Source organism: Lolium rigidum, chromosome 5 (assembly GCF_022539505.1).
Source record: "Lolium rigidum isolate FL_2022 chromosome 5, APGP_CSIRO_Lrig_0.1, whole genome shotgun sequence".
Taxonomy (NCBI): domain Eukaryota; kingdom Viridiplantae; phylum Streptophyta; class Magnoliopsida; order Poales; family Poaceae; genus Lolium; species Lolium rigidum.
Genome location: NC_061512.1, coordinates 32805443 through 32877531, shown reverse-complemented (window position 1 = coordinate 32877531; position 72089 = coordinate 32805443). Strand labels below are relative to the sequence as shown.

General features: G+C 44.6%; 1 protein-coding gene across 1 annotated transcript; it reads left to right on the top strand.

Moving 5' to 3' along the window:
* Positions 1–42743: 42743 nt before the first annotated feature.
* On the top strand, positions 42744–45913 carry LOC124652842 (serine/arginine-rich splicing factor RS2Z32-like). Its single transcript, XM_047191886.1, has 7 exons — positions 42744–42857; positions 43168–43289; positions 43976–44015; positions 44112–44207; positions 44306–44526; positions 44612–44701; positions 45321–45913. The coding sequence occupies exons 2-7, from the start codon at positions 43174–43176 to the stop codon at positions 45682–45684; spliced, it is 927 nt and encodes a 308-aa protein (XP_047047842.1). The 5' UTR covers positions 42744–42857; positions 43168–43173; the 3' UTR covers positions 45685–45913.
* The last annotated feature ends 26176 nt before the right edge of the window (positions 45914–72089 follow it).

The following is a 72089-nucleotide window of genomic DNA, read 5'->3' as shown; positions in this document are numbered from 1 at the left end:
TTCATATATTGAAATCTGAAAGTTGTATTCCGCTGTTAGACAAATTCTTATACGAATTGTACTATGGTTTTTTCCTTTTCTACCACACTAGGATCATGGAATATAGTAGATGCATGAAAATGGCGCAATCAATGGTACAATGGTTTCCAAAACTAATTATATACACTTCTTTTAGATGAACAGATATGGATGTCGACGATGTCTTCAATTTACCAAATGGCGCAACCACGGGTATTCTTATGTAGATAAAATATATACATGACTGCATTACATCGATTGGGTGTCCACTAATTTCTTTATGTAATAGTAACATATTGTATCAATTATAGATATCGCGGGTGTTATCATGTATGTTAGCCCACTCGACCACGAGACATATTTCCCGGTAGGAATGAGGGAGATAGCAATGGTGGACTCTAGTAATCACATTGTGTTATTCCGTATTTTTTTATGAACTTGCTGAGCGCCATAGAGAACAACTATTGATTGGTGAAAGGCATAATTCATTCGTCATGGCAACCTTTATGGAAGTTGACCAAGCCTCAAGTAAGTGTGAACTATAAAAAGTGCTATACTAAATCCACAAAGATATAGCACTTTTTCAGCAAATAAATCTAAATCAAATCCATTTCGCAGTATTACTTACTCAATCTTTTTATAAACAGGAGAAGATGAACTTGCTGGATAGTTTAGACTTACTTGAGGCATGGATATAGCACTTTTTATAGTTTAGACTTACTTGAGACTTGGTCAACTTCCATAAAGGTTGGCATGACTAATGAATTATGCCTTTCACCAATCAATAGTTGTTCTCTATGGCGCTCAACAAGTCCATCGAAAATGCGGAAGAACACAATGAGATTACTGGAGTCCACCACTGCTATCTCCCTCATTCCTACCAGGAAATATGTCTCATGGTCTAGTGAGCTAACATACATGATAACGCCCGCGATATCTATAATTGATACAATATGTTATTACATAAAAAAATAGTCGACACCCAATAATGTAATGTAGTCATGTATAAATATTTTATCTACACAACAATACTCATGGTTGCGTCATTTGGTAAATTCAAGACATCGTCGACATCCATATCTAATCATGTAAAATAAGTGTATATAATTAGTTTTGGAAACCATTGTATAATTGCGTCATTTGCATGCACCTACTATATTCCATGATCCTGGTATGGAAAAGGAAAAAAGGTAGCACCATGTAATGGTGGCATGAGGACCATTGTTATGTATAGATATAAGAATTTGTCTAACAAGTACAAAATATAATTTTCAGATTTCAATATATGAAAAGATAGTTCTAACCTTGTGTTGATCTATCAAGAAAAATCACGATATACCATTGGAAATATATGTACTTCACAGCATAGCGTACCTATGCAAAAACCGGTGAATCTACGGTCCTTGGCTATAAACGACACAGTAGTTACTCTCCTTGCGACAACCGAGGCAATGATGGAATATATCGATCAAATGTTCGAGCTGTTACTCAGCTCGTCTTCTTGTTCTTTCTCTCAGCTCTTCCGGCCTTGGCTACAAATGATGTTACAATCCTTTAAATAGACGTACACACATGCACCAGCAGCCAATACACGCATGCAGTAGCCCAGTCCACTCACCGATTGCTGGATTAGCACAAGCACACATGCAGCCAACAACCTCAACAAGTGACTCAGCTAACCCAGTCCACTCACACATAACTACCTATGACTTGGCCAAATGAAATCCGTGGAGGAGCGTAACAAAATAAGAGTTGGCCACCACAGGTCTTAAATTAAAGGTTTAGTGTGTCAGACCGCATCTATGTATTCTGCAACACCAAATTCAATAATTTAGCATAATATGTATTAAAAAAACATGGAATACATATGTTATCAGTTTAGAACACATGAATTGCAGGGTCCATGTTTTCGTCATTCATAGGGACCCTTGACTACTTTTTGAACTCCCGTGATTGACGGCGGCGCTTTAAAATTTATTTTTGCATATTGTTCTCTACCAACTAAAAAACAAAACTTGTTGGTGTACACATCTGAGTTTACGGATCAATAATTACTCTTCAGTGAACAGTGGCCGACCTAAAGGTATATACATGTTAGAAAAAAAACATAGGTTCCTACATGTGTGGGACTAAAGCATCTGCTTGGCTACTCGAACAAATTGAAACATGGCCGGCTGGCCCCCTTTATGGTTGGCCGGGTAAGGCCCCCCCCCCCCCCCCCCCCTCCCCCACAAAACCCTAGGGGTGGCCGCCCACTTAGTGGGATGCACCTTTTTATTAATAAATAAATATATATTTAATATTAATTCATTCAATTAATATATAATAAATATTATTTAACTCCCAATGATCCGAGACACCTCTTGTATCACTCCGAACATCTTCGGATTCCCCCGGAACCCTTTCTGGTTCTCTCTTCTCTATTCTCCGGTGTTTCCGATGAATTCAAAACCATCTTAAGTTTTGTTGAACCCTTAATTGTGTTTCCCTACGGTTCGAGAATGATGCAGACATGATCGAGACACTCTCCGATCAATGATCACCAGGATGTTGGGAGAACAATAGTGACCCAGTATATTCTATGAAGATGTGATCGTCGTTTGAATCATTACGTCGTATCCCATTCGTTTTGTTACTTTGATACCGGCATTCGTCCGAGACATAATCATCGGTATCACCATACCTAGTTCGATCTCGTTATCGACAAGGCTATTCAACTCGTTCCCATGCGATTCTATCCTCATGACCTAGTCATGTGTTGCAACCTGAATGTATCACACCGAGTGGGCCCAGAGTATCTTCCATCACGCGGATGAACAAATCCCGCTCTTGACACATATGCATCAACTCATCCCATTGGAATACCTAACTACACCTTTATGACCACCCTGCTACAGTGTGGAGGTTGATGCAACCAAAGCAACCGCCAGTGACGGTGATTAGATATGATCTCACGGTCTACGGATTAGGTTACTACACTTTCATAAATATCGTAACGTGAACTTTGTGACTTGGTCGTGTTACAATACTTATATTTGGGAATGTCCATCATATCATTCACGCAATGATATGACCCCATTTATAATGACGTGTATGTCTACGATCGGGAAACCTCGATCATCGAATCAGAACGAGGTAGCTAGCATATATGCTCACTAGGGACACTAGTTTGTTTACAATACCACACGTGTATCAATGTTTCCGATTGATACAGTTATAACATGGCACAAAACTATTATGAACTATTGATATATAATAATAAATACTATTTATTATATGACTCTAGGGCACTATATCCAACATAATAATAATATATTATCATAAAGGCGTGTTGGAAAAGAAAAGAAGATACACTACTATTAAGCTTCTTATTCCTCTAATCAAAGAGACAAAGAAAGTGAGCCAGAATTGCAAATTAAATACTAAATGTAGTTATATAAGATAGTTAGAGAAACATTTAAAGTGATCACATTGCAGCACTAATTAGAGATGCCTAGTAGTTTGCCACATAACATGATAAGACTCTTTTCAAAACTAAAAGCTCATTGATTTGAATATCCGAAAATAAACTATCATATATAAGTAAACAACAGAAAAAAGAGCAACAATAGGCACCCCCTTACTGAAGTAAAACTTTCTGAAGTACTTTTATCTAACTGGATGCTAATCTTGTTTTTATGCATGATCAATCATAAATGGTTTTTGCTAAGAAAGAAATCGAAATTCTTGGTATGGAGAAAAAAAAGGTAGTTACTACTTCATGGCTAACATATATGCATTTCTTTCCGTCTACACATAATTAGCAATTTAGCATGACAAAAGAGGTAATAACATAATCATATTAGAAGAGGATATGAACAGGTATAACTTCCACAAGAGTTGCACAATTCAGTAATCTAAGTAATGCCTCCTAATGAAAACATACAACTCTATTGCATTAAACGAAATTTTACGAATGTTCGGACCACCATAGAACCACAAAACACAAAAGATATCAGCTCACCTGACTAATTTCTAATCTGAAGCAGAAGAATAAAAAGCCACATGTCATACCCGCAAGGGATTCAACGATTGTAGGATCAGTACCTAATTAATCTACAACGGATTTTTCCATTTCCAAATCAAAAACTATTCTCTTAATAAATAATTGTTTGTTGTAGACTAATTTCGGCTTCTAGGCTAAAGTACCATCCTATCTATGCATCTGACAACACTATAGTATTGGTTACCAACCGTATTAGAGTGTGAAAAAGGCGAATAAATGTATCACGAACTATCAACACATTGTCAAGTAGAATCTAGAGTAGGGAGTTTAACCTGGAACTTGCACTGATCCCTCACAGGTATTTTTACCAAGTGTGTATCACAACTTCACAAACTATCTCAAAATGAAGTTTCGATCAATGCATTAATATACAAATAAAAATGTGCCGGAGTGTATCAGCTTTTCCGAATAAAAATCACATAGCAAAAAGGACGGACTGGGAAATCGACAGAGTATTAATTACCTCAGGTCATTAAACACTGAAGCAGATGTCCGAACAATCTTGGCATTGGCATGCACTTTTTCGATTTTTGGTTGTCGGTGCCCAAAGAACACTGAACATGGTGGCTGCACGAACACAACGTCGGTCAGATTTGCTGCAACTTTCAAGTGTCACCGGCATGGAGGTGAACGGCCGGTATAGGCGATGGAAGGCAGGAGACGCCACCTATGCCATCGAGCTCGTCCAGTCCAAATCGAGGAGAATCACCACCTATACCGATCGAGCTCGTCCCGTCCAAATCAAGGAGAATCGTCATCCTTCTAGAGCTATATAGGGAGCATGAACTCCCTGCCAGCACATGGAACTCCATGGCACCTTCCTTTGGCTCCATGGACCTTTTCCCCTGCTAAGATAAAAAATCAGAGATGCATGAAGCAAAAAAAGCATGCATGCATCAAGCAGCATCACAGTAAACGACGGAGGTCTATATCAGTAGTAAAAGGCCAAGTGTGAGTTCTTGCAAAAAATAAGGAAATTATTTGTTGGGCCAAAAAGGTGTGTAAGCACTAGTTCTCTCCACCTTTGTATCCTCGAACTTAGTAATGAGCAAAGTTAAGGCGTCAATTCATGTTTTGTCTCCTTTTTATTTTATTAAAGTGCACGAGCTGTATGTGTATTTAGTACATTAAGTTCCTAGTTCACATGTATTTTGCATATGGTACTCTACAAAAATTTATTGTTACTTCGTGTTTTTGCATAATTGGGGGAAAACTACCTTCTAGTTCCAGAACTGCTATTGTGCAAGAGTAAGAGCATATAAGTTTTACTGATGCAAAGTTGTGAGTTCGAGAGTGTTCGGTGGTTCCCCTCTGTGAAAGGCGCTCCAGGGCTTTCTATAGCAATAGGATGCATTCTGCTCCCTTGCAGCATTATTAGTTCCAAGGTATGTTGTACACTGGGCTGTTTGTCTAACTGTGTACTGGGCTCATGTTTGTGGAATTGTATGTACAGTAAGGAGGGGAAATTTATATGTAGGCACCCCCTCCCACCATGTGACAATCAGATCGCAGACATTATCACCCAAGCACGCAAGACGGCACCCACATGTAGTCGCAACTAAAGACTGTTGCGCACTTCTTTGAGATCCACCAAACAGACAGCAAGAGGCATGCTCTTGTTATGCGGTTTTGTAGCAGATTTCATGGTTTCTGACCGCCACTCGACCAAGTCATCCCAAATATCCAGAGCTCACCAGGATAACACCTCATACATACACCATCACGAGCTAGAGAAACGGCACGATAGCAAGATAAGCCAAGAGTGGCACGATACCCCTTATCGAACGAGCAAGAGCAGCACGGTTGATGGAATAACTATGGGACGATTTTAGTTTCTTTGCCTTTATGTACCAACCAAGGGTTATTTGGAGTTCGTGTTCAGCTAAAACTCCTCGAAATAGGCTTTCGCCCCGCTATATTAATATAGCAACCAACCGATACAATCAGACACGCTGGGACCGCAGCACAACCAAGTCCAAAGGAACAAAAGAGAAAGAAAAGAGAAAACAATGCCGACGCTGGCAACTCGACAAGAACGAAGATCACTCGCAACCGCTGCGCCCTTCGAGTAGTTCCGCCACACACCTACACCTAGCCTACCGAAGCCCCGCGTATCAAACAACACCTTCAACAAGGAAAGCGACGACGACGACGATGCTGCCCGGACTAGTCCTAGGGTTTCCCCCGATACGCGGAAGGGATTGGGGAGGAGGAGCACCCGACGCCCTTCATGAAGGTAGGGCGACACCCGCAGGCGTCACCGCGTCAGTGTCGGGCATGCCGACAAGGATTTCTCCCGCCCACCAAACCCACAACCCCGAAAGCTTCGATGAGCTCCACCTAACTTCCGCCCACCAGCATACGCCACCGCGGTCTTGAAGCCATCATCGCCATCTCGTTGTGGTCACCGGAGCAGGGCCTGGACGTAGAGAATAGCAGTAGCCGGACCAGGGGTCGCAGCACCTCAGCCGCGCGGGAGGGAACTACCTCCACCGCCTTCACGGTAGCCGACCGGACATGGCAGCGAGGTCAAACCAGGCCCAGCTGGCCCGGCCGGGCCCGAATAGCCCCGTAAAGTCCCCACTGCCGAGCTGCAGCAGGCCGGCCGGAGCACCGCCGACACCCAGCCACCGCGACTTCTCCGCCTCCAGGGGAGCTCCGCCGTCGAGCCAGACGCGGCAGCCCGCCCAGCCCCTCTGGGCCCCGCCTAGGCCCAGATCTGGGCCTAGCAGGCCCTGCATCCCGGCCGCCAGCCTCGCTCCGCCACCAAGGGTCGCGCCGCCGCTCCTCCTCCCACCCGACGCACGGAAACCACGCCGCCGCGCTGGACCATCGCCCACCGAAGATCACCGCCGCCAGCCCGAGATCCCCGCACCCCTGCTGCGCCGCGGGTAGAGGCACCCCCGCCACCGCCGGCACCGCACAGGCAAGGCCCGGCGGCTAGGGCCGACGGCGGCGGCAGGGGAGAGCCGGAGAGAGAGCTCGAGGTGGCCGGAGAGAGGGCGCGCCCCGGCCGCCACGGGGGGCGGCGCGGGTCGCGAGAGGAAAGGGGAAAGGGGCGCGGGTCGCGTCTGTCCAATTCTTGTTTTTCTTAGTTTCGTGTTCAGCTAAAACCAATGAAAAAAATAGCGCGCTAACACAAATAGCGTGGGCTTCAGAAAAACGCTATAGACGCTATAGCGTGCTAATAGCGTGCTATTTTTCAAAATAGCCTTTAACAAAAAAATATGAAAATTCAGGATTTTAGCATATATATAATAATAGATATAGCACTCTGCAGCTATAAAATCTCGGATATGATATTTTGTAGCCAAACATCAACCAGAGATAGTTCACATAGTCCATAACTTGATATGACATAGTCTCAAAATCATAAACCATAGTTCACATTCACATTGTCCCCAACTAGAAGGATTGAAGGAGGGGAACGGAGGCACGGGGTGAAGGCGTGAAGGTGAATCTAGGCGTGGCCGCTTACCACTGATTGACAGAGGAGAAAGGGGCGGAGCTGCGCCGTCACATTGTCGGCTGCCGGGCAGAGCAGGTGACAAGGAGTTGAGGAGTGCGCGGTCTGAGTTTCTTACTATAGGGTTGTCTAGATTAGGGATTTAGGATACGCAAGTGGGTTAAAATGTGGAATGAGCTGCCAAAAAAATATTCTGCAAAATAGCGTGCTATGCGGAATAGCGAATAGCGCCAAATAGCGTAAAATAGCGCGTCTTTAGCGCGCGTAGCGTCATAGCGTGTCTAGAATGCATAGCGTAGCGTTCAACTCGCAAATACGCTATAGCGCCGCTATTAGCGTGAAATAGCGCGCTATTTTTTTCGTTGGCTAAAACTGCACATGCCCAATCAATCTCATTGATTAACACAAGGCAAGAAGCAATTGAAGCCGATACCTAAGGAACATACCTGGACTCGGAGGTATCACTGTCACTTGCCAGGCATCACATCGGAGCGCAGTCCCCGAAATTCCATCCCAGATTCTTCAACCTCCGTTACGTGGCCCGTGAGAGGAAATTCCGGCGCCCACCGGAGATGCAGTCCCGGCCGGGCATTTCGCGGAGCACCAGCCGGGCAGAGCAGACAGCGGTGCTAGGCTACAGAGCCGTGCACTGTGCACTGGCCTCATCGCAGAGTGCAGGTTCGTGCCACTTTGTAGTCCATGATTTCGAGCGCCTCCGGTCTCGTGGGGAGCAGTTACGCGATCGATAGAACGAGTCCGGCGGACTCCGGGAATGTGGGGCGTGGGTGCAGAGATATAGCGCAGCAATTTGGAGAAAGCGCAGGCAGGGGAATGCACCGGCTGGTTGTTTTGAGAGAAGTTCGCCCGTGTCCGGGGAGCAGAGAAGAGCGGGCGGCGGCTGCCAGGCCACCGGAGCCTGCGAACTGCGATGCGACGGGTAAGTTGCATGGCAATGGCATAGCCGCCGCATAGGGGACGGGGGACGACTGCGTCTGCGTGGCAACCTACATGGGTCGATCGGTTGCGACGCGGCCTTCCTCATCCATCGGACGGCCGGATGTGATTTTGAGAACATATTTTTCTGGGACTGCGTCACACAGAAATTCAATTCGGCTCATATATTCTCTCTCAACCCTCAAAAAAAAAGTCTCTCTCTACCATAAAAAAAAACACACTTCGAAGTGTCAAAAGAAGTCAACAAAAAATTCTACATATATATCTCCATAATATATACAAATATATGTGTGTTCATCAACCGTGAAAAATCGATACTTTTTTGCGGTCTATGTAAAAACAAAATCTTGTGAAAAACCTTATTGTTAGCACCGATTTTTTATATTTTTTACACACACCGTACGGGAAACCCATTTTTCATGAAACGACTTTGTGTGGTGGGTAGCACCTGAAGAAGATGTATGTACGAATTGTTTGTTCCAAAATATTTGACATTTACAATGCATTTCAAAATAAAGGAAGCATATGCTCACATGAGCAAAAACATCGCTCTCCTGCGTCACAACCCTACATGAGCTGATGGGTTGCGTAACACCTCTATATGGTTAGCCCGCCCGATCCATCAGGTGGCCGGAGTCATAGGCTGCTGTGCGTGGAGAGCTTCCGGTGCCCGTGGTCGCGCATGGCTGCAGGACCCGATCTGGGCTTCTGCGGGGCGCGGCTTCCGGGCTCATTGGCGGCGCGTGGAGCTCCGGCTACGGCGTGCTGCATGGATGAGGCAGTCGTGGTGGTCAGTCGGCATGCATGGAGGGCCTCCTCCCCCGAGCCCATGCCGGTGGTCTGCAACTCAGAGCTGTTGTGGTGGCGGCAGTGCAATCCGACATGGGACAGGTGCTGCTCCAAGGACTGGTGGGAAGGGACGGCGTTCGAGGCACTTCGGATGAAAAAACCCGATGTGTCTTCGGTCGGAGCCGGTGATGGCGGCGCTTGAGGGCGTCGTTACCCTCCTTGGAGGCGTCACCGAGAAGTGTTGACAACTCCCTCTCCCACGCAGGTTGGTGTCCCCAGGTGAAAAATCAGATCGGCTTGTCCGGTCGGCGATGGCGGTGTCTACGATGTCATTTCTTTCTTGGAAGCATCGTTTTGGTGGCACGAACTTGGTGAGCACTTTGTTTCCAGCCCGGTGTTGCTCTGGTGTTGCCGCTGCTCAAGGTTGAGCTTCCAGGGCGCAATATACGCCGTCGCCAGCAACTTCAAGGCGGTGCCTTTCTTAGGGCTGGCTGATACGTCCAAAACGTATCTACTTCCCGAACACTTTTGCTATTGTTTTGCCTCTAATTTGTGTATTTTGGATACAACTAACACGGACTAACGCTGTTTTCAGCAGAATTGCTCTGGTGTCTCGTTTTTGTGCAGAAATCCAACTTTCGGGAAAATCCTCGGAATTTATGCAGAAGGCCCTATTTTCCCGGAATACTGACGGAGCCAGAAGGACAAGTAAGGTGGAGGCCCGAGGGCCCCACACCATAAGGCGGCGCGGCCTAGGGGGCCGCGCGGCCCTATGGTGTGGCCCCTCGGCCGGCCTCCGACGCCCTCCTTCGGACTACATATTGGCCTCGACCTAAAAACGCACGGGGAGAAGTCGAAATCGCCGTAAACCCTCCGGAGAGCCGCCACATCGCGAAACTCCGTCTCGGGAGCCGAAGTCTCCGTTCTGGCACTCCGCCGGGACGGGGAATTGGAGGAGATCTTCACCGCCATCACCGCCAACGCCTCTCCATCGACCAGCCATGTTTCCCCCATCCATGTGTGAGTAATTCCCCCGCTGTAGGCTGAAGGGGATGGTAGGGATTGGATGAGATTGGTCATGTAATAGTCATAAGATTGTTAGGGCATAGTGCCTAATATCCGTAGATGTCACTTTTATGATATTGTTGCAACTTGTTATGCTTAATGCTTGTCACTAGGGCCCGAGTGCCATGATCTCAGATCTGAACATGTTATTGATTCATGAAGATATTCGTTGTTTATGATCTTACCCGCAAGTTGTATACACATGTCGCTGTCCGGAACCAATGGCCCCGAAGTGACAGAAATCGGGACAACCGGAGGGGATGGTAGCGATGTGAGGATCACATGTGTTCACGGAGTGTTAATGCTTTGCTCCGGTACTCTATTAAAAGGAGTACCTTAATATCCAGTAGTTTCCCTAGAGGCCCGGCTGCCACCGGCTGGTAGGACAAAAGATGTTGTGCAAGTTTCTCATTGCGAGCACGTACGACTAAATATGGAACACATGCCTATTGATTGATTAGTACTTGGATACCGTTTTATTATTATCTGCAAATGCCCATGCTTTGATTGTTATATGAGTTTCTCTCATCCATGCAACGCCCGTTAAATCCGTCCCTGTGCCTACAGTATTTTAATCCTGCTGTTTACTATAATCACTACTGCTGTCTTTATTTCACCGCTGCTGTTATTTCACTATTTCCACTGCCATAAAACTGTTACTACTGATAAACTCTTGCGAGCAAGTCTCGTTTCCAGTGCAGCTGAATTGACAACTCCGCTGTTAAGGCTTACAAGTATTCTTTGTCTCCCCTTGTGTCGAATCAATAAATTGGGTAATACTTCCCTCGAAGACTCGTTGCGATCTCCTATACTTGTGGGTCATCAAGACTATTTTCCGGCGCCGTTGCCGGGGAGCATAGCTTTATTTGGAAGTTCACTTGGATTGATATTGTTCGCTGCAAATTCTCCATCATGGGTAAACCTCGCGATACTAAGATCGCCATATTACCATCCACTACAAGAAAAGGTACAACTCTTAGTACCTCTCGCTGCTCTTGATTCACCATCCGTGATAAGTAAACTTGTTTCACCACCACAAGCTTCAAATGCTCGGTACTTCTACTGAATCTGAAAATTCCTCTCATAATTGTGATGATGCTTCTGCTGTGCTTGATAATGATGGTTCGTTAGGATCTTTTCTAGATGCTACAATTGCTAAGTCTAGACAAATTGAAAATACTGAAACTCCTAATGAAAATGCTGCTACACCCGTTAATTCACCCGAGTCCGTTGAATATTCTAGTGATGATCTTGATGAAGATTATGTAGAACTTGATGATGATTTTATTGAAAAATGCAATGCTACTACCGATGCAAGAAAAATTAAAAAGTTGCTTGCGGAACATGCTCGTTAGATATAAACTATCTCCTGATCCTAAATTTGCCACATCTCCTATAAACATTAGGGATAAAGATTATGAATTTTCTCTTGATCTATCTCATATAGCTATTGTTGAGAAAACACCCTTTTGTGGTACTGAAAAAGAAAGTGCTGTTGAACACATGACTGAGTTATCTACTCTTAGTGGCTTGTTTTCTGATGATGTTAAGATGCGTACTTATTTTGTCGCTAAAATTTTTCCTTTCTCATTAAAGGACGATGCTAAAACTTGGTATAATAATTTGCCTCCTGGTTCTATTAAAAGTCCAAAAGAATTGCTTGATGTTTTCTTCCGGAAATACTTTCCTGCTAGTGCTCAACATGCTGCTTTGCAGAGAATTTATAATTTTGACCAGGAAGATGGAGAGAAATTGCCTGAGGCTTGGGCGAGATTTTGCTCTCTTATTAGAGCTCAGCCTGACCATGATTTGGAAAAGCATGATTTACTTGATATATTTTATAGTGGACTAACCATTGAGTCTAGGGCATACCTGGATAGTTGTGCTGGTTGTGTTTTCGGGAAAAGAACTCCGGACGACGCTGAAGAATTATTGGCTAAAATAGGCCGGAATCATGATGATTGGTCTACACTCGAACCAACCCCGACACCGATAGTGAAGAAGAGGGGTATGATTAAATTAAATGATGAAGATATGAGGGAAGCCAAGAAGTCTCTTAAAGAGAAGGGTATTAAACCTGAAGATGTGAAGAATTTACCTCCTATAGAAGATTTATGTGAGATAACTCCCCCTTCATCCATGATTGAGGTACACTCTCTTCAACGCTTTACTAGAGAAGATATTCCGTATTCAAAACCTCCTGCTCAATGCTTAGATGAGTTTGATAATTATATTGTTAAGCAAGAAAACTTTAATATGAGAGTAGAGAGTCATTTAATGGAAAATTCTCGAGCTATTAGTGAATTGCATGGTATTGTGGAGAGAACCTCCAATGATGTCAAGATACTTGTTAAACATTTTCAAATGGTTCAAACTCAAATTGATCAACTTACTAAAGTGCAAAATGACTTGTTGGGAAATAATTCTAAAGAAAAACATACTTATGAAGTAACAACTAGAGGTGGTGTTTCTACCCAGGATCCTCTATATCCTGAAGGACATCCCAAAAGAGTTGAACAAGATTCTCAACTAACTAAAACTAGTGCTCCATCTAAGAAAAAGAAAAAGAAACATAAGAATGTTGTAGAATCCTCTCGAACCTGTTAATGATCCTAATAGTATTTCTATTTCGATGCTGAAACCGAAAGTGGTAATGAACATGAGGAAGATAATGATAAGAATGATACTCCTGATAAAGAAGAAATTGAAAAAGAACCTGAAAAGCCTGCTAAAAATAAAAAGTACACTAAAGAAGATTTTATTGCTGAGAAACATGGTAATGAAAGAGAACCTTGGGTTCAAAAGCAAATGCCTTTTCCTGCTAAGAAACTAAAATCAAAGGAGGAGGAACATTATAATAAATTTTGTGATTGGATGAAACCTTTATTTTTGCAAATCCCTTTGACTCGATGCTATTAAATTGCCTCCTTATTCAAAGTATATGAAAGATATTGTTACTAACAAAAGGAAAGTCCCCAATGAGGAAATTTCCACTATGCTCGCTAATTACTCCTTCAATGGTAAGATTCCAAAGAAGCTTGGAGACCCAGGTATACCTACTATTCCTTGTTCTATTAAGAATAATTATGTTAGAACTGCTCTATGTGATTTGGGAGCAGGAGTTAGTGTAATGCCTTTTTCTCTTTATAAGAGACTTGATCTAGATAAGTTGATACCAACTGATATATCTTTGCAAATGGCTGATAAATCTACTGCTATTCCTGTTGGTTTATGTGAAAATGTTCCTGTTCAAGTTACTCAGCATTGCTTGATATTAACTGATTTTGTTGTGTTAGAAATGCCTGAAGATGATAATATGTCCATTATTCTTGGAAGACCCTTTCTTAATACTGCAGGGGATGTTATTGATTGCAATAAAGGCATGGTTACTTTCAATGTTGATGATAAGGAACACACTGTCTATTTTCCCAAGAGGATTGATAAAGTACGTGGAGTTAATACAATTTTTAATGTGAAAACTATCAAAGTGGGATCCATTGATTGTCCTATATATGAGCCTAAAGAAGAATATCAAACTCTTGTGATTGGATCCATATCAATTCAATATAAGGTAACATGATTGATTTGAGGTTTATTTCTTCTTATGTCATATAAAATTTATTTGGTAGCAAGACTTGATCAACCTTGTTAACAAGTATATTTTAATGCATAAGAGAGCTAAACAACATTTCTTTCTTTCTCCCTCCACCTATTTTACTTGCTGTAGCACTTTTTGTTTTGCAATATGCTTTAGTCATTTAAGATTTTAGAAATCATTTTCCTGCGCAGTAATCATTAATTTAATACCCAGAAATGTGCATTTTTCGAACTTCTCTAAAAATTACAAAAACTACACCGTTGGTCCTATTTTTCGACGAGGCACCTGGGAGCACCAGAGGATGACCTGTGGGGCACCAGGAGGTGCCACACCACAGGCCGGCGCGGCCAAGGAGGTGGGCGCGCCACCCTGTGGTGTGGGCCCCTCCTTGCCCCACTACATCATCTCTTCCTCCCAGCATCTTCTCTCTCCCGAAAAAACTCGTACCAAGTTCCTCTCACTCGTGTTTCTGCTCAAGAACTCGCGATTTTTCGATCTCCTTGCTCAGCCCAGATTTCTGTTTGAAATTTGGCACATTTACTCCTTGGTATGTGACTCCTTTGATTGTCCAATTAGAATTTTGTTTGGTTGAGTATATCTTGAATATTTTGCTGTTGTAGATAACATGTTTAGTGAGCTTGCATGCTTGTTCTAAGTGGAAGAAACTAGTTTTGATGCATGTTTAGTACTCTAGCAAGTTCCTATAGTAGTTCCCTTCAATTATATACCTTGAAATCAAATTTTATAATGATTGTTGAAAAATTTCAGAAAATGGAAGGGAGTATGCACCAACTTAACCAACAAGAGTTGGAGGTACAGCAAGTCATGAGAGTTCATCGTGAAGAGGGAGTATACCCCTCTTATTACCCATGCACGGATTTTATGCGGAATGCAGGAATCCTGCAAGATGTTCAAACACCGATTTCCAATGCAGGGTTGGAAGGTTTTACTGTTGGTGAACCTCACCAATATGCTAAACTAACGGTGTCGGTTGTGCAGGATTTCGAATTTCACCGGTCTCAAACTAACCCCATGGTCCGGTACAAGATTTATAACAAAACTATCGACTTGCCTTTCAGTGATTTTTGTACAGCAATTAGAGTGCCGCGGTGGGGATCCTGCGAGAAGATCAGGGGAACACCGCGGGAGCTCTCAAATCTTTATACAATGATTTGTAATGGGAGGAGCTTCTCCAATGATAGTGGTAAGATTAGTAGCATTCAACAGCCAGCTATCCGCTACTTTGCTTATTTCGTTACAAAGTGCGTTCTTGTGAGAAAGACTGGAGGTAAATTATCTGTCCAAGATTTGGCTTTCTTAGCTGCCGCTTTGCAACAGGATAGGACTTATAATTTGGGTGCTTTAATAGCTTGTAGACTTGCTACTAACCGTGAGAAAGGAGGAATTTGTGGAGGTCTTATCGCCTCTCGCTTATTAGCTATGCATGGTGTAGAACCTCACCATTTAGATATTCCGCTTTCTATAGAGAAGCTTGATGTTGTTTCCATGATTAAACATGAATTTATTTCAGATGCATCTAATTTGAACAACCTGCATTATAGGATAACTTTGTATAAGAAAAATTGGAGTATAACTAAGAAAATTGAAAAACTAGTACGATTGCATGCATCTGCTTTGTTTAACCTTGATGCCAGGAACGGGTGGTCGATCATAGAAAATGAGTTAAACGCATACATAGAAAGGGAAAGCCGTCGTGCAAGGGAAGATGTGGAGGAGGCCGAGGAGCACCCCGACTCTTCATCCGATGCAGCGAGCTCCTCATACCAGCATCATGGGCATGTGGAACCTCCACGATATTCTTCTGCACAGGGGCCCTATTACCACTCCATGTATGATCCACCGGCGTGCACTACTAGGAAAATGGCTATAGGTGGAGGCAAGTGGTGCCGGCGCACCACCTCTGACATGCGCCGGTGGTAATGGTTGCCGGCGCACCTCTTTGCTGCCGCGCCGGCGATGAAAGCCTACTCGCCGGCGCACCCGCCGCACGGACGCGCCGGGGAAAAAACTTGGCATGGCCGCGGTCGATTCGGGCCAGGCCCAAGAGTCATTGCCGGCGCACCAGCCCAGGGGTGCGCCGGCGGAAAACGAGCTATTGCCGGCGCGCCCCTGGGCTGGTGCACCGGCAATGACTCTTGGGCCTGGCCTGGGGGTGGTATAGCCGAAATAGCTATGTTCTGTCGGCGCGCCCGTGCCATGGTGCGCCGGCAGTAACCTGGGCAGTTATTTCTGCTCAACAACCACTCCCCCACTCTACTACCACTCCACTCCTCCACACAAACCCGAGCCTTCTCCCAACCCAGCTCATTTTTGCCCATTTCTATCCCCAATTTCACCAATTTGACCAAACAAAATTATATTTTTTGAGCAAATCTTCCCTTCCTACATGCATCTCCCACATCCCCCTATGTAGATCTAGATCTAATATCCCGCATTGACCGCTCAATCTAGATCTAGATCTAGAAAGTCGGCTTCCATACGCCATTGTCGCGGCGCTTCGTCTCGATCTCATCGACGAATATATCAAACAAATAGGTGATTAATGAACAAATTAAGGAATGAAATCGACGTATGTTGGACATTTGAAGCAAAGCTAGCTCTCGTGTGTGGCATATATATATGTTGTGCTTGTGCTTGTGTGTGTGTTGGCGTTGAAAATGAGTTGCCAACGTTGCGCCGAAATGTTGATTCTTCAAGTTTCCGTTTCGGCACATTTACGGCGCTCCTATGTCCTACCGTGTAGGAAGGTCATGCCGAAATTTTCCGTGAAAACTACCGACGGATGCATGGTTCTAATCAATTATGTAATCTTACCATGCAGGCGAGAATGGTTATCGAGATGAGTGAAAGCATCGTGATGAGATATCTGAAACACGCGATCATCGACATGTATGAAAATAAACGCATGGAGGTATTGTATCCGTGCCGGAGATGCAAACGAGGGAAATGGTTTGACCCGTATTCAGGAAAATTGCAGGGGCACCTGCTCACTAATGGTTTCATGCATGGACACACTCAATGGATGAGCGATGATGGCGCGGAGGTCAATGGGGCGACGGCAGCAGGTGGTAATAATGGCCGGCAAGAAGGAGGGCATCATGACATTGATGACGATGAAGAGTTTGTCGCAGAAGACGATAACCTTGACGACGATAATAACCTTGACGATGACAATAACCTTGACGACGACGAAGAGGTGCCGCTAGCTTCAGTCGTGCGGGACCCTCATCTTCAAGATCTGCTTCTCGAAAAGACGAAGGGCGCCAAGCGGAAATCAAAGCTTGAGCAACTAGAGATAGACTCGAATACTCCGTTGTACGACTCAGGTCGCGGGTTGGGGGAGTCTCGCTTGAGAGTAGCTCTCGATGTGCTGCAGATGAAGGCGAAACACGGATGGACGGACACAAGCGTCGACGACATCCTGGAATACGTGAAAGATCTCCTTCTCGCCGGGAACACGTGTCCCGGTAGTCTAGCCGAGGCCAAGAGAATCACGTGCCCTCTCGACTTACCCCACGAAAAGTATCACGCCTGCATCAACGACTGTATCATGTATCGCAAGGAGCACGTGGACAAGACCAAATGTCCTGTGTGTGACGCTGAACGGTACAAGAAAGGGAAGAAGAAAGCTCCTCGGAAAGTTGTGTGGTACTTCCCGCTCGCCCCCTGATACGTCTCCAACGTATCGATAATTTCTTATGTTCCATGCTACTTTATTGATGATACCTACATGTTTTATGCACATTATATGTCATATTTATGCATTTTCTGGAACTAACCTATTAACAAGATGCCGAAGAGACAGTTGCTGTTTTCTGCTGTTTTTGGTTTCAGAAATCCTAGTAAGGAAATATTCTCGGAATTGGACGAAACTTTCGCCCGGGGTCCTATTTTTGCACGAAGCTTCCGGAAGACCGAAGAGATAACGAAGTGGGGCCACGAGGCAGCCAGGGGACAGGGCGGCGCGGCCCGGGCCCCGGCCGCGCGGCCCTACCCCCGGGCACCTCGTGTGGCCCCCCGCGTTGCCCTTCCGCCTACTTAAAGTCTCCGTCGCGAAACCCACAGTACCGGGAGCCACGATACGGAAAACCTTCCAGAGACGCCGCCGCCACGAATCCCATCTCGGGGGATTCAGGAGATCGCCTCCGGCACCCTGCCGGAGAGGGGATTCATCTCCCGGAGGACTCTTCATCGCCATGATCGCCTTCGGAGTGATGAGTGAGTAGTTCACCCCTGGACCATGGGTCCATAGCAGTAGCTAGATGGTCATCTTCTCCTTGTTGTGCTTTATTGTTGGATCTTGTGAGCTGCCTAACATGATCAAGATCATCTATCTGTAATTCTATATGTTGTGTTTGTCGGGATCCGATGGATAGAGAGTACTATGATTATGGTGATTATCAATCTATTGTTTATGTGTTGTTTATGATCTTGCATGCTCTCCGTTATTAGTAGAGGCTCGGCCAAGTTTGTACTCTTAACTCCAAGAGGGAGTATTTATGCTCGATAGTGGGTTCATGCCTTCATTGACACGTGGGACGATGACGAGAAAGTTCTAAGGTTGTGATGTGCTGTTGCCACTAGGGATAAAACATTGATGCTATGTCTAAGGATGTAGTTGTCGATTACATTACGCACCATACTTAATGCAATTGTCCTGTTGCTTAGCAACTTAATACTGAATGGGGTTCGGATGATAACCTCGAAGGTGGACTTTTTAGGCATAGATGCAGTTGGATGGCGGTCTATGTACTTTGTCGTAATGCCCAATTAAATCTCACTATATTTATCATATCATGTATATGCATTGTTATGCCTTTCTCTATTTGTCAATTGCCCGACTGTAATTTGTTCACCCAACATGCTTTTATCTTATGGGAGAGACACCTCTAGTGAACTGTGGACCCCGATCCTATTCTTTACATAGCATACAATCTACTGCAATTGTGTTTTACTGTTTTCTTTGCAAACATCTTCCACTCGATACGTTTAATCCTTTGTTACAGCAAGCCGGTGAGATTGACAACCTCACTCGTTTCGTTGGGGCAAAGTACTTTGGTTTTGTTGTGCGGATTCCGCGTTGGCGCGAGAATCCCCGGTGTTGCGCCGCATCACATTTCGCGACCATCAACCTTCAACGTGCTTCTTGGCTCCTCCTGGTTCGATTAAACCTTGGTTTCTTTCCGAGGGAAAACTTGCCATCGTGCGCATCATACCTTCCTCTTGGGGTTCCCAACGGACGTGTACATTTACGCGCATCAAGCCTGTTTTCCGGCGCCGTTGTCGGGGAGATCAAGACACGCTGCAAGGGGAGTCTCCACTTCTCAATCTCTTTACTTTGTTTTTGTCTTGCTTTATTTTATTTACTACTTTGTTTGCTGCACCTAAACAAAACACAAAAAAATTAGTTGCTAGTTTTACTTTATTTATTGTCTTGCTCTCTATATCGAAAACACAAAAAAAAAATTTAGTCACTTGCATTTACTTTATCTAGTTTGTTTTATTTATCGTTGCTAAAATGAATACTCCTGAAAATACTAAGTTGTGTGACTTCACAAATGCAAATAATAATGATTTCCTATGCACACCTATTGCTCCACCCGCTACTACAGCAGAATTCTTTGAAATTAAACCTGCTTTACTCGAACCTCGGTTATGAGAGATCAATTTTCCGGTGTTAGTTCCGATGATGTCTGCTGCCCATCTCAATAATTTTGTTGAACTTTGTGAAATGCAAAAGTATAAGGATGTAGATGGTGATATTATTAAATTGAAAGTGTTTCCTTTCTCATTAAGAGGAAGAGCTAAAGATTGGTTGCTATCTTTGCCTAAGAATAGTATTGATTCATGGACTAAATGTAAGGATGCTTTTATTGGTAGATATTATCCTCCTGCTAAAATTATATCTTTGAGAAGTATCATAATGAACTTTAAGCAATTAGATACTGAACATGTTGCTCAAGCATGGGAGAGAATGAAAACTTTGGTAAAGAATTGCCCAACCCATGGACTGACTACTTGGATGATCATCCAAACCTTCTATGCAGGACTAAATTTTTCTTCGCGGAATTTATTGGATTCAGCTGCTTGGAGGTACCTTTATGTCCATCACTTTGGGGGCGGCTACAAAACTTCTTGATGATATGATGATAAATTACTCTGAATGGCACACGGAAAGAGCTCCACAAGGTAAGAAGGTAAATTCTGTTGAAGAAACCTCTTCCTTGAGTGATAAGATTGATGTGATTATGTCTATGCTTGTGAACGATAGATCTAATGTTGATCCAAATAATGTTCCTTTAGCCTCATTGGTTGCTCAAGAAGAAAATGTTGATGTGAATTTCATTAAAAACAATAATTTCAACAACAATGCTTATAGGAACGACTCTGGTAATAACTATAGGCCATATCCTTCTGCTAATGGTAATGGTTATGGTAATTCTTATGGGAATTCTTACAATAATAATAGGAGTGTACCCTCTGGTCTTGAAGCTATGCTTAAAGAATTTATTAGTACACAAACTACTTTTAACAAATCTGTTGAGGAAAAGCTTGATAAAATTGATACTATTGCTTCTAGAGTTGATAGACTTGCCTCTGATGTTAATCTTTTAAAATTGAAAGTTATGCCTAATAATGATATTGATAATAAGATTACTACTACAGCAAATGCCATCCAAGTTAGAATTAATGAGAATATAAGATTAATGGCTGAATTGCGTGCTAGGTGGGATAGAGAAGAAAATGAAAAACTAGCTAAAGAGAATAATGTAGCTAAAGTTTGGACTATTACCACCACTAGTAATGCTAATTCTTCACATGTTGCTGCACCTCCTACTATCAATGGTAAAATAATTGGTGTTGGCAATGTTTCTACTCCTAGTGCAAACCGTACAAAACTGCCTGAAATTGCTAAAACTGCTGAAACTGCTTGTGATAAAATTGCTGAAATTTTTTCCAACCTTGGGAACAATGATCCCATTGCTGTAGCTCATAATGATTTAGATTTTGATGATTGCCACATCTCTGAAGTTATAAAGTTATTACAAAAACTTGCTAAAAGTCCTAATGCTAGTGCTATAAATTTAGCCTTTACAAAACATATTACAAATGCTCTCATAAAAGCTAGAGAAGAGAAACTTAAACTTGAAACTTCTATTCCTAGAAAGTTAGAAGATGGTTGGGAGCCCATCATTAAAATGAAATTCAATGACTTTGAATGTAATGCTTTATGTGATCTTGGTGCAAGTATTTCGTTATGCCTAAAAAGATTTATGATATGCTTGACTTGCCACCATTAAAGAATTGTTATTTGGATGTTAATCTTGCCGATAATGTTAAAAAGAAATCTTTGGGGAGGATTGATAATGTGCATATTACGGTTAACAATAACCTTGTCCCCGTTGATTTCGTTGTTTTGGATATCGAATGCAATGCATCTTGTCCTATTGTGTTGGGAAGACCTTTTCTTCGAACCGTGGGTGTTGTTATTGATATGAGGGAAGGTAATATTAAATATCAATTTCCTCTCAAGAAAGGTATGGAACACTTCCCTAGAAAGAGAATGAAGTTGCCTTTTGATTCTATTATTAGAACAAGCTATGATGTTGATGCTTCTACTCTCGATGTTACTTGATTTGCACTTTCTGCGCCTAGCTGAAAGGCGTTAAAGAAAAGCGCTTATGGGAGACAACCCATGTTTTTACCTACAGCAATTTTTTGTTTTGTTGAGTCTTGGAAGTTGTTTACTACTGTAGCAACCTCTCCTTATCATGTTTTTGTGCCAAGTAAAGTTTCTATGTCAAAGTTGATGTTATATTTGGGATCGCTGCGCAGAAACAGCATTGCTGTCTGTCACGAATCTGGGCACAGTTCTCAGTAGAAAATTCGAAAAAATCTGCCAATTTACGAGAGTGATCCTCAGATATGTACGCAACTTTCATTAGTTTTGAGTTTTTCCATTTGAGCAAGTCTGGTGCCAGCTTTAAATTCGTCTTTACGGACTGTTCTGTTTTTGACAGATTCTGCCTTTTATTTCGCATTGCCTCTTTTGCTATGTTGGATTTATTTCTTTGATCCATTAATGTCCAGTAGCATTATGCAATGTCCAGAAGTGAAAATAATGATTGTGTCACCTCTGAATGAGTGAATTATTAATTGTGCACTAACCCTCTAAAGAGTTTGCTTGAAGTTTGGTGTGGAGGAAGTTTTCAAGGGTCAAGAGAGGAGAATGATATACTATGATCAAGAGGAGTGAAAGCTCTAAGCTTGGGGATGCCCCCGTGGTTCACCCCTTCATATTTTAAGAAGACTCAAGCGTCTAAGCTTGGGGATGCCCAAGGCATCCCCTTCTTCATCGACAACATCATCAGGTTCCTCCCCTGAAACTATATTTTTATTCAGTCACATCTTGTGTTCTTTACTTGGAGCATCGGTTTGTTTTTGTTTTTGTTTTTGTTTGAATAAAATGGATCCTAGCATTCACTTTGTGGGAGAGAGACACGCTCCGCTGTTGCATATGGACACATGTGTCCTTAGGCTTTACTCATAATGTTCATGGCGAAGTTTCTTCTTCGTTAAATTGTTATATGGTTGGAATTGGAAAATGCTACATGTAGTAATTCTAAAATGTCTTGGATAATGTGATACTTGGCAATTGTTGTGCTCATGTTTAAGCTCTTGCATCATATGCTTTGCACCCATTAATGAAGAAATACATAGAGCTTGCTAAAATTTGATTTGCATATTTGGTCTCTCTAAGGTCTAGATAATATCTAGTATTGAGTTTTGAACAACAAGGAAGACGGTGTAGAGTCTTATAATGTTTACAATATGTCTTTTATGTGAGTTTTGCTGCACCTGTTCATCCTTGAGTTTGCTTCAAATAACCTTGCTAGCCTAAACCTTGTATCGAGAGGGAATACTTCTCATGCATCCAAAATCCTTGAGCCAACTACTATGCCATTTGTGTTCACCATACCTACCTACTACATGGTATTTCTCCGCCATTCCAAAGTAAATTGCTTGAGTGCTACCTTTAAAATTCCATCATTCACCTTTGCAATATATAGCTCATGGGACAAAATAGCCTTAAAAACTATCGTAGTATTGAATATGTACTTCTGCACTTATCTCTTATTAAGTTGCTTGTTGTGCGATAACCATGCTTCTGGGGAACGCCATCAACTATTGTTGAATATCATGTGAGTTGCTATGCATGTCCGTCTTGTCTGAAGGATCTATCATTTTAGTGGTTGGAGCATGCAAAATTGTTAGAGAAGAACATTGGGCCGCTAACTAAAGCCATGAATCATGGTGGAAGTTTCAGTTTGGACATATATCCTCAATCTCATATGAGAATAATAATCATTGCTACATGCTTATGCATTTAAGAGGAGTCCATTATCTGTTGTCCATGTTGTCCCGGTATGGATGTCTAAGTTGAGAATAATCAAAAGCGAGAAATCCAAAATGCGAGCATTCTCCTTAGACCTTTGTACAGAGCGGCATGGAGGTACCCCTTTGTGACACTTGGTTGAAACATGGCATGCGAAGATCCGGTAGTCCAAGCTAAGTAGGACGAGGTGCGGGCACTATTAGTATACTATGCATGAGGCTTGCAACTTGTAAGATATAATTTACATAACTCATATGCTTTATTACTACCGTTGACAAAATTGTTTCATGTTTTCAAAATAAAAGATCTAGCACAAATACAGCAATCGATGCTTTCCTCTTTGAAGGACCTTTCTTTTACTTTTATTGTTGAGTCAGTTTACCTATCTCCTTCCACCTTAAGAAGCAAACACCTGTGTGAACTGTGCATTGATTCCTACATACTTGCATATTGCACTTGTTATATTACTTTATGTTGACAATATCCATGAGATATACATGTTATAAGTTGAAAGCAACCGCTGAAACTTAATCTTCCTATGTGTTGCTTCAATACCTTTACTTTGATTTATTGCTTTATGAGTTAACTCTTATGCAAGACTTATTGATGCTTGTCTTGAAGTACTATTCATGAAAAGTCTTTGCCATATGATTCACTTGTTTACTCATGTCATTACCTTTGTTTTGATCGCTGCATTCATTACATATGTTTACAAATAGTATGATCAAGATTATGATGGCATGTCACTTCAGAAATTATCTTTGTTATCGTTTTACCTGCTCGGGACGAGCGGAACTAAGCTTGGGGATGCTGATACGTCTCCAACGTATCGATAATTTCTTATGTTCCATGCTACTTTATTGATGATACCTACATGTTTTATGCACATTATATGTCATATTTATGCATTTTCTCGGAACTAACCTATTAACAAGATGCCGAAGAGCCGAGTTCTGTTGTTTTCTGCTGTTTTTGGTTTCAGAAATCCTAGTAAGGAAATATTCTCGGAATTGGACGAAACTTTCGCCCGGGGTCCTATTTTTGCACGAAGCTTCCGGAAGACCGAAGAGATAACGAAGTGGGGCCACGAGGCAGCCAGGGGACAGGGCGGCGCGGCCCGGGCCCCGGCCGCGCGGCCCTACCCCCGGGCACCTCGTGTGCCCCCCGCGTTGCCCTTCCGCCTACTTAAAGTCTCCGTCGCGAAACCCCCAGTACCGGGAGCCACGATACGGAAAACCTTCTAGAGACGCCGCCGCCGCGAATCCCATCTCGGGGGATTCAGGAGATCGCCTCCGGCACCCTGCCGGAGAGGGGATTCATCTCCCGGAGGACTCTTCATCGCCATGATCGCCTCCGGAGTGATGAGTGAGTAGTTCACCCCTAGACCATGGGTCCATAGCAGTAGCTAGATGGTCGTCTTCTCCTTGTTGTGCTTCATTGTTGGATCTTGTGAGCTGCCTAACATGATCAAGATCATCTATCCGTAATTCTATATGTTGTGTTTGTCGGGATCCGATGGATAGAGAGTACTATGATTATGGTGATTATCAATCTATTGTTTATGTGTTGTTTATGATCTTGCATGCTCTCCGTTATTAGTAGAGGCTCGGCCAAGTTTGTACTCTTAACTCCAAGAGGGAGTATTTATGCTCGATAGTGGGTTCATGCCTTCATTGACACCTGGGACAGTGACAGAAAGTTCTAAGGTTGTGATGTGTTGTTGCCACTAGGGATAAAACATTGATTCTATGTCTGTTGACGTCAGAAACCCACCGGCGGGCAGTGACTGGTCAACACCGTAGAGCCGGGAACAACTAGGGCTGCGGCTGGCCCCAGTCCCTCAGAGCGACGGCCCGCAAAGCCTCCTGGTCGCGCGCCGATGCAAATTGCAAGGGCGTGCCACCTGACCTATACCTGGTCGGGAAGGTGTGGATGATGCCTCGCTTAGTTTCTGCGAGGGCACACACGTACACGTTAAATACGAGCCTCGATCGGCTCTCGAGTTATCCCGTGAATCGGCTCATGGAGCCGATCCACCCATGATTCGTCCAAGGTGGCCGAATATATGGTGGTCCTGCTTGATCAAGATAAAGCATATGAGATCCACGACGATCTAGGGTTTTCACCGCATAATCGGATCATCCTACTCACGATTGGGCCTCGCGCTCGCGCACGGTGATTGTAAGCCAACCCTAGACAAGGCCTAAAAACCAACACGAGGTTGATCCTCGGAACATCCTGTCTAGGGCCAGCAAACTACACCCTACACGCCGCTGGATCCTCCAACCCTTTGTAAGGCCTAACTATTGCATATATTAAACTAATCCTTGATAAATCAAGGAGCAATCGTAACGGGTCAGATCTACTAAATAACGATCAAGCGGGGTGCCGCCCCTGCACCCATGATGAGGTACAAGGACGGCTAGATGCGCAAGGGTTGCACTACGACAACATATGATACTAAGAACAATGCTAACCCTAACACATCTATGATAACTACGTTGCTCGCCATCAAAAAGGCTTCGATACGAGCAACGCATGAACAACGTGGGCAGGCTCGTGCTGCCTAGATCGCAAGATGCGATCTAGGCAGCATGGTGCTTACCGGAGAAACCCTTGAGACGAAGGGGTTGGCGATGCGCCGAGATTGGTTTGTGTTGAACGTTGGTTGTTGTTTATTCCATAAACCCTAGATACATATTTATAGTCCAGCGGACTTTCTAATGTGGGCGTGCACTAAACCGTGCACGAGATAAACTCTAACTTCTACATAGCCTACTATAAAGATACACGGGCCAACCAGCCCAAATTTGACATACAAGGCCGATTCACAAATCTCTCCACGCATATATCGTCAAATCCATCTTGATCGCGGCCCACCTCTGGCTTGGTCAAATTCCGGTGATAACAGTTGTCGATTACATTACGCACCATACTTAATGCAATTGTCTGTTGCTTAGCAACTTAATACTGAATGGGGTTCGGATGATAACCTGAAGGTGGACTTTTTAGGCATAGATGCAGTTGGATGGCGGTCTATGTACTTTGTCGTAATGCCCAATTAAATCTCACTATATTTATCATATCATGTATATGCATTGTTATGCCTTTCTCTATTTGTCAATTGCCCGACTGTAATTTGTTCACCCAACATGCTTTTATCTTATGGGAGAGACACCTCTAGTGAACTGTGGACCCCGGTCCTATTCTTTACATAGCATACAATCTACTGCAATTGTGTTTTACTTGTTTTCTTTGCAAACATCTTCCACTCGATACGTTTAATCCTTTGTTACAGCAAGCCGGTGAGATTGACAACCTCACTCGTTTCGTTGGGGCAAAGTACTTTGGTTTTGTTGTGCAGATTCCGCGTTGGCGCGAGAATCCCCGGTGTTGCGCCGCATCACATTTCGCGACCATCAACCTTCAACGTGCTTCTTGGCTCCTCCTGGTTCGATTAAACCTTGGTTTCTTTCTGAGGGAAAACTTGCCACTGTGCGCATCATACCTTCCTCTTGGGGTTCCCAACGGACGTGTACATTTACGCGCATCACCCCCCGGCTGCAACGGTTCTACGCGGACCGCAAGGAAGCAAAGCTCATGCGCTGGCACGCTGAAAGAAAGGAGGCAGTGTTGAATGATGAAGATCGGATTGAGCACCCAGTGCTGACACACCCTTCGGATGCAAGCCAGTGGAAAGCATTAGACAATGAATTCGGAAGTTTTGGGGCAGTAACCCGAAACATCGGGTTGGGTGCGAGCACGGACGGATTCAATCCGTTCGGAAACCGAAGCAGCACACATAGCACATGGCCCGTGTTTGTATGGATCTACAACCTCCCGCCCTGGCTGTGCATGAAGAGGAAGTACATACGGATGAGTATGCTAATTCAAGGGCCGACACAGCCAGGAAACGATATCAACATGTATCTCGAACTATTAAAGGAGGAGCTTGAAACGTTGTGGGCGGAGGAAGGGGTAGATACATGGGACGCCGTCGCGGAAGAATATTTCCCTTTGAGAGCCGCGTTGATCACGACGGTGCAGGACTACCTCGGATACGGTTACATTTCGTGCCGGTGTGCCATGGACACAAGGCATGTGTCGGGTGCATGGAAGAGACGATGTTTTTGCAGCTTGGTAAGGATCCCGGCTCTTCGAAAACAGTTTACATGGGGCATCGAAGGTGGCTACAGAAGACTGACCCGTGGAGAAAGCGTGGAGATCTGTTCGATGGTACAAATGAACCCCGAGGACCTCTACGGAAGAAGAGCGGCGAAGAGATCGATATATTACTGAAAGGTTGGAAGGAGTGCCCTCCGCCGGGAAAGATACGTCAAAAGCCTGGAGAGAATAAGAAGAAAAAGGCAACGGCGACGCCGCTCATTGGTGTATGGAAAAGGAGGTCCGCGTTTTGGGACTTGCCGTACTGGAAAATTCTCGATACACCTCACCGCCTTGATGTCATGCATATTACAAAGAACGTGTGCGAGAGCTTGCTTGGCACTCTTCTCAACATGCCGGACCGGACCAAAGATGGGCCGAAAGCAAGACACGACCTGAAAGTTTTGGGCATCGGGGAAGAGCTTCGGATCCCGGCGGCCCAAGAGGGACGAGTCGGAGGAGGAGGCGGACGGCGGTCGGAAGCGCAAAAGGATTAAGCAGCCGGACTATTACCTGTCCCCCTCCTCGCTTCACTTTTAGTCCGGCCGAGGTCGATCAATTTTTCAATTGCCTTCTAGGAGTCGAGTGCCCTTCGGTTACTCCGGGCTAATAAGCAGATACATGGACCCCAAGAAACGAAACTTCAGCGGCATGAAGTCTCATGATCGTCACGTGATGATGACACGGATTCTTCCGGTTGCAATCCGAGGTATAATGGATGACCATGTCCGTGCAACGCTGATCGGGCTCTCGTAACTTCTTCAACGTCATAACTCGGAAGTCGATAAGCGTGAAGAAACTCGCAAGGCTCCGGGAAGAGATCGTGGTGATCCTATGTGAGCTTGAGATGTACTTCCCGCCTGCATTCTTTGACGTGATGGTCCATCCGTTGGTCCATATCATGGATGATATCGTCGATCTAGGGCCGGCATTCTTACACAACATGATGCCGTTTGAAAGAATGAATGGGGTCATTAAAGGATACGTTCGTAACAGGTCACATCCGGATGGAAGCATCGTACGGGGCTGGCTCACCGAAGAGTGCATCTCTTTACGCACGAATTATCTAGACATCGAGGACCCTGTTGGTTTGCCTCAAAACAAGCACCTCCGCAGGTTCGAGGGAGTAGGCCACAAAAATGGAAGGAAGGAACCGCACGTGCACATGTCCGGTCGGACTTCCGACTTTGACAGGGCCAACTTAGTAGCGCTACAACACATTGACTTGATCGATCCTTGGTTGAAAGAGCACAAAACCATGATAGAGAACAGTGGCAAGCCGATGATGACGGAAGCAGAAATATACGGAGAGCACAACTCCTCTTTCGCGCGCTGGTTCAAAGACCACATTGATGCTAATCCCCCACCAATGGATTCTGACAAGGATAAACTAGTATTGGCCTTGTCACATGGCCCCGCACCCAACCTCATGACTTACCAAGCGTACGATATCAACGGGTACACATTCTACACGGAAGAAAAAGACAAGAACAGTGCTTACCATAACTCAGGGGTAACGATGGATTCCTGGACGGGTGACGTAAAGACTAGATACTACGGAAGAATCGAGGAAATCTGGGAGCTTAGCTACGCTGGGGAGAAAGTGCCGATGTTCCATATCAGATGGGCTAAGAGCGTCACAAAAGAAGACCGGTATTTCACCACCATGTTTCTACCCGAAGCCAACAAATCAAAGTCCACGAACGCCACCGCGCAGAATGAGCCATGGGTACTGGCGAACACGTGCACCAATGCTTCTTCATAACCGACCCATCCAGGCCTAGCCGTGTTATCGTGAGGAGAGGCAAGAGGACCATCGTCGGAATGGATGGAGTCGCCAACGAGGAAGACTTCGAAGGACAAGTCGGAGACCCAATGATGGAAGAATCCGAGGACGAAGACACAACATACACCACAAGAAGAAGCAGGACCACGCTACCGAGGTCAGGTCGACCCTTCAAAAGAAGAAGTCACGACACGAGGCTAAATTATTCAACGACGAGCAAGAAAAGCAAGAAGAAAGCGAAACACTCTTCTCAATCGATGATGTAAAACTTTATTTGCAATCTATAACTCATATTGCTTTTGTAATGCATAATTAACTCATATGGTCATGGCCAATATTTTATGTATGACTAATTAATATTGTGTTGGTCAATATTATGTGTATGTATATATAACTCATATTTTTTGTAATGCATAATTAACTCATATTGCTTGGTTATTATCTTGAAAAGAGAAGGAAATAAAATAGTATAGGATTTGGGGGAATAGAAAACAAACATAAAAGAAAGAGAAAGGAAATAAGGAAATGAAGAAAAAGAAAATAAAAAGGAAATGGAAATGGCCAGGGCCTGATTTGGCACAGGGACAAGTCCCAGGTATAGCCGTGCCAAGGTTATTGCCGGCGAACAAGGGCCCTAGTGCGCCGGGGGTTACACGTGTCCCCGGCGAACCAAAGGGGTGGTGCGCCGGTAGTAAGGGGTCCGGCTATAGTGGGGACTTAACTGCACGCGTGTGTCGATCCTCTTCCCCCCAGTCACATTCTCTTCACGCGCCGAACCCTAGCACACGCCGAACCCTAGCACCGCCGCGCCGTCGTCGACCTCCCTGCACGCCCCTGCGCCGTCGTCAACCTCGCAGCACGCCGGAGCCGCCGCGCAAGGAGGAGCAGGGCGTCGCCGCGGAGAGGAGGGGGAGGGCGTCACGCACCGGCCACCGTCGCCACCATCGACGAGAGGAGGAGGAGGCCGTTGCGCACCGGCCACCGTCACGGAGAGGAGCAGCAGGGCGTCGCCACCATCGCCGTTGGTAAGAACCTCTCTCCCTTCACCTCTTCCTTCCCCTCTCCATCCCCCTCTTCCTTCCCTCTCCATCCCCCTCTTCCTTCCCTCTCTCTGCGCCGTTGTTCTTACGATGAGTTGAATTATTGCGCCGATTCTTGTATTACTCATAGAAAATTGAATTTGATGCCCTGTACCCTTGCAAATGTGATGCCCTGGTTGGCCCTGTATCTGCCCTATTCATTGGTTGAAATGCTACTGCTCATGCTCAATTTGCTACTTGCTCATGCTCAATTTGCTATATATTCATGTTAAAGAATTAAATAAATGCAATAGCGAGGTGAAAGAGTCAATTTTGAATGCTAGCGAGTAGGTTTCATTTAATTGATTTAGTTAAATGCTAAAATTTGTTCTCTTGTTTTGGTAATATAGAAATAATTAAGGTTTAGTTGATAAAATTTGTTCTCTGGTTGGAATTTGTTAGAGAATGCTAAAAATGTGTTCTCTGGTTTGAATTTGTTAGTTGAAAAATCCTAGTTGTTCTTGATTAAATGAAATGCTAGTTGGAGAAGAAGTAGGCAGTAGGAAGTATGTTAGTTCTTGATTAAATGAAAATGAAAATGAATTTGTTCTCTAGTTTGAAAAAAAAATGAAATGCAAAATGCAGTAGCTTGGTTTAGATGAAATGCAAAATGAAATGCTAGTTGGAGAAGAACTAGGCAGTTACATCTCTGGTTAAATGCACTAGGCTCAAATGCATTTTAAATGGTCAAGTTCTATTGCATTGTTTGAACCTGTATGAATAACCTGTATTTCTAATGCACCTAGTTCATCTACAGAGCCATCTCACAAATGCTTGGTTCATTTAACTTGTTGGTAAATGCTTGCAGTAGGTTCTCTGGCTATTGCTAAAAAACCAGAGAACTAGTATACATTTAAATTCTATAGATGTTCATGCTATTCTATAAATTCTATAGATGTTTGCTGGCTAAAATTCTGGTTCAATTCATTCTTTTAAATTCATTCTCTGGTTCAATTCATTTATGCTTGTTTGAGAATTTGAGATATGGTGGTATGGTGGTTCAATTCATTCTCTGGACACTAAACCAATTTTAAAATGAAATGCTAAAGATGGTTTGAATTCTGGTTTTTATTTTAGTGTTTGAATTCTGGTAGCATCAAACAGCCAGCCACCAGTAGCTAAAGATGCTACTCATTTAAACAGCCACCAGTAGCAAGTGTCCAGGGCTAAAGATGCTACTCATTTAAACAGCCACCAGTAGGGGCTTTTTATGCTATGGTTTATGATGAAAATGAAAATATTTGTAGTTTATAGTTGTTTCTAGTACTCCAACATAACCAGCATATTGTTCTCTAGTTTTGGTTCTTTTTGTGCATAGAAAGATGTTTTGGTTCATCATGTGGGCTGGCTGAAATTCTGTAAATTCTGTACAAATTCTGTAAATGCCAAGATATAGCAAAATGCCAAGGTCTAGCTAGCTCTCTGTAAGTGTGCTGGCTGGCTGAAAGGTAAAATAATTAAGATACTGTATACATGTTCAGATTTAGTAAATATTGCTTAGTTGATGTATGTTACACATTTACATGTCTGTAAATATTTACATGTGTTGTCAAGATGCTTGCATTTCTGTTACAGGGATTGAGTTGCTATTGAGTGCCGGAATGTCGATTCATTTCCGTTCCGGCAATTCTAGCACTCGGCATGACCAATTTTTAGCAAAGGTCATGCCGAATTTTTCCGTGAATTCTAACTCTTTCATCTTCTATTAGTGCAAGCCACCATGGCGTCGAAGAACAATTAGAGGAGCACTACAATAGGCACTTCTTTAGGACGGAGGAGGATGCCGAGGCCGCTGGTGTTGGCGGCGACGAGGATCATGAGATGGAGGATGACGCTGGGGGTAGTGCCGACGAGCCAAGCGGCAACGAGGCAAGCGACGCCGCCGGGGGTAGTACCTACGCGCCAAGCGGCGACGAGGCAACCGGCGCCGCCGGGGGTGGCGGCGAGACAAGCGGCGACGATCCTAGCGGCGGCGCCGCCGGGAGTAGTGGCACCGGGACAAGTGGTTCCAAGAGGCCGCGGAAGGCAAGGCGCCAAAACACGGTCGGCACCGGCAGAGACACAGTCAAAGAGGTGGACCCCGCCAGTGGATTGCCGAAGGAGCCTAAGGATGTTGCCAAGGGGTACGGCAACCAACTGGCATGTATCCTCCGAGAGGTCGTCAATCTCAACGAGACGGACCTCCGAGCTGAGAGCAAAGCGCCTCTGCGAGCCCAGCTCATTGCGAGGTTGCACTCACGATACAAGTTCCTAGGCGACTACGCCTCCACCGATCAAACCAATAACATTGTGAACTCACAAGCCCTCCCGAAGTTCACCAAACACCTCAGCAGCTACAAGTACATGGTGCGGAAGCTGATTGCCGAGGGCAAAGGTTTCGAAGAGGTCCACTCCGCCTTTCCGCATGTCTCCCGGGCGGACTTTGATGCTTTTGTGGCCAATGAAGAGCTACAAGCAACCAAGAATCGCAAGTTGTGGGGGAAGGAAATGCGGGAGCTTAACATCGGCAACCACAACCTTGGGAGCCGTGGGTACGAGGGAAAGGAGCCCTATTGGGCGAAGGAGGACGAGGCGTATGTAAATGCCGGCATTGAGAACCCCTGGCTCAAGTACAAGGACCCGCTTGAAAGAAGATTCATCAGGTCTCGGTACCATAAGAAGAAACTAACCGGGGAACTTGTCACGGACCCGAGGGTCGTAACCGACATAATTTGGTTCACGAACGACAAGAAGGTCCTGGCGTTGGAGAAAAAACTGGTAAGCAATTTACCGGTTTAATTAGATCGAGTATCGTTCATATAATAGTAGCAACATTTCTAAATGGTTCGCGTTTCTTCCGCAGGAAGAAGAAAGACAAAAACTTTCTCAATGTGACGAAGGCTCCTCCTCCCGGGCGTCGACGGGCGGGGTAGCTCGGGACAAGCCTCTCGTACGGGCGCTAAACATCGTTAATGAGCATTCACCGACGAGAAGGTCGCATAGAGGCCGTGTGGCTGGCGCCGGTACAGGCTACAAGCATGGTCACTATGGCTTGTCGTCTGCGGACGATAAAAATGCGCGCAGTGAGAGGAAGCAGCGGGAGGCGGAGGAAATGAGGGAGTCAATCCTAGCCGAAGTCCAAGCTGGTTTGGTACCGCAACTGGTACCGCAACTCAAAGCTACGCTCGTACACGAAGTCAAAGCCGAAGTCGCCGCTTCAGTCCAAGCAGATTTCAACGCTCTACACGCGTGGTATGAGGGTGGCAAACAAGGCCCCCCCCCCGAAAATGCAAGTGGTTAGCTTCGACGGCAGCAACTCGATGGCGCCGCCGTCCGCCGGCAATGACAATGTTATAATGGAGACTCCTCCGGCCGCCGGCAATGTCGCCGGTGCTAGGGATTCACCGTCCATGCCGGGTAGCAGCCCCTCCGTCACTTGCACGCCTGCCGCCGCATGTGCCGGCCCGTCGACATTAGCCGAGCTCAACGCCCTCACGGTAATTAACCCATGTGTACATCAAGTTAATATATTAGTTTCGTCATCCTTGCCCTCTCTCTAACGCCATACACATGTTCTCGCGAGCGCTCTCAACGCCATGCACCTTCCCGATGAGAGTAAACGGCGAACTCAAAGACGTCGCGAGGGGGTCCATCCTTCGGCCCCTGGATAAGAAGTGGCACACACGAGATATGGAGGATGACGTTTACCGGGTTGAAGTGGATCGGGCGTTACCGGGCTATGAGGATTTGTTTCCTCCTAATCAACCGCATGGTGCCGATGACGAAGACCCGTTGAATCTTGCCTCACCGAAGGGTTGGGTACCGCTATGGCCGAAGACCCTAATTAGGATCAACACCTACTCGGGGTCGACGGCAAGCAAAGACAAGCACCTTGCGGCGCCACAGGTCAGCGTCCCTCCACGACGGCCAGCGGCGCCGGTGGTCAGCGCCCCACCACAACGGCCAGCTGCACAAGAGGTCAGCGCCCCACCACAACGGCCAGCGGCGCCGGTGGTCAGCGCCCCACCACAACAGCCAGCGGCGCCAGAGGCCGAGGAATACGAACGTGACGACTTCCAATGGGATATTCCTACGTCTTCACAAGTTGTCCATGAGGATCAGCCGGCCTCAAAATATGGGTGCTCCAAGAAGCTGTTCGATTCTCAAGAAACGGCTGAGGAGGAAAATCCTGAGGAGGTCGCCGCCGCCGCCGTCAAGAAGATGCTGAGCCCTAACACACTCCGTGCTACGGTTACGGCGGTGGGAGATGGTCCAGTACTACAACCCAAGAAGAGGAAGAGGCCAACTAAGAAGGACGCCAAAGACAAGGTGGCGGCCAAAGACAAGGACAAGGTGGCACTCCTTGACAAGTTGCCAAACAATTGGCGACCTCTGCATCACTTGGGTGAACCGATGTTGCCGGAGCATGTCCTCAAGTTACTCACCGGGGATATGGCGAGCTTGCATAACCAAGTCCGAGTATTTGGAGAGGCAGCTTCTCAAATCAAAAAATCCTAGTTACCCTCTCTTCGTGGCGAAGGTGCCAACCGGCATGAACTTCGTCGAGAAGTACCCCGCGGACTTGTGCTTCATCCGGTTCAATGACATCTTCGGCATCTATCGCATGCAAATGCTCCACTTTAGTGTGGTTCGCCTAGTTGCTCTTAGCTTGTCTTCCCAGATCGTTAAGGAGGGGACGCCGACCATCGCGATAATGGACCCCTTCTATATGCGGGAGAGCATCATATGCAACGCTGGGGATCGGGCGATTGCCACCCGGCAGGTCGAGGATTTCATGCTGGCGAACATTAAGAAGGGCGCAATTCTCATCCCTTACTTCCCCGAGTAAGTAATCACTCGCTAGTCCCCATCACCATTCTATCCTATATCTCCATTTGCATTTCCAAAGGTTAATCTGTGTGTTTTCCGCAGAGACATGTACTGCACCCTCATCGTCGTGCACCCGCAACACTCGCATGCAGTCTATCTCGACTCGGGTAGGGACAAGAAGAAAGACTACACCAACATCAGGGCCCTTCTCAATGATGCTCTCACCGGCTTCGCCAACAAGGCGGGCCCCCTCAAAGTAGAGAGGAAATCCCGAGGAGGCTTGGTCTTAACCCACACAACCAACTTCCCCTGCCTCAGGCAGTCGAATGAAGACAATGGGATGGACGCGTGGTACGCCATCCTTCAGATGCAGGAGTACATAAAGTACGCGAGATGACATGTTGCTGCCGAGAGTCTCAGAGAGAGGTTTTTAAACATGGCGGATGCCCCTGATAGAGAGATTAGAAAGAACTGGGGTCGCATCCAGCAGTTCATTTGCACGGTAATCGTGCATGATGTCAACAATAGGTCTGGCGAGTTCTTCTACGGCTACGGTCTACCACCTAATGACGAGATAGAACTCCGCTTGGAGATGTCGCGTGATGAGAGGCCGTTCAACACGCTTGAGGGCTACCGTCCATTCCCCCTAGGCGTACAACCTGATCCTACGACGGGAACACTATTGCTAAAGCTTGAACGATATGTCTTTGAACTTCCGTATTGTAATACTTGCTACATATTCCCATAGAATCGACTTGTTGCTTTTATTTAGTTGTATGGATGTGCATGTGAACAGGTGTCTATAGTTTCATTTAGTTTGCTATATATTTCAAGATTATGCCGTAGATACCTTAATAATTATTTGCATTTACTCGACCCCTACTTGCCTCGTATTTGGAGTTCACCGATGATTAGAATGTTCGGTCACTAGTACACTCGGGGTGGAGCCAGTGAGCCTTGGTGCGATGGCCACAAGTATCAATCTATTGTGCATCCTACCTAGCCTCACTGACTCCATCCCTGGATGTTAATATGTGTTTCGACCGACAAATTATGAGGCACGCTATTTAAGTCGTACTACTTGTCTTTTATTTGAGTTCGCACTTCTTAATTGCATTGGCCGATGATTAAAATGTTTGGTCACTTGTACACTCCGGGGTGGGGCCGGTGAGGCTTGGTGTGATGGCCACAAATATCAATCTATTGTGCATCCTACCTAGCCTCGCTGACCCCATCCCTGTATGTTATTATTTATTTCGACCAACAAAGTATGAGGCACATGCTATTTAGTTCATACTACTTGTCTCTTATTTGAGTTCGCACTTGTTCATTGCGTTGGCCGATGATTAGAATGTTTGGTCACTTGTACACTCTGGGGTGGGGTGAGTGAACCTAGTGTGATGGCACAAATATCAATCTGTTGTGCATCCTACTTGGCTTCACTTACCCCATCCCTGAATGTTACTATTTGTTTCGACCGACAAAGTATGAGGCACATGCTATTTAGTTCATATTACTTGTCTCTTATTTGAGTTGGCACTTGTTAATTGCATTGGTACTAACGTTTTATTTGTCTTGTGCATGGAGATGCCGACGACATATGTCGTGTACAAGGGGAGGGTTCCTGGAGTCTACGACGACCGGGAGGACTCGTCGGAGACGGGTGCACCGCTTCGGCGGCAACGGCTACAAGGGATACCCCACTAGGGTGGAGGCGGAAGGAAGATACGCCCGTTATCTAGCGGGAGAGATGAGGGACATGAGGAGGAACCGGATGAAGACCATGGCCTTCGTGATGATGGTCATCGTGACCATGTTGGTCATGTTCTATGTGATTGTAGTATAGGTTAGTAGCTACATTGTGAGGTGTATGACGACACTTGTGACGACTATGTACCGAGACTTCTAACTTTGTGAAACTTCGTCCTTCGGTGTTGCATATGCACATGTGTTGTATGAATCAACATTCCGGAACCAGACTTGCGTATTTGTGTATTGATACCGAAATGAGACTTGGCTCTCTATGTGCTTCTCATATTGCATGTTCTGCTGTATAAATATGAACTGTGTTGTAAATATATACTGCTGTCAAATATGTATTCTAATATGCTGGGAAAAATCTGAAAAAAGAATTTTCGAATATTATTGCCGGCGCACCTACATGCCCTACTGCCGGCGCACGTGGCATGCGCCAGTGCTGCAAGCACTACTGCCGGCGCTGCTGCTGGTGCGTCGGTGGAACTTGCCCTTTGCCGGCGAAGCTGCCTGGTGCACCGGCAGTACATGACCTATCGCCGGCGCACTGCCTGGTGCGCCGGCAGTGGCCAGTTATCACCGGCCCGTTCGCAGCGGCGGGCTCGGGGTGCACCGGCAATGGGCCTTTTAGGTGCGCCGGCAATAGGCCTTTCCCTTGTAGTGGTGGAACTCCGACCCTCGTTGGGAATGAACTCCACTTAGGCCAAAAGCCTAAGCATGGGGGGAGGTATACCGGCATTACTCATTCTTTGCATATTATGGTTGCTGGATACTTGTACATACTTGTTTAGTCTCTAGAGTGGTTTTCTAATGAGAGGGAGATGATATTTGGGGAAGTGCTGTCCAAAAACAGATTCTGGGCTGTTACCAAAAAATTCGTGCGCACAGCCAGAACGTTATTTTGAGTTGCCAATTTTTGAGCATGTGCCCCAGGTTGTTATCTAACTTTCATTAGTTGAACACTTTTTGGTCTGAGCAATGGAAGATTTTTGTTAATTTCGATTTCTGTACTGCTGTTAGGATTTGGCAGATTTCTATCATCCTGCTTTTCTGTGTTTCTGTTAGTTTGCATTCTTTTGTTTTCGCTTTGTTTCCTTCCTAAAACACAAAAAGACCAAAAATATTTCTGTTGTTTCTCTTCACCATTTGTTTATTTGGTTCTTTGCTCTTAGTTTACTTTGTTTGCTATCGGTAGTTTGCCATAAGAAAACCCAAAAAGATTCCGCTTTGTTTTCTTGTTTTCTTTTGTTCTTGTTTCTAATTCGAAAACACCAAAAATATTTGTTGTTCTTCTTTGGTTTGTAAAGTTCATCATGAGTTCAATGGTCTTCGGTGGCTGGAGCGTGGTTTTCATTTCATATTATCCAAGCTACACAAGTGAAAAGGCAATAATGACGATCTACGACAATTGGATTGTGGTGAGAGGCTGGTATGAACTCTATTTGTTTTCATTTTTGTACATATACTCATCCATATGAGCATGCTTAGTTGGTTCATGTGAGGTATATGTTATGTGAGAAAGTCTAGTAGTTCATGATCTCTCATGTCTAGCTCCAATTTATTAATATGAGTAGCATGTCATGGATGTTCGCTTGCATTGCTTTATTCATAAGTAAGTATGGCATTGTGCTATCCTCCTCTGAATAATTCATTTATATCTACTTGGCACATGCTCACGCATGCATATGACTGAACAAAAAGTAAATTAAGCCTCGATGATTTATATTGCTTCAGAGTTCTTGCATCACTTTTATGCCTCCGTTAACTTATTTTGCCGCAAGCATGATTATGACGATTCTTGCTCACTTGATTTGTCGCTCCCCAGTCTTTTGCTAGCCTTCACTTGTACTGAGCGGTAACGCCGCTCGTGCTTCCAAACACCTGATAACCAAGTTGTTCCAAAGTGTCCACCATAAATACCTATGCATGGCATTTCAAACCATTCCAAGTAAATTCTCATGCGCTACCTTTAAAACCTTCAAAATGCTTCTCAATTTGTGTTAATGTTTCATAGCTCATGAGGAAGTATGTGGTGTTTAGCTTTCAACCTTGTCATTTACTTTTGACGGACTCTCATATGGACTAGTGGCACATCCGCTTATCCAATAATTTTGCAAAAAGAGCTGGCAATGGGATTCCCAGTCCCAAATTAATTAACTTAAATAGACACTCCTCCATGGTTTGTGATTGTTGGACGGCACCCGAAGGATTCGGTTAGCCATGGCTTGTGTAAGCAAAGGTTGGGGGAGTGTCATCATCATAATAAAACTTAAATAAAAAGGCACTCCTTCATGGTATGTGATTGTTGGCAGGCACCCGAGGATTCGGTTAGCCATGGTTTGTGAAAGAAAGGTTGGAAGGAGTGCCACCCAAAAATAAATAAAATGGGAGCCGCTCTTGTGAGTCCGGTCGATGAGGTAGTTAGTGTACCCATTACCATTCGTTGACAACAACAAACACCTCTCAAAATAATTTTACTCCTGCTTTACAAATGAAAAGCTCTAGCGCATGTTAATCCCTGCTTCCCTCTGCGAAGGGGTCAATCTTTTACTTTTATGTTGTGTATCCATTCTTTCTTTGAGCACTATCTTGAGAGCACAACTGTCATTCTTAGTATAATATGCTTGTCTCAAAATATGATTGATTGTGGTATAACTTTGATGCTTTTATCTTTGACAATCACTACTTCTAGTCTTTCTATGAACTCCGAGAGGTGCCTCGGCATTTATGTTTTGCCGATCAAATACGGGCAAGCGAGATACCACTTTATCATATTCTCTTATGAACATTGCAATCCTGCTTACATACATGATTCATGATGCTTATTATTAATTGTTGGTACTTCTCCATGATTGACATAGCTGTTGGATGATCTTATTTGCATGTATCTCATTATGAACTGCTTAAGTATTAGCCATAGCATGAGAATATATACATCATATGAGCAAATGTGTTCGTGAAAGTTCTTTTATCGCTCAGTTGTTAACCGAATTGCTTGAGGACAAGCAATAAGCTAAGCTTGGGGAGAGTTGATACGTCCAAAACGTATCTACTTTCCCGAACACTTTTGCTATTGTTTTGCCTCTAATTTGTGTATTTTGGATACAACTAACACGGACTAACGCTGTTTTCGACAGAATTGCTTCGGTGTCTCGTTTTTGTGCAGAAATCCAACTTTCGGGAAAATCCTCGGAATTTATGCGAGAGGCCCTATTTTCCCAGAATACGACAGAGCCAGAAGGACAAGTAAGGTGGAGGCCCGAGGGCCCCACACCATAAGGCGGCGCGGCCAAGGGGGGGCCGCGCGGCCCTATGGTGTGGCCCCCTCGGTCGGCCTCCGACGCCCTCCTTCGGACTACATATTGGCCTCGACCTAAAAACGCACGGGGAGAAGTCGAAATCGCCAGAAACCCTCCAGAGAGCCGCCACATCGCGAAACTCCGTCTCGGGAGCCAGAAGTCTCCGTTCTGGCACTCCGCCGGGACGGGGAATTGGAGGAGATCTTCACCGCCATCACCGCCAACGCCTCTCCATCGACCAGCCATGTTTCCCCATCCATGTGTGAGTAATTCCCCGCCGTAGGCTGAAGGGGATGGTAGGGATTGGATGAGATTGGTCATGTAATAGTCATAAGATTGTTAGGGCATAGTGCCTAGTATCCGTAGATGTCACTTTTATGATATTGTTGCAACTTGTTATGCTTAATGCTTGTCACTAGGGCCCGAGTGCCATGATCTCAGATCTGAACATGTTATTGATTCATGAAGATATTCGTTGTTTATGATCTTACCTGCAAGTTGTATACACATGTCGTTGTCCGGAACCAATGGCCCCGAAGTGACAAAATCGGGACAACCGGAGGGGATGGTAGCGATGTGAGGATCACATGTGTTCACGGAGTGTTAATGCTTTGCTCCGGTACTCTATTAAAAGGAGTACCTTAATATCCAGTAGTTTCCCTAGAGGCCCGGCTGCCACCGTGCTGGTAGGACAAAAGATGTTGTGCAAGTTTCTCATTGCGAGCACGTACGACTAAATATGGAACACATGCCTATTGATTGATTAGTACTTGGATACCGTTTTATTATTATCTGCAAATGCCCATGCTTTGATTGTTATATGAGTTTCTCTCATCCATGCAACGCCCGTTAAATCCGTCCACTGTGCCTACGGTATTTTAATCCTCCTGTTTACTATAATCACTACTGCTGTCTTTATTTCACCGCTGCTGTTATTTCACTATTTCCATTGCCATAAAACTGTTACTACTGATAAACTCTTGCGAGCAAGTCTGTTTCCAGGTGCAGCTGAATTGACAACTCCGCTGTTAAGGCTTACAAGTATTCTTTGTCTCCCCTTGTGTCGAATCAATAAATTGGGTAATACTTCCCTCGAAGACTGTTGCGATCCCCTATACTTGTGGGTCATCACCGGCCAAGTCCTGCCATCCACCTGCCCACTCTTAGGCGCTCAAGGGTTGTTGGTACGTTGACGAGGAGAGTTCCGAGGAGGTTTGTTCTTTGTAGGTGCACTTGTCTTTGGTCGCGACACGGCTTGCAGTTCTTCTGATTACTAGTGTGTTGTAGCCATTGTTGGCGGTGTGTATCGGCCGTCGGCCTCTTCTTCTATGTGATTGATATATCTTTCAAGACATATTCTCGAAAAAAGTATCTTAAGAACATGGTTTGGAAGAAAATCGAGAATGGATGAAACAAATATTGTGAAAGGTTGTTATTAAATTCATGGCACAGTCACTGCTCGCTTTATCTATGTCTTGCTATAAACTACCACGTGGGCTATGCGAGCATATTAATTCTCTGATAAGAAAATTTCAGTGGGTTGTAAAGAAGGAAGGGAAAAGCCAGCATGGGTGTCATGGGATGTAATTATCCAACCAAAGTATATGGGAGGTATTGGTTTTAGAGGCTTGGAACTTTTAAATGTTGCTATGTCATCTCGCCACGCGTGGAGGATTCTTCATGTTCCATTGTCTTTGAGTGCAAGATTATTGAAGACTATTTATTGCCCTAATGGTAATCTTCGAAAAGCGCAACTTGGAACTTCTCATGACTGGAAAGCTATCCATGAAGGGGGTTGGGTGCCGAAATATGGTATTGTTAAGAGGATACTACGTGACAGGAGGACCATAAATATTTGGGGGGAAAATAGGATTTCACCCAATAATTCATGAGACCGATTGCTACAAGAGGAGATAAAGAACAAGAGTTGGTATCAGAATTGATCAACATTACAAAAGCATGTTGGAAGGAAAATGCCCTGAAGATCCAGTGGTGTCAAAGTTGATAGTGTATTTAAATTGCTTGGAGGTTATCAATCTGATGAAGGAGACAAACTTTTTCTCTTATACTGCTAATCGATATTGATATTAGACGATGAAACTTTTTCTCTTATAGGTTTGTTGGTACATTTAGAAAAGATCGGTGGGCTATCCATCGATATCACAACACTGCTAGGTGAAAGTGGTGATGTTGTTTCTTTCTGACCTGGACACAGCATATGTTACATCTGTAGCAATGCATGCATATATGTGTTAGCAACCTTGTAAATATTATTGTAAACATCTTTTTTTTTTCTTGAGGGACTTGTAAACATCTTTTCTCTTTGCCAGGCATTGGTATTATCGTTCATCAGGTGTAAAATCTGGAATGGCAGAAATGCCCTCTCATATGTGACGAAATGACTTCAACCTGCCACCACCGTGTGCCCAGCTGACCTGAGCCCAAGAGTACAAACCCAAGCCCAAATCAAGAACACTGTCTCGGCCCTCTCTCCCCTGCCACAAGCGGCTAGGGTTTCACCTCCCGCCGCCGCCGCCGCAGCCGTCTACCGAGCTCCTCCGCCAGCAGATCTACCCCGGCTCGACCTCGGCCCCCGTCTCGCCGCTGCCCAGGTCAGAACCTCGTTCTCCAGCTTCCCACCGGCTACCTTAAGGCCGGCTCTGCCCGCATCTTGGCTTAATTTCTGTTCTAGCTCGCGTCGCCGAGGTGCTACTAGAGTTTTACCTAGCGGCGCGCGTGTGTATGTCAAAGAATTTCTCTAGGTCACCTGGCTGTACTGCTCAAGTTAAATTTGCGGTAGATCAGTTCAGTTGCTTCTGCGCGAGACAGACCTTGTACTACCCTATTGGTTGTTTATTGTTTTTATGCATGATTTTTGTGGTTGCTGTGACATTTCAGATACTGTTGTTGTTACTGTTGCAGTGCAAGATGCCTCGCTACGATGAGCGTGACCGCTACAGCGGTAGCACGAGGCTCTACGTGGGCCGTCTCTCCTCGCGGACACGGACCCGGGACCTTGAGGACCTCTTCGCCAGATATGGGAGGTGAGCAGCAAATTTGGGCGCCTAAATGTTCCTGTGTTCATTGAGCAGGATTCTTTCAGTCAAAGCTTCTTTTTTTTTTTTGCCTTCGGACGGATAAAGCCCTCCACAAATATAATAGTACAGTACAGTTTCTTGTACCGTGGTTGGATGGATCTTGATGGGTTGCATATGGCACCGATGTGAATTCTGTGTGCCTAAGTGTAGTCAAATATGCATGTGCTTTGCTTCTTCTATTCTAAAAGCATGTTGTAGAACAGAACTTACGAGGCACCTGTTCAATTTTTGACAACCAATGACATTGTCATCCTCATGGTTACATTGAGGCAATGCTGTTCCATACAAAATGTCTGGGGCAGCACCTTGTCATTCTTCTCCCACATTAATTTTCTTGCCATCAAATATATCCACAAGCCGTTCATGTTAATAATTTGGATGATATTGTTGAAGGTTCTGGGGCTTAACCAACCTCGGAGTCCATGGTGGATTGGTGGGAGGGTGCCCTTGGTGGAATTGGTGGCTATTCTCGCGAAGTTTCTAGCAGACTTTGGCGATTGTTTTGATAAAACCTATTGACTGTTTTAAATGGAGACCACAATCACGCCTGGCGTTTAGTTCGGTATGCGTGGTGATACATTTCTCTACTTGCGTCTTGACGGTGTTGCTGTTTCTGGAAACTATTTCCGCAGAGTGCGACATGTGGATATGAAGCATGAGTTCGCATTTGTTGTAAGTAACCACTCTCTTTCACCTTGTTTTTGACGTTTCAATTCACGTCTCTCCTGTTTTATGTTGATGCCACTCCTTTGCTAAATCATACTGCAGGAGTTTAGTGATGCCAGGGATGCTGATGATGCAAGGTACAACCTTGATGGGCGTGACTTTGATGGAAGCCGCATGATTGTTGAGTTTGCTAAAGGGGTAATCCTAATGTTTCTCATCTATGATATACGTTTGTGTAATGATGTAGGCCTTTTGTTATTTGCGCTTTCTGATTACGATCTTCATTTTAATGTTAGGTTCCGCGTGGCCAAGGAGGGTCTGGGTCCCGTGACCGTGGTGGTGACCGTGAATATATGGGTCGGGGACCTCCTCCCGGTTCTGGCCGTTGCTTTAACTGTGGGATTGATGGCCACTGGGCTCGTGACTGCAAAGCTGGCGACTGGAAAAATAGGTGCTACCGTTGTGGAGATGGTGGCCATATAGAAAGGGACTGTCAGAACAGCCCTAAGAACCTAAAGTATGTCCTATGAGGTGTCTTTACTTGTTATAATTTTCTGTTATAAATAGAGCATATATGAATTTAGTCCCCTTAATGAAAACAGGCGAGGAAAGAGTTACTCCAGATCTCCATCACCTCGTCGCGGAAGGGTCCGCGATAGGAGCTACAGCAGGAGCCGCAGCAGGAGCTACAGGTATGTACCTTGTTTTGGAAATTTGTGTGCTTCCTTTTGTTGATTTCTATGGCATAATTTCCTTGTCGTAATGATCTGTGGAGTCTTAAGTTCTGTATGTGGGACTGGCATGGTTTTTCTTCCAAACTAAGTGTCTAGGATCTATTTTGTCCAACTGTCATGACATCCTCTCATGCATGCTGTCTGTACGAACTGTTTTCCTCTTAAGCATATCTTAGCTGCCTATTAGATCCGGTCTAGTTTCATTTGCAGCAATTCTGTGTGCGCAGTTCTACCTCCGTTTTAAAATAATTATCAGTTTTGTTTGTAGATCCATCCGTATCTAGATAAAGTCGTGACACTTATTTTGGAACAGAGTATGTATTAATCGGTTGAATGTAGGAATTAACTTTTATGTAGAGTCATGCTTATTCTGCAACAGCTGCATAATAGAACTTCTGTCTAAATTGGTTTACCTTATGTGGACCAGGGGTTTTCAGTTTTATCTAGATGTTGCTTTTTAAACATACACATATATGTGTTAAAAGAACGTACAAATAAGGTAAAAAATGGGTGATACTGTTATTTCCACTTGGCATGTTATCTGCATTTTGTATGTAACATCCATTGCTCTACACAGCCGCTCTGTTTCACCAAGGAGGGATGAGAGGCGGTCAAGGAGCCCCCGTGACAGCCGCAGCCCAAGCCCAAGGCGTAGCCCCCGCGACAGCCGCAGCCCTGCGAAGAGCCCCCGTCGCGACAGCCGCAGCCCTATGAAGAGTCGCAGCCCTTCACCCGCAAAGGACAGGGCCCGCAGCCCTACCCCCAATGGTAGCAGGAGCCCCGCGCCGAGGGACAACAGCAGGAGCCCTGCAAGGGGTGACCGTGACGTGAGCCCTGCTACAAATGGCCGTAGCCCAAGCCCAAGGGGCGACGGGGACAACAATGGTGGCAACCACCGTGCCGCTTCTCCTGGAGGAAGCGCGTCGCCAGGTGGGGGTTAAGAAGGAGATGGTAGCGTGACGGCTTGCTCCTGTGCTCGTGATGGTTTTCTTATGGACATGTTGAAGAAAGACTTATCTGTATTTGAATTTGTACAACTCTGCATTCTGGTTTGGTACTGTGCCGGTAGACTGTAATGTCTGTTGTACTAAGTTGCACTTGGGATCATTTTGCTTCATCTGTATTCTATCAGACTAATAATGTTGTGTGCTTATTATGATATTTCGAGTATCTTCAATGTGTTGGGCACAATGGGGTAATGATGAGACAATGCTAATGTTGCAGGAACATTTGATTCTTGATGCTTAGAGGGGATTGAAATCAACAGGTACACTGTAGTTTATTAATGCCCCTTTAGAAATGACAATATTTGATGGTGTAGATGGTGTTTTGGCTTGTGCATTTACTCATTCACCATCATATATGGAGCTGTTGATATCGGCAAATAATGGAACTCAACTCTGCACCAGGAATACTGCCATAGGGCCATGTGTTCATAATTTTTTACTGCCCTCAAACTCTAACCGTTGTTTAAGTTGAGTTACTTTGGTATAAAACTATTAGGTCGCAGCGTTGCGAACCGGGCCATTTTATGTAATACCATCGAGATGAAGATCAATGCCAATAGAAGAGAGCAGCTGCAGATGTATCTCTGAATACAGCGCTAGTCGTCGACAGTAGTAGCAGACATTGAACTGTTCTTCACTTCTTCTGTTGACCCAAGTAAGATTATGAATATCACCAAATCAGTTACTTGGGGTGCATTGTCTTTGGCTTCAGCAACCCCTGCGAGAACATCCATCTCTCGTTGCAAAACAGAGTCTTAGCGCCATCGCCGGCAGTGACAGACACCAGACTGTTAAACTCCTCGCTCGCCGCCTGATCTTTAGGCATTGGTAAACCCTGCCATGGCCTTAACAGTAGCAACAGAAACACAGGCAGCGAGTTCCTCCTTCGTCGTTGATCGTCTTCGAGGAGGAACATGTTGCCAAAAAGTTGAGAAAAAAACATCACGTGAAAAAGGAATTCAGAGAAACATTTACATCACCAATTAGCTCAAGTCTTGTTAAGCAGAGATGGAGGTTTATGGAAGCTCAAAAGGGTTTATGATTCCTCCTCATGGCAGTAGTTTTTGAGATACTGTAGTCCTTGAGACCTGGAGGCAGACCGAGTATCCAACGAGGTCATAGACTATGTTTTTTTTTAGTAAAGAGCATATATTCATTCAAACAAGAACAAGTACAGATTTAGCACAAGATCGAACACAGGAACAAGAAAGAAGGAAGAAGAGAACACCAGGAAGAACCACACATCTATTGCTCAAGATTTTTTGTAAAAATCATTTTTAGATTCACAACATGCTATTTTATCAGATGCAAGTTTGGCGAGCCTCAGCCCCGGGCAAAGGATCTTCATGCCCGCCGTTTTGAATATAGTTTGAAACGGGTATAAAATATTCGAAAACGATCCAAACAATGTGAAACCTTCGCGTGGTGTCATATTATGTGTCATAGTTGCAAGGAAAAATATTAAAATTGGAAAATTGCGAACATCACAAAAAATCCTTCACAAAATGAGCTATCATGTTCGAGGTTTCATGACATTTAGGTCAAACGACCATGTTATGGATAGAATCGCGGTATAGTTTGTGATAATATGCCCATATTGTGCATACATGTGGATATTGGGATGTCTTACGATATTGCAGGAGGAAGTTTTCCATTTCATCGCACGAAAAAACCATTTTCCATTTTTGAGGTGCTGAAAACGGGGTGTTTTGTGAAGCAACCACCAAATTAAAGTTTCACATTGGTACCAACATATTTTTTTAAAATACTAGACCACCTAAGATGGAAAATTTCCCAACCGGTGTATCTGGAACTTTTACGTCCATCCCTCATGAAAAAGACGAATTCCTGCCGAATCGGTAGGAGGCCGGCCACATTTGAAATACTGGTACATAATCTAATGCTCAAGATTTTTTGAAAAAATTATTTTTAGATTCAAAATATGATATAGATGTCATATTTGGATTTCTCTCATTTTTCTAATCGATTTAGACATATTATTTGTCAAATTTTGATTTACAGATTTAAAGATATTCATTATTCTATATTAAATAAAAAAGAAAAAACTAAATCATTTTATTGTCCATTTGATTTCAAGATTAATATACTTATTCTTGTAGTTTATGTAGGTAATTGTTTGGAATTCAAAAAATAATGATCTGCAACATCAAGTAATAAGGGTTAATAGTATTGATATGGTATTATTGTCAGCAAGGTGTCATTTCTTTCATGGAAGTCTAAATGGAAGCAAGAAGTTAAGCGTGCTAGGAGTGGAGTAGTGTGAGGATGAGTGGAATTTGACCTAATATTAAGTGTAGTTAGAGTTAAAATGGTGCATGTGAGAGATTAAAAAAATTAGGATAAAAAAATTTTAATTTTTTTTTTGAAAAAATTTGAATTTTTTTTTTTTTGGAAAAATTCGAGCCAGAATTAACAAACGGCGTTATTTCTGTGCCGACGGCAACTTTGCCTGTGCCGAGGCGTTATTGTGCCGTCGGCTGCCGTCGGCACAAGCCTGTGCCGAAGGCAAAGCAAGTTGTGCCGACGGCCGCCGGCCGGCACCTTGACTGGTTCCCGTAGTGAGTAACAAAAGCGTGGCGTATAAAATTACTCTGCTCGCACCGCTCTTCACCACACATCGACCTCGAAGAGTCACAAACGCGCATGACGCATCGTGATTTGTCTCCCTTGGCAATTAGGCGAGACGACCTAGCGGAAAGCGGAGCAGCGGCGGCGGCCGTCGGGAATCAGCCAGGACGCCACACGCGAGGTGCTTTTCCTCTCTTCACATGATCACATATTATTCAGTTATTCCCTATAGGCTACAGGCTACAGGCTATTCGTGAGGAGGTTACACTGGTAGAAAAACAGGCTTCCGGTGAGCCCCATAAGTCGCGAAGCTCTAGGAACCGCGACTAATGGTACCTTTAGTCGCGGTTCGGGAGGCGAACCGCGACCAAAGGCTCGGGCCCGGGCGCTCGGTGGCCAGCCGGTGCACGTGGGGGGCTTTAGTCGCGGTTGGCCGAGCCAACCGCGACTAAATGTCCTCGAGGCCTGGCCCAAAGGCGCTTTAGTCGCGGTTGGCTCGGCCAACCGCGACTAAAGCCCCTCCCCTATATATACCACTCAGCCCACGAGCACTTAGTCATTTGGTGCCACTTCTCTTCACAAACTTCACAAGGGGGTGTAGGGTTTGCTTTTGGCTCCTCTTATGCACACAAGGTGTTTGATGAAATGTCCCAAGAGCATGAAACAAACATGATATGAAGTGTCGGAGCCACACTTGATCGAGCTTCCTCATTTATTTTTTCCTCCTCGATCGCGGTTAGCAACAACTTGAACCTTTCATATATATGTGTCATTGATAAAATATGCATATGTGTGTAGTTCATTGTTTAATTTGTATTTAGTTTAACAAATGCATGATGGTTACTTATATATTTTGTATTATAATAATGCGGATGAATCGGCAATGGATGTACGCTAGCCGACTCTCCGGCGAATTCACTACGGGTTTGAAAGATTTCCTCGTAGTGGCTAATGCGAACAAGCAGGGGGGTTTTGTTATCTCGTCCATGTGTTGATTGTAAGAATCGGAAGGGTTACTCTTCCTCAAGGGAAGTTCACCGCACTCTGATTCGGCATGGTTTCATGCCAAGCTATAATTGTTGGACCAAGCATGGAGAAAGAGGGGTTATAATGGAAGAAGATGAAGAAGGGGATGACATCGATGAGAGCTATCTTGATCATTTCGATGATACTTTCATGGATGATGCTGAAGGTGGGGAAGGTGAAGGGGAAGGTGATCAAGAAGAGGCACGTGATGATCCCGTTGATGATCTTGGTCGGACCATTGCTGATGCACGAAGACGCTGCGAAACTGAAAAAGAGAGGGAGAATTTGGATCGCATGTTAGAGGATCACAGGAAGGCGCTGTACCCCGGATGCGATGATGGTCTGAAAAAGCTGGGCTGCACATCGGATTTGCTGAAATGGAAGGCACATGCAGGTGTAGCCGACTCGGCATTTGAAAACTTGCTGAAAATGTTGAAGAATATGTTTCCAAAGAATAACGAGTTGCCCGCCGAGTACGTACGAAGCAAAGAAGGTTGTCCGCCCTCTAGGTTTAGAGGTTACGAAGATACATGCATGCATTAACGATCGCATCCTCTACCGTGGTGAATACGAGAATTTGAATGAATGCCCGGTATGCACTCGCATTGCGTTATAAGATCGGAGGCGATGACCCCGGTGACGATGTTGAGGGCCGGAAACCCGGGAAGAGGGTTCCCGCCAAGGTGATGTGGTATGCTCCTATAATACCACGGTTGAAACGTCCGTTCGGGAACAAAGAGCATGCCAAGTTGTTGCGATGACACAAAGAGGACCGTAAGTCGGACGGGGAGTTGAGACACCCCGCGAGATGGAACACAATGGAGAAAGATCGACGGAGAGTTCAAAGATTTTGCAGCTGACGCAAGGAACATAAGATTTGGTCTAAGTACGGATGGCATGAATCCTTTTGGCGAGCGAGCTCCAGCCATAGCACCTGGCCCGTGACTCTATGCATCTACAACCTTCCTCCTTGGTTGTGCATGAAGCGGAAGTTCATTATGATGCCGAGTTCTCATCCAAGGTCCGAAGCAACCCGGCAACGACATCGATGTGTACCTAAGGCCATTAGTTGATGAGCTTTTACAGCTGTGGGGCAGACCTGGTGTCCGTGTGTGGGATGAGCACAAAGAAGAGGAATTTGACCTACGAGCGTTGCTTTTCGTAACCATCAACGATTGGCCTGCTCTTAGTAACCTTTCGGGACTGTCAAATAAGGGATACAATGCATGCACGCACTGCTTACATGAGACCGAAAGTGTACATTTGCCAAATTGTAAGAAGAACGTGTACCTTGGGCATCGTCGATTTTCTTCCGAAAGGTCATCCGAGTAAGAAAGAAAGGCAAGCATTACAACGGCAAGGCGGATCACCGGCCGAAGCTCGCGGAACACACTGGTGCTTGAGGTATTTGATATGGTCAAGGATTTGAAAGTCATCTTTGGAAAGGGTCCTGGCGGACAATCAGTTCCGAAGGGAGCTGACGGGCACGTAGCCATGTGGAAGAAGAAATCTATATTCTGGGAGCTAGAATATTGGAAAGTCCTAGAAGTCCGCTCTGCAATCGACGTGATGCACGTTACGAAGAATATTTGTGTGAACATCCTAAGCTTCTTGGGCGTGTATGGGAAGTCAAATGATACAAAGGAAGCACGGCAGGACCAGCAAAGTTTGAAAGACCCTGATGACCGGCATCCGGAACGGTTTCAAGGTCGTGCCGGCCTACGCTACGACCAAAGAAGAGAAGGTCATCTTTTTGAATGCCCGAGCAAGTATGAAGGTCCCGTCAGGATTCTCGTCCAATATAAAGGGAATAATAAACATGGCGGAGAAAAAGTTCCAAAACCTGAAGTCTCACGACTCGCCACGTGATTATGACGCAATTGCTTCCGATTGCTTTGAGGGGGCTCTGCCGGAAAATGTTCGAGTAGCCATTGTGAAGCTATGTGCATTCCTCAATGCAATCTCTCGAAAGGTAATCAATATAGAAGTTCTACCACGGTTACGGAACGATGTGATCCAATGTCTTGTCGGTTTCGAGTTGGTGTTCCCGCCATCCTTCTTCAATATTATGACGCACCTCCTGGTTCACCTAGTCGATGAGATTTCCATTCTCGGTCCTGTATTTCTACACAATATGTTCCCCTTCGAGAGGTTCATGGGAGTATTAAAGAAATATGTTCGTAACCGTGCTAGGCCGAAGGAAGCATCGCCAAGGGCTATGGAAATGAGGAGGTAATTGAGTTTTGTGTTGACTTTGTTCCCGACCTTAAGCCGATTGGTCTTCCTCAATCGCGGCACGAGGGGAGACTAAGTGGAAAAGGCACGATCGGAAGGAAATCAACGATATGTATGGACGGCCATTCTCCGATCGAAGCACACCACACGAGTTCCGACCAATTCTAGCTTGGTGGCTCCGTACTTTGAGAAACACAAGAATATTTTACGCTCGGACAACCCTGGGAAGCCTGAATCCTGGATTAGGAAGGCCCACATGGAGACTTTCGGCAGTTGGTTGAGAAAACATTTAATGAGTGACAATAAGGTTGTAGATCGGCTATACATGTTGGCCAAGACACCATCTTCGACTATAACGACTTTCCAAGGGTACGAGATAAATGGGAATACATTTTACACGATCGCTCAAGATAAAAAGAGCACCAACCAAAACAGTGGTGTCCGCTTTGATGCAGCAACCGAGAATGGGCAAAAGGTCACATATTATGGTTACATAGAGGAGATATGGGAACTTGACTATGGACCCTCCTTTAGGGTCCCTTTGTTCCGGTGCAAATGGTTCAAGCTAACGGGAGGTGGGGTAAAGGTGGACCAGCAATACGGAATGACAATGGTGGATTTCAACAATCTTGGTTACCTTGACGAACCATTCGTCCTAGCGAAAGATGTCGCTCGGGTTTTCTATGTGAAGGACATGAGTAGCAAACCGAGGAAACGGAAAGATAAGAAAACGATCGGTACATCATGCGATGATCCAAAGCGCCACATTGTTCTTTCGGGGAAAAGAAACATCGTGGGAGTGGAGGACAAGACAGACATGTCGGAAGATTATAATATGTTTGCTGAAATTCCGCCCTTCAAAGTGAACACCGACCCAAGCATTAAGTTAAATGATGAGGATGCTCCATGGATACGGCACAATCGTAAGCAAGCGGGGACACAAGGGAAGAAATGATGTGTAATAATTTATTGTACCAAACTTTGTTGAATGAATCATGTGAATTATATTACCCGTGATGTGTTTGGTGTCCATTTTCGAATGATTCAATTGACTCGAGATAGCACTGATGATACATGAAATTTGGAGTGACTAAGTCATACTCCTGCCTAGGCGTATAATATGCATACTCGTAGTCTTCATAGTCGCCGCCGTTGTACTGGTAGTTGTCGCCTTCTAAGTTGCCGCCGTCGTCGTCGTCGCTGTCGTCGGGCGGCGCTCGTGGCTCGAACTGAGGGTAGCGCAGGCGGGGGATATCGCCGGCCGTGATGTAGTCCATGACCCTCTGCAGAGTCCGGCCGTACCACCATAGCCGACGGCCGGCCTCGTGGAAGTTCCCGGGAAGCGAGACCGTCCTCCTCATACCCGGCGAGCGCCCTCTCACGCCGATTGATGAAGAAGGCGTCCCAAGTATGCTGGTTATCGGGATGCCGGCGGGGATTCATCCGCTGCTCCGGCGTGAGGTCGAGGTAGTAGTGGTTCGTGATGGCTGCCCGGCGCGCGGTACCTCGAGGGAGGGAGGGACCGGCACGCCGCCGGCGCTTAGGCTCCGGCCGGCGGGGACGCGGTAGCCCGGTGGGCAAGGGTAGTTCGAGGCGCAAAGCTCCTCCACTCGCTGGTAGGTTAGAGTGGGTGCGGTGGAAGCCATGAGAGAGTGATGAGAGATTGTAGAGATGTGATAATGCTGGCCAAGCCGGGCTACATATATGTAGTGAGAAATGGCGGGAAAAATGGGAGCGGGAAGACAGGAGGCGGGAAGAAAGAGGCGGGAAGACAGGAGGCGGGAAGAAAGAGACGGGAAGAAAGAGGCGAGAATAAAGTGGCGGGAAGAAAGAGGCGGGAAGAAAGTGGCGGGAAGACAGGGAAGAAATGGCGGGAAGAAGAGGAAGAAATGTAGTAAGATTTTGAAATGAATTAATTTTATTTTTCTGAATTTATTGATATATTATTTGTATTTTTTAGATTTTTAAATGAATTAGTTTTATTTTTCTTTATTTTTTGATATATTATTTGTATTTTTAACATTTTGAAATGAATTAGTTTTATTTTTAAGAATTTTTTGATATATTATTTGTATTTTTAACATTTTGAATTGAATTGGTTTTATTTTTCTGAATTTTTTGATATATAATTTGTATTTTTAACATATTGAAATGAATTAGTTTTATTTTTCTGATTTTTTTGATATATAATTTGTATTTTTAAGATTTTGAATTGAATTATTTTTATTTTTCTGAATTTTTTGATATATTATATGTATTTTTCACAATTAGAAATGAATTATTTTTATTTTTCACATTTAGAAAATGAAAGAATTTTGAAAAAGGCCTTTAGTCGCGGTTGGCCTGGCCAACCGCGACTAAAGGTCATTTCCGCGGGAACCAAAAAAGGGGCGAAAAAAGGGCTTTGGTCGCGGTTGGTGTGGCCAACCGCGACTAAAGGGTACCCTTTAGTCGCGGTTGGCCACACCAACCGCGACCAAAGGGGGGTCCCTATATAAAGCGGCGCTGAACGGCCGCGCCGAACACTTCGCCATTCTTCGTCTCTTCGTCTCTTCGAGCGCCTGAGGAGATCGATCTCGTCGCCACGCCGCCTGGAGGATCGTCGCCACGCCGTACACACGCCGCCGTAGCGCGCCACGCCGCCGTTCGTCTCCGCGCCGCCCTTCTCCGCCCTGCGCCCTCCTCCTTCTCCGTCTGCGCGCCGTCCGCGCTCTGCGCGCGCGCGTGCTCGATCCGGTCGGGGCCGGCGGGCGCGCGCGCCGCCTCCTTCTCGCGCCTTGCGCCGCCCGCCTCCGCGCGCGCTCGGCCGGCCGCCGCCCGCGCCGCGCGCGTCCCTGCCCCGTTCCGCCCTGCGCGCCGGCCGCCCCTGTCGATCTCCACGCCGCGCCGTTCGCCATGCATGCGCATGATGGCCGGCGGCGGCGGCGGCGCCGCCCGCGCGCGTGTATCAGAGAGAGAGATCAGAGAGGACCGCCGGCCACACGCGCATGCAGTACAGAGAGAGAGGGAGAGAACCGCCGGATTTTTTTTGTTGAGTTTTTTGTCTTTTTAATTTTAACTACTTAATTAACTTTGGAATGTTATTAAGTAAAAATGAAAAATATAATACTTTGGAAGGTTAACTGAAAAATTGACTTAATAAAAAATCTCTCTCTTTTTTTACTTAACAAAAAATTAACTTAACTAAAATTTTGACTTAATAAAATTAAAACTTAACATATTATTATGACTTAATAAAATTTTGACTTAATATGAATTTTGACTTAATATGACTTAAAATTTTGACTTAATAAAATTAAAACTTAACATATTATTATGACTTAATAAAATTTTTACTTAAAATGACTTAAATTTTGACTTAATATGACTTAATAAAATTAAAACTTAACATATTATTATGACTTAATAAAATTTTTAGTTAAAATGACTTAAATTTTGACTTAACATGACTTAAAATTTTGACTTAATAAAATTAAAACTTAACATATTATTATGACTTAATAAAATTAAAACTTAACATATTATTTTGACTTAATAAAATTAAAACTTAACATATTATTATGACTTAATAAAATTAAAACTTAACATATTATTATGACTTAATAAAATTAAAACTTAACATATTATTATGACTTTTAAAAGAACTCTAGACTTGACTTAGAAATTTTTTGACTTAACGAAAATTTGACTTAACCACCGCGCGTATACGGAGGGGACGGCGACGCTCGTCGCCCCCTCCGTATACGCGCGGTGTTTTTTTTGGGATCGAGAGGGGGCGGTGAGGGTTATGTGTCGGCGGCACCGCCACCGCCCCTTTCGCCACCGCTTCGCCACCGCCACCGGTCTCTCGGTCACGCATATACACATCTAATACGCGCGCGTCCCCCCTCTCGCCTCCCTCGTCGCCCTCTCTCTTTATATGTAGAAGAGATGTGATAATAATGTTGGCATATACACAATTACTTAGTTTTTACTACATGTTTTCAGGACCGACATATGGCGGACGATAGAGCTGACCCGATTCCGGAGAACTATGATCCGGACGCCGAAGACCATATGTTCGGCATCATAAACGGCGATATTCCATATGTGCCGACCGGACAAGAAGAAGATGATATCTCTTCTTATCCGAACCCGGACGGTGAAGATGAAGGGCGCCGTCGGCAAGATGATGCCGAAGAAACGTCGGTAAACGACGATCTTGAATTGGAAGTAGCAACCACCTCCGGCGCCGAGGTATATATATACATTGAGCCTGTGGTGATACAAACTAACTGATTTGAATAAATATGTGTGTACTAACGCGCGCGACTCTCTTTCTTATTTTAGCCCTCGGCCGGATCGTCGAAAAAATCGAGTACGTCGTCGTCAAAGCGTGGCGCAACCAAGACGATGAAACCAAACGAAACATGCACCATCGAGGTTGTCGAGGAAGCAACCGGCAGGCCGCTGGAGCCCGAGCAAGAACGCCACCAAGTTTATCGGCCAATGCGGAGCCGTTGTTAGAGACAACGTCTCGATCACCGTCCAGGAGTGGAATGAGCCAAAGAAGGCACGTCTTGGTTTCACTTTTGTCGATAAGAGAACAAAAAAAGATTGCTTCAAGAAGCTTATAGAACATTTCGTTCTACCTCCGGAATACCGCAGATACGATGAGGCGGGTAACAAGATTCGGGAAAACAAGGAGAGGTGCAAGCTAGTCAAACAGTTCGCTCTTTCTAAGATGGCCGACGCATTCCGGAAATACAAGCAAAAACTAGGCCATGACTTTGTCAAGCAGGGCAAGACTCCGGTTTTCGAAGGACAATATGAGAAACTGCAACATGATTGGCCAGAATTTGTGAAGCAAAAGAAATCGGAGCGAGTTCCTTGAAATGTCGAAAAAAATAAGAAGAATGCGGCCAAGAAGGAGTACAATCATATTATGGGGCCGAGGAGGGTATCGCTTTTGGCAGCCTAGGTGGGAGAAGATGGAGAATGAGCTGAGGGCGCGAGGAATCCGTCCAGGTACGGAGGGATGGGACCCAAGGGCCAAAAGGCTGGTGGTACGGGCATGGGGGATCGCTCGAACCCGGAGACAGGGGAGTGTGTTTATCGGGGCAAAATAATTAAACCCACCCAAAAGCTTATTGAGGCAATGAGGGATGCTCAAGAGGGGAGGATCAAGTTCAACGGAGAGAACGACGCCACGACAAAAGCCCTCGGGAATCCTGAACACGGAGGACGTGTACGAGGCATGCCCGGGGACATTCCGTGGAAAGTAGGGTTCCCCCAGAACGATGACCCGTACGGTTACAGAAGCCGTAAGAGAAAGATGGATCGGGATGCAGATGTTGTGGCGAACTTGGTAACGGAAATGGATATGATGAAGAAAACCGTGAGTGTACTAGTAGCCGAAAGAGATGCAGCCCGGGCGCAGCATGAAGATCATCCAATGGATCTCGGAAGCCAGGAGCAGAGAAGAAGCAGCGTGGCTTCCACGGAGGCCCCACCGGCTGGTGCACCGACGATCGAAATTACTGCACCGGAGCCTGCGGTGGTCGAAATTACTGCACCGGAGCCTCCTCGCTACCCCGTGGACGATATAAAGGAGATGAAAGCATGTCATCCGTATTATCCTATCGGGAACATGTCCATGAAGGTAGCCATCGGCGGTGCTTTACCACCTGGAGCACTCCACCACAACAACCCCATTCCGGATGGCTATGCTCGTGTCACGGTGGAGGACATAGTCCAAGGGTTTGAGGACACTGGACATTGACATTGCTACACCCGAAGGGGCGACAAGACTTGGAGATGTCAAGCGCCGGTTCATTCTATGGCGAAGAAGTTTATCAAGTTTCCGGGCGAGGCGCCAAGGCAAACAAGTCCACCCCCTCCGGTGGTGGTGGCGGCGGCGGTGGTGGTGGTGGTTCACCTACACCTCCTTCACGTCAGCCGACGCCGTCCCCCAATTCACCTCCGGCGGGTAGCGGACGCCGCCCCCCGGTCCTCGTCCGGCGGGTGATCGGACGCCGCCCCCAATCCACCTCCGGCGAAGAAGCGAGGGCGGTCTTGGGTTATTAACCCGGAGCCTTATGTACCTGCAACCACAAAGATACCGAGCCATCACTAAAGCCTCTCGGCCCGAGGCCTTGGGAACTTAGTGTGGAGCAAAATGCAGCGGTCGTGGCTGCTCGAGCATGAGAAATGGCGGGCGGACTGCAAGAAGAAAAGAGAGCCCGAGCCCAAACAAGTATTTTCTGAGAAGGAAAAGAGCTGGGCTAAGTCATTTTTGAACACACCGTCCCAGGCCGCGAAGAATCTGCCTGACGACTATGAACGTGAACTTCGTAGTCAAGCACTCGCGGTCAGGGGGAAACAAGTTGCCCAGCTCGGGGAACAAAGTAAACAGTCGATCGCCCCGCTCATAGTGAAAGCCGCAGGTCCGGAGGACGATGCCCCTGATGTCATAGCAGCCGCGGCAGCACAGGGATTGACTGTAGCGAGAGCCAAAGAACAAGCGGCAGACTTAGGTCTGACTCTTCGTGCAGCGTTAGGCCTTGATGACGTGGCAATGAAGGACGTAGTATTTTCATATGTGAAGGATGGTCCTCTCGTCGAGCCTGCGCGAGAAGAGGATCTACCTCGACAAATGAAAGGTCTGCTAAATTGGTACAAGGGTTACATAAAACTTAAAAACGCCGGAGAATATATTTATGCGGAAGTTAGACCCGAGCATCACTTCAAACATTACTATATAACAATTCATCGGAGTGAATTGTTCCAGCTGTTCAATCTGCGCGAGCTCGACAAATCTATCATCAGCTGCTATGTTACGTAAGTGATTTATTAATTTCTACCCCATCTCGTTCATTGCCTGCACTATAAATATATATATTGTCCTAACTATCTGGTTGTGTACGCTATTATGCAGAATGAAGAAGCGGGAAATGCGAATAAGGCGCACCCATGATGTTGGGTTCATTGACCCACAAATAGTTAATTCATATGTGTTAGAACACCACCCCAAAGACGTGGAGGATGACCTGTGGCGGTTTCTTACAAAACAGGAACTCAAAAGTGATATTCTATTTCCTTACCATTTTGGGTGAGTGTTTCTGTCTTGAGCACATTCTCTTTTGTTTACTCCATGCATGGTATGTGGCTAATCGATGAGTTATGCATGATTGTGCATGTATCGTGTCCGCAGGTCCCACTCGGATTCTCGCTAGTAATACAAATTCAGAACTCCACGAGTTCTCGTCCACGACTCTCCGAATATGGATGCGGCGCTTTGGGCCGACATGAGAAAAATGATGCAAAAGTAACTACTTTCATTCGTTTGCGCTCTATATCGATCGGCCTATTTCGTTCATCATTTCCTAATATCAAGTAACTAATTAATAACTCTCTTGTTCATTTAATTTTCTTTGCCTCGTAGGGTTTGGAGACGGTTCGTAGATCAAAAGGTCGGTGAATTCAAACAAGAGATACATTTTAAAAGATCAAAGGCTGCGACCGGGGATATTCAGCCACCGGGGACCAATCTATGTGGATACTATGTTTGTGAGAGGATCCGGAGATACACCACTGAGCGGCAGCCGTCTGAGAACAACATTAGGAGGAATAACCTCCGGACGACGCTTACTCCAGAAGCTCGCTTCCGACCACTTCAAGAGGAACTAGCTGGATGGTTCGCCAGAGAAGTCATCGATCCTAGAGGAGAACACTATGTAGAGGACGTAGAACTTTATATGCACTAAATATGTATGGAAACTTGTTCAAAATTGTATATGGTCATTCGATATTGAATATTCCTCTTGAATTCTTTTTGGTTCTAATTTCAAATTTGTTTGAAATTGTACATTCATATGCATGTATGTAGTACGGTAGAATATGTGAAACTCCTTCAAAATTAAAACCCAAAAGAAATAAAACAATACAAATTAAAAACAAACAAGATTTAGGGGGAGGGGGGCTAAACCCTAAACCCTGCGGAGGCCTTTAGTCGCGGTTGGCCAGAAGAACCGCGACTAAAGGTCCTCCGCCCTGGCGCTCGCCTGCCGCCCACGTGGACGGGCCTTTAGTCGCGGTTCGTAAGGAACCGCGACTAAAGGGGGGGCCTTTAGTCGCGCCTAACGACTAATGGCAGTTGCCAACCGCGACCAAAGGCCATTTTTCTACCAGTGTTACCCACTTCAAGTTTCAACCATATTTACAAATGCCTGACTAGTGTGTTTATCTGAATATTTTTTGCAGTATCTTCGGTCTAGTAGATTAGCACTCCATATTTGCAATTTAGCTGTTTATAAGAATTATGAGAGTATAGTAGACTGCTATATGCAACATTGTAATTGACTAGTTTTACTGAATCTGTTCCTTGATTTTTTTGCAATGTAGATGAAGAAGAAGAATAAGAGTGCTGCTGACAGTAGCCTATTTGTATTGTGGGAAAAAGCTTCAAAAGCTAAAAATACAGATGAAACATCCACACCGAATCATATTGTTGTTGAATCAAATACTTCTCATGATCAGCTTGAGAACAATCTGCTCTATTTGTGTTGACATCATTTCGGTCATTTGAGTTTGTTTTCATGGCACACTTGATGAAAGAAATATTTGGATACACAGATGATTTGAGCAGAGCTTTGCAAATGAAAGAGCAAAATATTGTTCATGCTAGCTAGTTGATTTCGCAAAGTATCACTTGGAGGGCTTGAGGTTGATCCTGGATGGGGTGATTTTGTTATGAAGGTAACATCTTTCTGTACAAAGCATAAGATCAAAGTTGTTGATATGAAGGCTCGTTACTATCCTGTTGAGCGACCTAGAAGAGGTGGTTTCTATAATGGTGCAGATAATTACCATCGCTTCCATGTTGATATGTATGTGAGTGTTATTGATAGGCAAATTTCTAAGCTGGATGGCAGATTTGATGAGGTAAACACGGAATTATTTTCTTGCATGACAACATTTTGTCCACTTCATTCATTTGCTGCTTATAATCAAGAGAAGTTGGTTAGGCTTGCTTCAAAGTTTTATGCTAGTGATTTCACAATTAGTGAACCGGCAAAACTTCCATGGCAATTAGATTTATATATTAGTCATGTACACAGAGATAAAAGGTTCAAAAACTTGAAGAATATAGTTCAACTTTCAGTTATGCTTGTGGAGACAAACAAACATGAACGATATTTTGTTGTTCACAAACCTCTTAAGTATGTATCGATTTTGCCAGTAGCTGCTGCCAGTATTGAAAGGGTATTCTCCCCAATGAACTATGTGACGAATAAGCTAAGGAACAAAATGGGTGCTGAATATTTGAACGATTGTTTGGTTATATTTGTTGAGAGCGAATTCGACTTTGTACAATGTTGTGGGTCACAGAGGCGATACTATCTGTAAGATGTTGGAGTTTTCACCACAAAATGTGACATTCAGAAAAGATCTTGTTGGTTCCAGAGTTGCATCATGAAATACTTTTCTAGAACGTTTGGCTTTGGTTCAATTAATGCAAGGGACTGATTAATTTTGATTGAATCTATGTGAGAGTGGTAAATTCTACGTGGATTCATTATATAGAGCATTAATCCAACCAAATGTGGTAGCTGATAATTACAAAAAGATTTAGAAAATGAAGATTCCGCTAAAGACTAGAGTTTTTTCATGATATATTCGTAGAGGCATAATCCACACTAAAGACGGAAACACAATTGGAACAGAAGTACAACATGTGTATTTTGTCACCATGACGAGACTATCAAACACGTATTCTTCATGTGCAATTTTTTTAGATCTATATGGTTGGTCATCCAAGTAGGTTCTATCTTATTCCCACCATATAACATTGCTAATATATTCGGAAATTTTCTCAAGGGTGTGGATCATATGTTTAGGATACTTATGAGGGTGGGAGCACTTGCCATTATTTGGTCGCTTTGGTTATATAAAAATGTTAATGTTTTTAATGATACAAATTCTTCTCTCTTTAAGTTATGTACCGGTACACAACTTTGCTCCATTCGTGGTTGTCTCTACATAGTGTGGATAATCTATTTATGAAGAAGGGGTATACACGGTTGGATAAAACATCGAGAGATATTTTTATTCAACATTGATGGCAGCATAATATTCGGATTGGTCCTCCATCACCTTAGGCGCATGTGCAATTCATTTTGAGGATTAATTGTATTGCCCCTTTTTATACTCTTTTGATATTGCTCTGTGCATCTTAGTTATGCAGAGACCGGGTGTAATGATTAAATCTTCTAAGTATAAATCGCCCTTTATTTAAAAAAATATAGTTCAAATGACATGGTTCGAACAAAATAGTTTAAACAACATATATAGATCAATTGTGTAGTTCAAAAACAAGATATCCACTATTGCGCCCACCAATACCTTTCATCCTATCAGCTCCGGCAGGATATAGTTCTTGGTAAATGATTCCATCCCGTTGAGGTGGGGATGACCCACTCAATAGATTCGACGATGTCATTTTGACGGCTTTGTCCTTGTCCTCTGACGGTGACCACATCTTGTAGATGAACGGTTGTGTCTTGTACAATGACCTTCATCTCCCTTTGCTCCGCCTCAATGGACACCCACAGGCGATTCAACTTCTCTCGCTTTGCGTATGGGACTAGGTTATGTATCTTGCATGTTTGGCCTAATTAGTTGGATGGTCTGGCCAATCAATATATATAGGCATAAGGCTATTCAATAAACTCATTGTATATTTATGCTAACTATTTTTACATTCTCATCACTCTGCTGGTTGTTAATATACGTAATTTTTTTTATTTTTTTGATATATCATACATAAAATTGATTGTTTTTGTATAAATAGCAACATTAACAACTCAAAGATTTCTAGTACTAGACTTCTAGTGTTAAATTGAAACAATATTTAGTTGTGAAATTATTGTATTTGTTAGATTGGCTGTTAAATAAAAATATTTCATTCCAATGTGTTTCATATAATAAAATTTGAGCAAGACAATATTTTTTACATTGTTCCACCAAATTATGATGCCCTTTTACTTATTATAACCCGTTTGTATTTGCACATTTTCCATGGTATCTTTAAATATATACAGAAATTATCCTAGTACTTATAGGGTATATGCATCTTGCTAATAAAGTTAGTTTGGTCTGAAAGTGCTTGTTCGCTCTTCATTGTTGGCGACACTCGTTTCTTCTAGAGGAACCAGCATATGCTTCTTGTTTTTGTTCTTGGGGATAAAGTGAATATTTATCTCTTGAAAATTTTAATATCCTTACGAGAATACATAAGAGGAACCAACATATCGTCCGCTTCGATACTTTTGCTATCATAGCTTTGTTGTAATTTAGTCTGGTGATGAATAGGAATTTCCAAAGTGCATTAATGCTGATTAAACGACGTCATTACTTCCTCTGCCTAAGCGAAATGAATTTTGGTTTGCGACATCAAAACAATATTATTTATTTTAGACGAATCTAATTTCATGTATGTGGTTTGTATTTTCATGTTAGTGCTATATGGATTTCATAACAATATACAATGGAACCGGAGAACATGAAAACCACTGCTCGTCGTACCGAGGGCGCCACACCGCTCGTCGCTGCCGAGGACGGGAACCACGGCTGTACTATTTTGTACGGATATGATCTTACTAAGTGTACAACTCGTACATACGAGTTTCAAGATGACTAGACTCTCACCTAATAATCTCTTAATGTACATCATACTCTTAATTATGAAGGGGTACAAGTTCAACACAGTCTCGACCGTTCACGTGTTTGTGGGGTGTGTGTACCGAAGCGGAAGTCAACAAAAAATTCATCAACATCTAGGGAAATTTCATGGTTCCGAAGTCCAAGAAGGAGATGGATCGATGTAAACAACAATTTACACCCGTGAGAAATTATAGAAAACGTGTACAAAAAATTGAACCCCAAAGAGTTATCTCATGAAAAGAAGGGGAAAAGAATCTTAATTAAAGAGCATGCAAATGATATGACATAGATTTAAACCGCATCGCTGCCTTGCTCTCGGGTCCGTCCGTGCTTTGCTTTCGACGACGTGTGGACGGCGACTCGCTACTAACAACAACAAACAACATTAACAGAGAGCACCGTATATATATAAAGCCGCCAGGGGCGTCATATTCACTATATTTCTTTACGAGGTAGAGAAGGAGACAATGGGGAGACATGACAAGAGCACACATACACAATTTCTCCACGAACTTTAATGACCCAAGAAAATTTAGACAAGAATCCTGACAAGTGCCAAAGATAAAGAATATGAAGGAAGACAACCCACGAGTCATGACAAGAAGGCACATATGCAATTCCTCCACCAACCAAGAAACTTTGGACACGAGTGTGAGCGTGTGACAAGTGCCAACGATGACGAATAAGAAGGGCGAAGAAGAACAAGCGAGATGATAGAAGACGATACATCCACTAGTTAACCAACGGCAAAGCCGAAGCACTAGCTAAACCACTCAGAGAGAGAGAGACAATGATTGAGCATCGCTGTTGCTCGCCGATCAATCCTGGCCGTCCGTTTCCGACCAGACGGAGCGCATGCATCGGAATGGTTCGAGAATCATGGATGCCAGTCCTCTTATATTGCTTGTGCAATGCAAACACATGCCTGCTGGCTGGGTACGTTCGTTCTGACTGTCGTTCTGCTAGCTAGAACCATTTTTTCATCAAGATTATGGTAATATGATGAGTTATGATCGATTAGTACATAACAGTTCATCCGTCCGTCATTCATTTCGTTCGGTCTGATCTTCCGCCAGGTCAAAAAATGTTCATCGTACGTGCAGGGGGGAGATCAACGCCTGCACGCCGAATCGGCCGGAGTCGAGCCGTAGGCGGCGTAGAGCTGCATGAGCGCGAGGGCGCGGCGCGCGGCGGCGAGGCGTCGGCCCAGGGCCTGGCCCTCGGCGCGGAGCCTGGCGTTGGCGAGCGCCACGAGCGCGGCGCGCGCCCTGGCGTCACGGAGCTGCGCGGCGAGGTCCCGGTTGGAGGCGCGGAGCACGGCCGCCGCGGCGCCCTGCTCGTCGAGGTGCCGCTGCTTGCGCGCGCGGGACCGGCGCGCCGACTCCCGGTTCGAGATCTTGCGGCGCAGCCGCCGCTCGTCGTCTCCGGGTCGCCCGTCCCTGTGCCGGTCGCCGCCAAGGTCTTCGTCTCCGGCGCCGGAGGCTGACGCGACGGTACCACCCGAGCCTGACGACGTGCCGTCCTCCGGCGACGTGACCACGGGCTCCTCCGGCGACGTGACCACGTGGTTTTCCTGCGACGGCGGCGCCTCACTGAAGTAGCCGAAGCCGATGTCGGCGAGGAAGGCCTCCACCTCGAGGAAGTCGTGGTGGTGGTGGGCAGGGTAGTGCTGGAGGGCCATGGCTACGCTAACCGAACAATTACCAGGGAAGTCAGGGGCAGAAGTGTAAAAGGGAACCTGGTGTGTGTGTTTAGGTGGCGGGAGAGGGAAAAGGGAGGGAGACAAGTGCAGGAGGACCCTATTTATAGCCCGTTTCGACCCAGCCATCGTGGGCTATGTGGGGCCCAAGTATCTTTTTTAAACGTTTTGAGGACCAACTTTCCTAGTGCTCACTGACGATGAGCTTTATTCTTTTTCTCTTTAGAAGAAAAGAAGAAAAGCTGTGTCGACATACGAGTGCATGCGCTGTCGATCGAGGTAACACCTCGATGATCACTAGGCTAAATAGTCCACAACACAGAAATTGACCGGTAATTGTATCCACCTACGCCGTGAACAAACGTGGTTATTCGATGTCGCAGTCCATGGGCCGCACTCATGGGTAACCCGATTAGTCTTGCCTACATTATGGCTGCAATTTCGTGTGCACCGATCACTCAACCAAGAGTCTTCTAATAACAACCGCTTAAATATTTTCAAATTACAAGACATGCATTTTAATCCCTGCTTGCTTTGCTATAAGCAGTTTGTCGTCGATCTTATGCCGTGTGCGAGTGATATGTCATATGTCTAGTAGCAATTGACCCAATGTAAACCCCCCCCCCCACCCCCCCCAATTACCACCTTCATCGGTTGGAACCTGGATCGAAATTTCTCCCGTGGAGAAACTCGACCTTGACACGATAGTGAGAGGTAGCTAGCTAGATACTAGCAAGGATCGTCCCATCATTGTTATTCTCAGCAAAGACATAGTAGAAAGCAAAGCTTTGGAATCGTCGACCCGAGCAACAAGCAAAGCTGGCCATCGAGAGCGACGTGCATGGCCCTGGAATTACAACATACGCAAGGCAAACCTAACAACCCAGCCACAGGGTTTTAGCTAGCTATGGCTAGCACACATAATCCTTAGTCGCTAAGGAATGAAAGCTGCCGAATCAAATGCCTTGACTGATTTATTTTTCTAATCTATAAAATATACAAATGTTTATGACCAGAACGCCTACAAAATTTACGTGCACTTAGCAACCAAATTTAAATGATCTGAGCACACAGCTGATATTTATAATTGGTATTTTACTCCGAGATCGAGAGTAGTATTTCTGGGTGGAGACACCGAGAGAGAGCAGAATCTCTGTCGCAATCTTCTTCCATGGTTGTATACGTACGTGCATACGTATGAGGAAAATAGACTGATTGGTGAACACTTTTGTTTTCAGGTATGTGCATACGTATGGTCACTAATTCATGTCCACTGACAGCTAGCTGCAGAGTGCAGATACATCGATCATCAAAAAGACAAACCTGAAAACATGGGGTGTGCATACGTAGGAGTATATATTCTGTCCTAGTTTATGCAATGTAAAAAAGCAATGTTCTCATCCAAATGGAAATAGCTCAGCTAAGCCACTCGAACCGCATATCGCAGGTCATTGTCGATCGCATAGTTAATAAATGCGCATCTCATCTGGATCGAACAATTATATTCCAACCTTGCATATCATGGGAAGCAAGTAATCTTTGATGATATATATCTCTGAGCTATAATTGATATGAGACACAAATAGCTAGCTAGTGTTTTATTTAGCATAGAAGCGTAGAGAAGCATATCATAGATCGAATAAAACTTAATTTGCTGAATATATATGCATGCAGCAGAACCTTCGGCAACAAGGAAGCAGGGGCCTGTACTATACAAGAAGCAATGCAAGTCCTAATCTACTATTTATGGCCTTGGAAAGCAATAGTGCCACCAGTACGTATGATCTATCTAACTAATTTGAGCACTAAAGCTGCATCCATGCTTTGGGCTAAAGCAGAGGTGCAGCATGTTCTGTTCCAACAAGTGGGTGGCACGACACACCTCCACCGATCGACCAAATTAAGCACACATCGGTCGATCAGTATTTTCATCTTAGCAGGTTAAGTAGCAAACTAGTTAATTGGAGGAGGCATGATTAAGGAGCAAGCTAGCTAGGGAGTTATGTTAGTTAAGGGACAGATGGCATGCATGTGAGCTAGCTCCAAAGCCTAGTTAGATACTCCTGTATCTGGAGTTGGAGGATGCAACCCATGGATCATGGTCAGCATTTGGGCAGCCACATGGGGTGTGCCGGCCTCAAGATTTGGGGAAAAGGGAGTGCAGGCATGCCCATTATTACTTTTGGTGTTATCTTTTACGAAATCTAGAAATTTGTAGAATCTAAGCTCCTTGTTTGGTTAGACAGGGAGGATGCACCGGTGCCAGGTGTCTAGCAGGCAACCGTTTGGTTTTCAGCTCTACATAAGAATCTTTGGAGTTATCGACTATCGAATCTTTTCGCCCATCCGTTACTTTCCTATATATTTGGACCTGTCCATTGTATGGGAGTGCTTTTGTGTGGCAGCCCCATATTTCTATGTAAAATCATAAAATGGAACGATTTGACATGTCACTTGCATGAAAATTGTAGAAATCTCTAGGGTAAATTAATTTCCTATCTATGGATCTTCACTCGACACTCTAAAATCATTCATTTCACCAGACCTTCTTAAACCCTCTCACTCCCACCTCACTCTTGTTAGAAGAAACTGCAAACTATAATTAGGCTAAAATTGTTTCCTCTTGACGGCATATACATTGCACACGACAAACGAGCAAACAATGCTTCAAACTTGTACGAAATAATTAACTATGAAATTCGTCTCATAAATATCACCAAAATCGTTGATCTTAGATTTTAGTGAAAAAATTAAGTTGGTCACAAAACACTAGAGGTAACCATTACAATGTATATCCAAAGGGAATTAAGAGAAAATTAATGTTGACATGCAAACTATACCAGATGATATCACGAAAATAGAATACATGATTAAATCATAGTAAAATAATACTAATTAGAGGTACTTATCCAAGAAAAGATAAATAGTTAAATCTAATCATGACACTAAGAGAAAGGTTAATCCATGGATATTACATATCCGCCAAAAACAACTATAGAGGAAAAGCCTTTATTGCAAATCATAAGCCGTTCTGGTACATCCATTGGTCTTCGCATAACAGAAATCATAGCATGCGCGCAAAATGTAAACTAATAAGGGTTGTTCAATAAGGAAAGAGGGCATACATCAACCTAAGGAGGGTGACAAAAGAGAGCAATTTGTCCGATACAACAGTGTGGAAGTTTGCTTTGGAGTCTAGAGTTTTCTTTATTTTAGTCACGCACCTGCCGCAGACGACGACGACAGGTCTTGGACTCTGCGGCCTCGCATGGCTCAGCTCTCCGTCGTGCATGGATCGAGATGACCTCGGGAGGGGCCTAAGAGCGGTCGCTTCTAGAGGCGCGCTCCGGGAAGGGCTTTCGTGGCGGCGCTCGCATGGAGGCTCGCTCTTGGTAAAGAGGAACGATGGGCTACGGAGGCAGATTTGCGTGAGATGAGCGGCTAGTGGTCGTCTTAGGACCTAGGTGGATAAGGAACTAGACAGATAGAAAATAGAGGTGGGTGAGATGAGCTGGTCTGCCATGTCATTTCCTCCTAGCCAATCAGTATGTAAATTTTGTGCTTTATTTGCCTAGAGCCTAGATGACACACAGCAAAGGCAAGTTAGCCTAGTGCCATTGCCTAAACAATTGGCAAATATTTTAGCTATATTTCAAAATCTACAGAAAATTCATAGAAAATGTATAATGCAAATCTAATGCCTTGTCATAGATATGATGTTCCTCGTGGTTCTCCCTGGCATGCCCCGATTTCGTGGAAACAAATTTTTTGTGTGAGCCCATGTTGCGCACAGATATGGGCTTGGAATAGGAAGCAACTTTAGCTTTATGAGTTTTCCTTTTCTACTAATGAAAAATCTATTTTTCATTTCCTAGCGCTGAAATGGATTATTTTGTGAAGCAGCTAGCTACAGGAAGCACAAATTGCAATGGTACGAAATATATGCTCAAAAATATGGGATCGTTCTAACAAATTATGCCATTATGGAGGGCAATACCTATCTCTTTTTCCCAAAAATCCATATAACTATGCTGGTGGTAGCTCATTTCTTGAAGACTTTTTCAGAGGAAAAATCGTATTCCATGTCCGGATTTTTTCCAAATGATGTTTCGCCAGAACTGGCGCCGGAGGGGGGGGGGCGATTGGAAACGCGCGAAACCGGGATAAAACCACATATTAAATGACATCTTGGGGTCCTAAAAATGATTTTCTCAAAAAATTTGGAGCAAGCGAAAGAGGATACTTAGTTCAAATCCGTCCCGTTTCCAGCGAAATCGATAGGGCTACCTAGAAAGCTAGCGCATGCAGCAGGCATGCGAATCGTAGTGTATATGTGATCCTCTATCAATGCGTAGAGGTCCCGCTGAATAATTGAATGCGTCCCTTGTAGCAGCTTCACAAAAAAATCCTATTCCAGCACTTAGAAAATGGAAAATGAGTTGGCTAGGAAAGGGAAATACTTTACACGGTGTTGCTTCCCGTTCCAAGCCACACACATGTGCCCAATGTGGGCTCGTTCTGACAAACTATGCCTATCCGGGTGCAATACCTCTCTCTTTTGCCCTAGAAGCCATAAACCTCTACCGATGGTAGCCCATTTCATGAAGACTTTTTAGAGGAACAGTCGTAGTCAAAGTTTGAATTTTTTCCTAGTTTCTAGGTCACATGTAATGATGTCTCGCAAAGGTTTCCCATTTTTTCAATTTAATTGTGCTCAAAACGGGACCCACATGAAGTGAAGTGATGTTTCCCCAAAACTGCCGCCGGGGGCACCGGCTTGGAAAGGGAAACACTTTATACGTTGTTGCTTCCCATCCCAAGGCACACGAATGTGCCCAATATGGGCGTGTTCCGACAAACTATGCATGTCTAGAGGGCAATACCTAACTCTTTTGCCCTAGAAACCATATAACTCAGCCCGGTGGTAGCTCATTTTCGTGAATAATTTTTAAGAGGAATAGTCTAGCTATTTCAATCTGAATTTTTTTCTTTGCTTCTAGGTCACATAACGACACCTCGTGAAGGTCTATTGGGACGGCGAAGAGGATGCATCTGGATGGCGGCGATACACATCCATGCGGGGTTGGTGGTGGCAGTTAGAGGGGCTATTGGCGACGGAAATAGGTGGAGGAAGAACTGAGTGCTGGACTCTGCATCCGATAGATGGCTATATATAGTGGTGTGAGGGTGAAACGATGGCGGAAGAATACAATGGGAAGGAATTGCCCGGGGAAAATGGAGGGAAAATAAGCTGAGATACCCTTTGCCATGTACCAGGGAAAAACAAAGGCCCCCCTTTGCCGTGTGTTTTCCACGGTACACAGCAAAGTCGAGTCGTCGTAACGGTTCCGGCAGGTGATGCTTCAAAGGACACATGGTGCAGCTCTTTCCCGTGTTCTTTTTCCTGGTCGATAATAATATTGATATGCTTTGAGATAGAAAAATAAACTTACAATGGTATGGAACGATCCCAGCCCTTGATGCTTTTAAGTTTGGTGGGGAGGGTGTTGTACTCGAGCAAGCCTCCAAAGGAAAATGTTATCCCACATAACTGTTAGTGAAGTTGTCGCATGAAGCACATGAGAGCAGCGTTATCTAGATAGATAATACACCCCAAAGATCACCTTTTCTTCACCTGTCCATTTGCTGCAAGATGTTGGAAGTATGTGCAGATTTAATGGTTACAGAAAGAGAATATCTCAGAAACATTTCAAGCCACTAAGCAATCGTTCTTGGGACCATGTTTCATGGAGGTTGCAGTTTGTGCAACATGGAATATTTGGAAAGAAAGGAATGGTCATATTTTCCAACACCAAAATCCTAGTTTCACACGGTGGAGAGCTCTCTTCAAGAAGGATATCTTGCTCACTTCTGATAGAGTTAAATTTAAACACAAAGAACCTCTACTTAGCTGGTTACTCTCTTTGTAGTTTTATTTGCGGTCTTTTATTTTTGGTGGCTTTGGGTTGATCATCTCAACCTTTGTAAATATGGAGTGAACATTTGTACTTTGGACCTTTCTAAATATATAAAATTTATACCGTGGGGGCTTCCCCTACGGTTTTCCTGGTAAAATAAAAGATAATACACACTAATTATTGCCTTGAATATTTTTGCGCCTTCCTCGGGGATGCGAAAAAAACTTCACCGAACATGGCAAGACAAGCAGTGTATCAATATTTTGGGTAGGGAAGCACAACTGACTCTTAGAATGTTGTCGTCAATCGCCTAAGATCAACTCATAGGCGTAAACCCATGTTTTTTTCTCAACAAATGAGTGACTACGTAGTTGGATTTCGAATGGTAATTTATAAAAATAGTTTCTTTAATTATTTTAATGTGATAGCTTTCGGTTTTCTAGAAAGATTTAAACATTAAACCACTCCATATTCTGCAATCAAAGTGCAGACCATGTGAAATAAGCTTGGAAACGGAGGGTATATAAGTTGATATTGCCTAGTGATTCTTAGTAGCGGACGTGTGTGTGCCAATCGAGCTGACATTATTGTATTTGGCTTACCATTGGTTCTTCACCATGCTAATCAAATCATAGAGGAGGGAACCAAGCAGAAAGGGCCACATGCACTGCAGAATTATGTGCTAATTAAAGGCACTCAAGACACTTAGAGCATCTCTAGTGGCTCATCTAAAGGCCCATCCAAACACATTTAGATGGTCGTGAGGCAAAAAAAAGAGCTCCCAGTGGCCTCTCTATCTCGTCCTCTAAATTTAGAAGAGCCTCAATATCCTCGCTCCATCCTCCAAATCTAGAGGACTAAGCCACGACCATCGAAACAAAATTTAGATGGCCTAGATATAGACGTTCCACTGAAAAACTGAGATCATCTAAAAAGAAATCTTTATAGATGGTCATCTATATGGAGATATAGAGGACCTCATTTAGAGGAACCACTAGAGATGCTCTTAGCAAGTACATACCCTGCTACAGGAACACATACTATTGGATTTTGTTTTTTCTTACTATGCAATTTTCACTTGTTTGCGAGTCTTAATTTATGTTTTATTTTTTTGGAGCTCAACTGTACCTATGATTCATGTGTTTAGCCACTTAATTAGAACTCTGAAA

Coding starts and splice junctions, on each gene's coding strand:
- LOC124652842 (XM_047191886.1), top strand. CDS start 43,174: ATGCCTCGCTACGATGAGCGTGACCGCTACAGCGGTAGCACGAGGCTC. Junction 44,016..44,111: donor AGCATGAGTTCGCATTTGTT/GTAAGTAACCAC, acceptor ATCATACTGCAG/GAGTTTAGTGATGCCAGGGA. Junction 44,208..44,305: donor TTGTTGAGTTTGCTAAAGGG/GTAATCCTAATG, acceptor TTTTAATGTTAG/GTTCCGCGTGGCCAAGGAGG.